Source organism: Neopelma chrysocephalum, unplaced genomic scaffold (genome assembly GCF_003984885.1).
Source record: "Neopelma chrysocephalum unplaced genomic scaffold, ASM398488v2 Primary Assembly neopelma1_60, whole genome shotgun sequence".
NCBI classification, from domain to species: Eukaryota; Metazoa; Chordata; class Aves; order Passeriformes; family Pipridae; genus Neopelma; species Neopelma chrysocephalum.
Window position 1 is genome coordinate 6,095,110 of NW_020897715.1, and position 67,515 is coordinate 6,162,624.

Genomic DNA, 67,515 nt, shown 5'->3' on the forward strand with positions numbered 1-67,515 from the left:
ACCACAATCTGTTCATTTTCACCCCTATAGATCACCTCAAGATTTAACCCCAAAACTTTTCCTACCTGAGTGCTGGCAAAGTCAGTCAGAAATCGTCAGTGATTTGAGATATTAGGAAGAAAAACTAGGAAAAAAATAAACCCTAAATTTAATTTTTAGCTAATTACCCATGGGAGAAGCCCTTTTTATGTGACTCCATCTGAATTTGAAGATCATTATAACCAGGGGAGGGAAAATATCAAGAATTTTGTCAGAGGTCAGACTTCCGGGTTTTATCTCTGTGCTGAGTTCAGTGCAGCCAGGGCAGCCCCATTCCCCAAAAGCTTTTGGGATCATAATTCCCAACCAACCCCGGCCACTTCTCCATGGGAACTGTGGCGTGTAAAGGGCTCCTTGTCCCTTTGGGTTGGGCTCATGGGGAATCTGGAGAGCATTCACGCTCCACCAGGTCCAGGCAGGGCTGGCTCTCATCCTGCTCCATTCTCATGTTCTTTTCCAGAGCCGCATTCCCCTTCTGGCCTCCGAGCGCCTGTCAAGTCCTGCCAGTACAATGGGACGACCTACCAGCAAGGGGAGATGTTCACCACCAGTGAGCTGTTCCCCAGCCGCCAGCCCAACCAGTGTGTGCAGTGCAGCTGCTCTGTAAGCCACCTCAGAGCCCACGGGAGGTGGGGAGGGCTTGGGCTCTGCTCCTGAACCACTGTCCCACAAGGTCAAAAACATCATGAAGACCTGGTGGTACCAGCCCATGGTGGTTTATCATCAGGATCAGATTATCAGTGCAGAAGAGAGATTTGTCAGAGATCACATGGGTTGGTTTTGGGTGGGCCCCGTTGGAGCTTTTTGGGGTGGACAGGGGGACATCTCTGTCCCCATCAAGCATCTCAATGCTCTGGGCCTGTGTCTGACAGCATCCAGCTGGGATGCTGGGCCCCTAGGGAACCTAGGGGAGCTCAGTGTGCCTGCAAGGCAATGTGGACATGAGGTGCCAGCACTTGGGATTCAGAGGTTCTTGGGATCCATAGTTTTGTAAAAAGGCTTAGATTGGAAGGGACTTTAAAGCTTTCTCCATTCCAACCCCCTGCCATGGGCAGGGACACCTTCCACTAGACCACTCTAAGCCCTGTCCAACCTGGTTGTGAACACTTCCAGAAGTCGGGCAGCCACAGCTCCTCTGGACAACCTGTGCCAGGGCCTGACCCCCCTCACAGGGGAGAATTTCTTTCCACTATCTAAACCAAATCTCTCCATGGAATATTGACCCTGTTGTTGAGCTGCTGGGATTTTGCTGAGCTCCAGAAAGGATTTGTTGGCTGCCAACCACTGCTAGGTGCCTCAGTTTCAAAGGGCCTCCAGCCACCTCTTGTTCCTGCCCTGCATGGCTGGAGCTCCCCCCAGAGATGACAGCAGAGGCACAGGAGTAGTGGGCAGTCAGAGATGGCAGTGGAATGGCAATTGGATCTTCATCCCCCTTGCTTGGGTTTAAGTGGAAGCTGAACCCAGGGCTGAGATGTGCTTGAGCACCAGAAGCTGGGCTCCTCTAGGATCTCCTGCAGTGTTCACCAGCCCTCTGCGCCAGCAGAGATGTGCCCTGCAGGAGGGCTGTGCATGTGCTTTTCAGGATGTCTACAAAAAGCATTTGCAGGAAGCAGCTCCTTTTCATGCTCACTTCCAATGACCTTTGGCAGGACTATTGTATTCCCTTCTTCCCTGATTGGTCCTGATTGCCCTTCCTGAGGGCTGTGACGGTAGCCAGGATGTCCTCAGTGTGCTTCTCAGTGATCATCCACCCCCAATTGCTAACTCTGTTGGGATGTTCCTTCTCCATGAGCCTCCAGCAATGCTCTGAGACAGGGCTTGGCTCTGTTTTACCCAGCCCTCTCCCAAGGGTTGGGATCCTGTGAAAATCCATCAAAAGCCGAGTTCTGACACCTTCTCAGGAGGCATGAGGTCAGCAGTGACAGGAAGGTGTGTGGAGTGCCAGGAGCTGAGTGTCAGGAGATAAATGGAGCAGCTCCTCCTCCTTGAGATAGAGTGAGGAAGGGGGATTGGAAGCGCTGACACTGGACTCGGACACTGTGAGGAACTGCTCACGCTGGCTGCTGCCTCTGCCATGAAAAAGAAAGTGAGTTGCAGGTGTGGCTTTCACCACCCATCATTCAGAGCCCTTGGATGGGTCCAACCTCCACAGCTCCATGAGTTGCTTGCAGCAAATAATTGGACCAAGTTTGGCCAGGAAAGAATAAAGAGGCAGGAGAGCCCAAACCACCTCCTTCTCTCATACCAGGAGCACACACACAGGGGTTACACCATTTAATGCTTGGTAGTAAAGTATCTGTGATACTGGAATAGCTGGTCTGAGCCTCCGGGGCTTGCGCACACCTCAGAGCTTGGTGGCGAGAGGAATAGCTCAGATGCAGAAATTATACAGTTTTTGAGGCTGGTTCCTCTCTTAGGGACCCCAGATGGATGGTGGGAAACACCAGGAAGGAGCTCTTGGATCCAACTCTACATATCCACCTTGCCCTGCTTTCCCACCTCATCCCCAGGAGCCTGTGGAGTTCTGCATCCCCCTCGGCTGTCACTTGGGCTCTGTTTATTCAGCAGGATAACGCCTTGGATACGAAGAGGAAAATAAAAGGCTGGCTGTGGAGGGGTCTCTGGGCTGTGTGTGTTGTCAGCTGCTGGAACAGCTGCGGGAACAGCTGGCCTAACCCTCTTCAAAAACCTCCCTGAGACTGGAGCCTCTGGGATAAATCCTGATTTTTATGACATTTGCCCAAGGCAGGTCATTTCTGTGAGCTGCTGGTCAGAAGGAGAAAGAAGGAAGAGGCAGGTCTGGACTCCATGAAGAGGAGAGCAGGGTTTGGTTTGCTGTGACCTCCATCAAATCCTGTCATTTACCAAACTTTCCTCATGCTCCTCATGTTCCTTGTGCAGTAGTTTGGCTTCCTGGTGAGAGAAGAAGCTGTTCTGGTTTGGTTTTCTAAGGATATCCTTGGCTGACCTCTTGGTTTTGGTTAAGTGGGAGCTTGTGGACACCCCAGAGAAAATTGCTGTATGAAGAAGAGGACCTTGCTGTTGAGCTCTGGCTGCTGAACGTCCTTTTTTTACCCTTCTGCAAAGCAGCAAAAACTTAGTCCTGCAGTGCAAATCCACTGCTTGAAGTGGGACTTACACGTATTAAGGTCAAGACTGGCCTTGACCTGTGGTTTTCAGTTTGAATCATTGCAGGAATGAAGTTTCCAAACCAACCACCTAGCCAGTGGAAGAAGGTCTACACCTGAATGTCCATCCACAGCTGTGTCTGTGTGCTTGGCTCTGGTGTTATTAAATAACCCCAGGCAGAGGGAGGGCAAAGCTTTGGCATGGACCTGCATCTGGGTTTGGCATCAGGCTTCCCATTTCCACCTGTCTCCTCCAGGTCCTTTTCCTGGGAGATGTCAGAGAAAATCTTCTCGTAGCCCTTCAAATCAGGGGGTTGTTATGCAGAGTTTAAAGGTGTGTCGTGGCCTTTTCAGGTCTGGTAGAACTAATTATTGGTGAGGTTTGAAGATGGACTATCAGGGGGGTTTTGATCATGGAATCACAGAATCACAGGATGGTTTGGTTTGGAAGGGATTTGAAGCTCATCTAATCCTATCCCACTACCATGACAGGGACACCTTCCACAAGACTGGGTTGCTCCAAACCCCATCCAACCTGGCCTTGAACACTTCCAGGGGTGGGGCAGCCACAGCTTCTCTGGGCAACCTGTGCCAGGGCCTCCCCACCCTCACAGGGAGGAATTTCTCCCTAATGGTTTATGGTGGATCTGCAATTTGAAGTGCTGGTATCCCAACAGAGGGGACATACAACCTTCTGTAATGCTGACAATGATTTCTTTTTCTTCCTGCCATCCTAGGAAGGCCAGATTTACTGCGGCTTGGTGACCTGCCCAACGCTGTTGTGTTCCTCTCCATTAACCGTGGTGGACTCCTGCTGCCAGGTCTGCAAAGGTAATGAGGCTGGGGGTGAGGGTGGGATGGTCCAGTTGGTTGCCACCTGACAGCAGGAGCCATTCCAAGCCACTTCAGCAGGATTTTGGAAGCCTGTGCCATAAATCAGGCCACTTCCTATTGCTTGGTTGTACCAGGGAACAAAACATGGGGGCTCAGGTTTTTCCTTGCACGTTTCCCCTCCCTCAGGGGAGGCTGCCTTCCTGCAGCCCAAAAGCTGGAAGGGCTGAACTCCTTGCCCTGCCACTGGTGCATTGTGCAAGAGATGGGACCTGTGTGGAGGGAAGTCCTCTAGGCCACTCACCCACCAGGATGCAGAACGGACTATGTAAAGGTGGTGCATTCTACTGTTGCTCCAGGGAAGTTTCCAGGACAGTCAGGGAAAAACCCTCTTTCCACCCCAGTACAGAGTGGCTGAGTTTCACTCTCACGGCTCTCTGTGAGGGACAAACTCTTGAATTTGCTGCTGGTTCCCCTGTCTCACACCTGGGAGAGGGAGTAGAGAGTTAAGCTCCATGTCTCCAGATGAGACAGATCCGAGAGAGGATGGGCAGGTTCACACCCTGCTGACAGTGAAGTCACAGCATAAAATGACTCTTTAATACAAGAGATATTTATGAAGCTGGAAGGCCATGGTAGCCTCCTGGTCATGGACACAGAATTACCTCCTCCAGGTACCTCCTCCAAACTCTCCCCTTCTGCCATTTGTGTTCCTCTCTCCTGGTTTTCTTTGGTGCAACTGGGACATGTCACTGACTCAGTGAGAAATGTCTTTGGATTTATTTTTAATCATTCTTCATCACATCTTACTCTACGTCTGTGGTGTTTTCATGCCACCTAACTTCAGAAGTTACAAGGTCATGTCTTTCCTGGAGCTGAGCTGTTGTTGATAGTGGGATAAAATGTTTTTTGGGGTATGGCTCCATTTGCTTTGCATAATATGAATTGCATGTCCCAAAGTTCTCCTCTTTCCAGATCTCCCAGGTGGGCCAACATCCAGAGGACAGCTGCCTCCAGCCAAAAAGAGAGCAAATCTCCACCCAGCATCTCACAGGACAATGTTTTTCCGTTGCAGATGGCTCCTATGAGAAGTCCACAGAGGAGGAACCCCTGCAGTTAAACAGAGGTGTTGTACGTGACATTTGCATTTTAAAACTCAGATTATTGCTTCTGGCACACTGCAATTAAACAGCTCAAAGAATGCTCTTGGCCATTGTCTTCTACAAAGAAATGACCCCCAGCAGCTCTTGGAGGGCACTCCAGTCCTTGGACAGCAGAACCATGGACACCTGGTTTGCAGGGGAATCATGTCTTGAAATTGAGTCTAGGTGAGGGATATCAGCACAGGTGAGACTCAGACCACCAGGGAAAGACTTTTCTCTTCATCTGAAGCATCTTGAGGATGTGGTTTAGTGGTGGACTTGGCAGAGCCAGGTTAAGGGTTGGACTCGATGACCTCAAAGATCTTTTCCAACCTAAATGATTCTGAGTCTATGACCTCTTATGTCTTTGGAAGAGCAAAAGGCCTTTGGGAACTGAAAATCTTGGACAGTTCTCCTTGTTTGCTGAGGTTCCTTCATGGTGATATTTCAGAGCCAGGTCTATGGGATTAGGTCACTTAGCTCTTGGCTCTGCCCTTCTCCCTACTGCTCCACCACCTATAAAACCTCCAAAATAGGCACAAGGGGACCCTTTGTGCTGCGTGTCTTGTCCCAGAACTTTCCTCTTGGAAGCCTGGGATGTTCCTGGGATTTCAGTCCTGCTGGATGGCAGCCCCACACCAGGTGGGAGAGCAGGATATGGCCCATCCTTACCTTTCTTATCCTGTTTGGGTCGCACAGATGCCAGTCCTCAGTTTCCCAGTGGGTATCTAGGAAAAAACAGCCCATTTCCCTGCCTGTGTCAGGGACGTAGGACCTCACATGCTTCTCTGAGGGCTTTGGGTTGAGCATGGGGAGAGAAAGTTGCTGTCCCAATGAAGATGACCCACTTATAGCTTAAGGAGGACACCAGTGTGGGGCCTTGACTCCAACTACTCAGTGCTCCTTGGGCAGTGGCGGCAGCAAGATAGGGAAGGGTCTGGAGCACCAGGAGCAGCTGAGGGAGATGGGGGGGTTCAGCCTGGAGAAAGGGAGGCTCAGGGAGGAACTTCTAGCTCTCTACAACTCCCTGACAGGAGGGTGGAGCCAAGTGGAAGGCGGCCTCTGTTCCCAGGGAACAAGGGACACAGCCTCAAGTTGTGCCAGAGGAAATTCAGGTTGTATATTGGGAAAATTTCTTCCCTGAAAGGGTTGTCTGGACCTGGCACAGGCTGCCCATGTCAGTGGTGGAGTCCTCATTCCTGGAGGGATTTAACAACCATGTGGATGTGGCACTTGGGGATATGGGCCAGTGGTGGCCTTGGCAATGCTGGGGGAATGGTTGGACTCAATGATCTTGGAGAGATTTTCCAACATAAATGATTCTGTGATTCTATGGCTTCTGGGTCATTGCTTATCCCTGTGGTCTATGGACCTTCCACTCCTGATGGAAGGTGTGCAGGACACTGCATAGCTTTCTCCAGCATGCTTTGGAGTGAAAACAACTCAACTGCCTGGATCTGAGCCCCCTCCTTTTCTCTGACTGCTCACAGAGGCACTCGCAAGACCAGTGCTTGGGGGAGGTGATGGGCAGGAAGCCACCCGGAGCCACTGTGTCCACTGTTCTCAGTTCTTCCCTGGAGTTCATTCCCAGAAGCTTCAAACCCAAAGGGCCAGGTGGCACCACTGTGAAGATCGTCTTGAAAGAGAAGCACAAGAAAGGTAAGGGATGGAGAGGCTGAGAAGTCTGTGTGTGGCTTGAGGTGACTTCTCCAGAACTTTGAATTCCCCAGGGAATCTGTTTTGGCAGCAGGTTTCCAGCAGCAAGTCTTACTTTCCACTTCTCCACTGCAGCCTCCCCCTGCTATCTCAGTCCTGGAGCCCAGAGCCTCTTGACTGCATTAATCTCCCACTTTCCAAAAAAGTTGGAAGGAAGTCGGTCCTTGGAGCATTTTGGAGATCTGGGACCTGGGAAGCAAGGTGCTCAGCTGGAAGGCTCCACATGAACCTTCCAGTACAGTGCCACAGAGGGACAGGATGTTCCTCCTTGCACCTACCTGCCATGTGCTGGGTCTGTCTCAGGTGTTCCTTTTGGAGGAGAGAGTAGGAAAGTGAGACGAGGAGGCAACCCCGTTGATCCAAAGGGGAAATAACAGGTCCTTTCTCCTCCTGGCGGCTCTTCCACTATTGTGCCTCCAGAAAAGCTCTTTCCAGTCCTTGGAGACAAAACCCTAGAGGAAATTTTGGGACCTCCAAAAATTTCCGTGGTGGAGTCAGCAGGTGGCACTCTTCACTGTGCTTCATTCTGTGACAGCCTCCGAGAGACCCTGGGCTTCCAGAGGTTGGGAGGCAGGTGAGGTCCTGCCCACACTTACCCCCGCCCACACCAGGGTGGTCAAGCCCAGCAGCCTCCATCTCCTGGTGCCTGGTCCCTCTGCCCCATGGCACCTCCTGGGCGGGGTGCCTGCAATATCCCAATTCCCACTGCTGCCAAATCCACTGCCAGATCCTGTTCTCGAGGCAGCAGGACCACCGGTGTGTGAAGTGGTGAAATGTGTTGAGCTCCACCAAGACTTGGGTTTGCAAAGAGGAGGAGGGTTTATTTGCATCAGCAGGTCTTTTCTCTGTCTCCTCCAGCTTGTGTTTACAACAGGAAGACCTATTCCCACGGGGAAGTGTGGCACCCTGTCTTTCGGCTCTACGGCCTCCTGCCCTGCATCCTCTGCACTTGCAGGGACGGCGTCCAGGACTGCCAGAAGATCACGTGCCCCAAGGAATATCCATGTGACTATCCAGAAAAAGTAGATGGGAAATGCTGTAAAATATGTCCAGGTAGGTGGGATCCCACCTGCTCTTGCAGCTGGCTTCCAGATCCTTCCCTACCTTGGTTTAAAGCCCTGGGATAGATGTGTAGGTTTCACATTGCTAGTGTCTTGAATCCACATCAGATGAGTTCAGATGGAAGGGTTGGCTTCTCTTGGAGGGCAGCAGGACTTTCCCAAGGTGAGGAAGTTGCAATGACCCCCAGAAAGTTCCATCTGTTGTAAGGGTGGAGTCTGGAGGAAGACGCTCAAGGAGGGACATGCTTAGACAGACAGAAGGTGCTTTCTGGGGAGAGGGCACATGGTCTATTCTCCAGAGCTCCACATGGGACAAAAAGTCATAGAGTTAAATTGTGGCAGGTGAGATGTTGGTGAAAGGAGGAGGAGAACATTTCCCAGGAATGGGGTTATCTGTGGTACTCACGATTTGTTGGAATGAGAGTTCCCTATACCTGGAAATGGAGGATGGACACACAGCTGGAGTGGGCCAGGGGGAACTGGGGTGGTGCTGAGACATGGGAAAGGGTCTGGAGCACAAGTCTGATGAGGAGCGGCTGAGGGAGCTGGGGGGGCTCAGCCTGGAGAAAAGGAGGCTAAGGGGGGGACCTTCTCGCTCTACATCTGCTTGACAGGTGAGCTTTGCTCCCAGGGAACAAGGAACAGGACAAGAGGAAATGGCCTCAGGTTTAGGGGAGGTTTAGGTTGGATATTGGGAAAATTCCTTCCCCAAAAGGGTGTCCAGCCCTGGCACAGGCTGCTCAGGTTGGTGATGGAGCCCCCATCCGTGGAGGGATTTAACAGCCATGTGGATGTGGCACTTGGGAACATGGGTGGCCTTGGCAGTGTTGGGGGAATGGTTGGACTGGATGATCTTAGAGGACTTTTCCAATCTTAATGATTCTGTGATTTCATGGTGGAGAAGACCTCTTTCCTTTTTTAATATTCAGTGTCTTTTGAGTCTCTCAGCTGCTCCTTGGTCTTTGGAAAACTGTTTTCCTTAAACCACAGACCTGGCAAAGATGTGGCAGGGCATGAGATCTCCTGTTCCCACTGGAGAATGTTTTCCAGGTTATGCCTGTCTGTACTTTCACTTATCAGGAGATGTTCAGCTGATGGATCACTCACTGCTTCCCTCCGGAGACTCTGAGTGTCTTTGAGCCTGGCTGGAGGTCTAGCAGGTTCTCTATGATCTCCTCGGATGAGTATCTTCAAGGAGGTTTTGTGGAGGGGTCTCACCAGGGATAACAACCAAGGGGCACTGCCATATTTTGGAATTGGGGCAAACAGGCTGCAAAATCATTTGACCTGGGATTTTCAAGGTTTTCCAGCCTTTGGGCAGGGAGGTTCTGGGATGGCCTCCATGGGGGAGCAAAGGGCAGAAGCTCAGCTTGTTTTAGTAAGGTTTCTGATATGTTTATGAGCAGGATTTATGATGTGGTGCCTAGTGGGAATGGGATGTGATGACTGAGCAGAGCCCTTCCATTCTTGCATTCCCATTATAGTGGGTCTCTCTGCTTTCAAGTCGACAACTTTCCCTGCTTGGATCTCTTGTCTGCTGTTCAGTATTCTTTTTATTTCCAGTTAAACACCCTGATGTAGCCAAAATGATTTTGTTCTTGCTTTCCAGTTCTCCCAGACAGTGATCACACACACACACACACACACACACACACACACACACACACACACACATTGCTCAGCCAACTTACGTCCTTGCCCTTTCCTTCACTGCACAGAGGTTCTGCCCATCTTCTTTCTCCAGGCAGTTTCTGCGACTGTTCTGCCCTTCCTCCTTTGTATCCAGTAGTTTGGAGAGAAACACTGGGTGATTTCTGCTTGCTAAAGGGATGCTGATCCCGGGATTGTGGCCATGCATTGTTTGGATGGGGAGGTCATCGGAGCTGCTGTGGGCAGAACTAGTGACCTTGACCCATGTCCCCGCTTCTCCTTTCCAACACTGTTGGGCCATTGAGTGACTCCAGAGTGAAGTTTCAAAGCTGTTAAATGCCTGTTGAATATGAGGTTCCTTCCTTGGCTCTGAGGTGGGGCTTTAATCAAGGACTCCATGATCTTAGAGGTCTTTTGCAACTTTAACAGCTCCATGATTCTATGATTGCCCTGGAACAGGTGAAGTTTAATGGTCTGGGGCAGAGGTTTTCCTGCACCCTGACCCTGTGGTGGAAAGGATGAGGATGCTGGGCTGTGGTTGTCCCCCTTCGCCTCATGCTGAGCCTGCAGAGCTGAACGCTTGTATTCCTGGTGCTTATGCCTTTAAACTGGGATTTCCATCCCTTCTTGGAGAAAAGGAGCTCAGGACCATCTCAGAAAGCCTGGGGGAGAGCAGAATCAGGCCTGAAATAACTGTCCTACTAAAATATACCTCACACATCTATTTATAGCCAAACTTTCTTTCGAGTAGCGTAAAAAGTTTCAGCGTCCAAAATGGCTGGGAGAACAAGGCTAAATTCAGCAGGGTTGGGTTCCTCTGCCTTCCAAGGCTCACAACCAAAGGCAATAAATCTCCTTCCAAAACCATGGGGGATTCTTAATTACTCCAGATACATTTAAAAAAAAAAAAGTGAAATGTTAGCAGCTCTCCTTTACCGAGGATGTTGCAGAAGTCACGTAGGGCCCCGATGTGGGTGGCACCCCACATGGGGAGAGTGCTGGGGATGGTCCTGAGCTGGGCATGCTGCCCAGGCAGCCCAGCCACAGCTCTGGATCCTACACTGCTGGCTCATCCCTTCGCTTCCCTGATGTTCCTCCTCCAGGACAGCAGTGGGAGTGAGATGGGAAGTGGGGAATCCAGCCTGGGCTTTGTGGCGATAGTGGCACCAAGGTCCCTGCAGTGAGATCCAGGTGCTGAAAATCCCCTGCCCTGCTGTCTGAGTCAGAGGGAATGGAAAACATCAGGATGAGCAGGTCCACAGGTCCTTTACTATCATCTCCCTTCGCTGCCAGTGCTGGGGATCAGATCAAGGTCCTATTCAGAGACACAGCTGTGTCCAATGGCACCAAACCCAATGAGATGCCTTTTCCATGGCCTGGGTGCTGAGGCAGCTCCTCCAGGCTCCTTCCTGCCCTGATTTCATGAACTCTGTCCTTGTTTTTGCCCAGAAACTAGAGTCAAACCCACAGATGAAATAGTCACCACCCGGTGTGGCAAGAACCCCAGCCATGTCCTGGTGTACATGTTTGTGCCACCGCGCTCGGAGAACTCCAAGGAGATCCTCAGGACAATGGCCATCGAGAAGGAGCTGACAGAGGAGGTGGAAATCTACAACTGGAAGCTGATTAAAGGTGAGTACCATAACAAAACCAGCCAGGAGTGCAAGGAACATGTGGAAACCTGAAGCTTTCCAAGTTTTGGTCAATTTTTCAGGCTTTTCTAGCAGTGCTCCAGCCCCTGTGGGGTTAATCAAAACCTGCTGACAGCAGGGTGGCTCTTCTGGTTCCCTCATTTCACCTTCTTTTCCTGCAGTTTTATGCAGACCAGGGGCTGGAAACCACTTTTAGCCCCACCACGAGCTGCAACACTATCTGGAGGCACAGCATATGGGCAAACAAGACAAGGGCCATGGGGCTGTTCCCCTAAAACTCCCTGTTTTCATGCCAAATGCACATGGAAAACAAACAAACAAAAAATTATTCTGGCACTCCATGTTTTTGCTTTTGCTGTTTTTTTTTAACCCTAGTCCACCCATAGCTTCTGAAGGGGGAATGAATTGTCCCCAGCCTACTTTTCGGATGGGTGGATTTGGATGCTCCCGTTGGTGTGTCCTCCAGAGGTCAAAGCATGGCAAATACACTGTCTCTTTCTCTCTCCCCATACCTTCAGCTTTGCAACACTGCTAGGGACCAGAGGATCCCAGGGACTCCGGATCCAGTAGATATTTGTGTTGAGTTTCTCTTGGGTCCAGGAAAGCATCATGGTGCCCCCACTTAGAGTTTCTGTTGGATGTTCTCTATCCAAAAAACTTGAGCATTTGAGGTTGGTTCTACCTTTCCTGTGGATACAGTGACCCTCAGTCCGGATGTTCTGGACGTGCATAGGCAAATATTCTGTCTCTTGGTTATGGTCATGTGTCACCTCACTCCCTAAGGAGACCTCAGCCAGGCTCTCCCTGGCCACAAAGGGTGGGCGCACATGGATAGTAGCCAGAGAAAATAACCCGGGATGGACCCCTGGTTGCCACCATGTTTCCATCCTCCTCCTGCCGTTCTCCATCCTCCATGGTGCCCCTCTCCCCGTCCTCCCCCTCTTCTCCTTCACAATGGCACCTTGTAGCTAGAGGACAGCTCTGAGCCCACAATGTCTGGGCCCCACCGTTTCCTCTCCTCGCTCCTTGGCAGAAGTTGCCACCCAAACCTTCCCAGTACCTTCTGAGGCCAAAAGCTTCGTGCCTGCATGGAGCTCCCAAGTCCTGCCAGCCGGGGACAGGGAAGGCCCTTGTCCCTGAGGCCAACACAGCTCTTTTGCTTGGCAGAGTGAAATGTTGTTATTGGGAAAGAGTCACATATGGATTCCACCTCTCCATGGTCCATCTACTCTACCAACAGTGCAGCATGTGTGGAGTAAAGAGGCTGCAAGTCACACCTGGACCTCATCCATCTGCCTTTGTATGGGCTTGTGATACCTATACAGCCTTCTCTATTTCTGTCCTGGGAGAATTTTCTCCATGAAGCAGGAGCTGAGAGGAGAAACCAGTGCCAACACCCAGCCAAAAATCTTACCCAGCTGGCTGGTGGTGCACTACTAGCCTCCAAAAGAGCTGCAGTGGGGGCTTCCCCATGTTTTTAGGGGTCTGAAAACCACCAGGAGCTTTGAAAAGTGACTTTCCAGTGTTTTTGAGCAGGAGTCATCGTGGGGAGAGAGGACAATGAAGGAACAGGCAGGATCAGAGAGGGACTAGCATAGTTTGGAGGCTCTGCTGTTGATTCCTGCCCTATACCTGGATTAGGTGTGGTCCACCCATGGACCCCTTTCCCACATTTACCCTGCCAGGCTGTTGATTAGACACTGATAAAAATACTCCTTTCTATCCTGAAAACTGGCAGCTCTGGGACCTCCAGCCATCCCTGGGGTTTCACCATGCTCGTATTCCCTCACACCTGGGCTGGAGGAGACCTGCAGGGTTCACACCAGCCATCCCCATGCTTTTCTGGTGTTTTTTCCTGACGTGGAGACTCTACAGCCCACCTACTTTCTTCCAGAGCCACAAACTCCTTCCTAAGGGAAGACTTTTCCTGGTGTGCAGCTCAAGCTCGTACCTTCTTGTCCTCTCCACTGCAGATGTGAAGAGCACAGTCCTTTCCTCTGAAGATGCCATCAGCTCCCATCTCTGCCCTCTCTTACATGGTTTAAGAACTTGAATATTTTCAGTCTTTCCTTGATTTCAGAAATTTCTGGTCCTTTGGTCCTTTCCATAGCTCTGCTTTGGACTCTATGTATCTTTCTTGAAATGCAGTGCCCAAACCAGGGTGTGGGTCTCTGGCCAAAGGTTGTGTCCTGCTACGATGGGTCTCATACTCCCATGTGCACTCAGGCTGCCACCTCCAACCACCCACCAAGGCTTTGTTTTGCAGATGATTTAGAAAGTCTTGAGACCAGTTTCTTGAACCAGACTTGCTTCACTCCCCAGCCCAGCGCTAAGTACTGGTAATGCTGGATTCCCACATAGCCAGCAGAGAGAATTATGGTATGTCCACCCATTTCAGGATGGGAAGGAAGGCACTGTAGAAAAGCCTGTCTCTCCAAAATTAGGAAAGATGACCTGCTCCATTAATTCATTCCTTGTGCTCTACTGTACTCTACTTCTATTTGGATCCTGAGGCAACACCTAAAGCATAGAATTATCGAATCATAGACTGGTTTGTGTTGGAAGGGACCTTCAAGATCATCCTGTTCCAACAACCTGCCTTGGACAGGGACACCTTCCACTAGACCAGATTTCTCCCCATCCAACCTCATCTGGAACACTTCCAGGGGTGGGGCAGCCACAGCTTCTCTGGACAACCTGTGTTGGGGGCCTCACCACTCTCACCATAAAAAATTTCTTGTTCCTGTCTAGTTTTAATCTCCCCTTTTTTAGTTTAAAACCATCACCCACTGTCCTCTCTCTGCAGGCCCTATTAAAAAGTCTGTCCCCATCTTCCTGATAAATCCCCTTTAAAGCACCAAGGAAGGTGGCAAGTGCTTGACAGCCCCACCACCTCCCTTCATCTCACCCAAAACATTGCAAGGAATGATCCTGCCCGTTGGATGGGATCTGCTTGACAGGAAGTGGCATTGCACTTTCTCAGCTCCATCCCCTACTGTCTCTCTGGTGGGTGGACTGTTCTTATCTGCGCTGCCTTGTGCTCTCCTTGAGCCTGCTGGAGCATCCTCTGCATTCCTGCACTGCTCCCCATCTCCTGGCATCTGTCAGGAACGGTCATCCCAGGGCAGGCAAAGGTCTCAGCCAGCTCTGAGAGAGCTCTTGGGGGAGCATTATGTGGGTCCGTTGATTAAAAGTTGTTTATCTCTCCTAGCTCTTGTTTAACATATCCTCTTCATTACTAATGTGCTGGAAAGTGCTTCATCAGCCATGGGGACTGCAAGCACAGCCTCCTGCCCCTTTCTAAGTATAGACCAGAAGGATTTATTGAACACTTGTGCCTTTCTTATGTCATTAACAGTTATATGACCTCCATCCAGTATCTTCTTTTGTTACTGGTAGGACTTCTTTTCCCAACCCACTGAAAGGACTTATTAATAGTCCAAATACCCACATATTTCTCTGTATGTCTTTGATTTCCTGTATTCAGTTTCCACAGTCCATAACATCTCATTTAGATGGATTGCAAGCTGGTTCCCTTTCATTACATACTCTTTTTATGTGTAATTGCTGCTGGGAATCAGGGAAAGTGTCTTAACCAAATAAGGGGGACCACATTGCCTCTCACATCTGCTGGCAGCAAGAGGCTGGATGCTCTGGGAGCCTGGGTGAGAGGTGGGGAAGGATATGCCAGGCATACCTGCCTGGTTTGTCATGCTTCGGAATATCGTAACCCCTAATCCCACAGAAAGGTCACTTCCATTGCTAAATGCAGGTTCTGGTTTGCTTAGGTCAAACGCCTGAGTCAGGCACCTCTACTAATGGGATGATGCTGGCATGGCCAGAAATATCAATCTCTGCTGAGGTCACTCGTGTTTTTTCCTGTCCTGGAGGAATTTCAGGGCTGGTGACTGAGAGATGGAAAACTTTGGTCCCTGGCTGCTTCCAGGAAAGGAAAACATCCTAGGATGGAGGGGTCTCAGCAGTCAGGGGAGATAGGTGGTTGAGAGAGAGCAGAGGGGACAGGCATCTCAGCATCTTCTTGGTCTCACCTTTATTTCTTTTGTGGGTTTTGGGGAAGATCAGAACTCCAGCACGAGATGTTTTCTGGAGCAACAAAATCTTACTGTTTTCACCTGCTTCATGGTGTCCCTGCTGTGTCCTGATTTAATGACCAGTACTGTTTCCATTGAACCATAGGATCATGGAATGGTTTGGCTTGGAAGGGACTTAAAGCCCATCCAGTTCCACCTCCCTTCCATGGGCAGTGACACATTCTACTAGGTTGCTCCAAGCCCATCCAACCTGGCCTTGAACACTTCCAGGGATGGAGCAGCTTCTCTGGGCAACCTGTGCCAGGGCCTCACCACCCTCACAAGGAAGAGTTGCTTCCTAATAGTCAATCTAATATTCAAATGAAATCTCTCCTGACCTTGGCCAGCCTTGGTTTTATTCCCAAACTCCCACTAGGCTTCACCAGCAGGTCCTGCACTGAACCAGGACCCCAGGGCATCCAGGGCAGGCAGTTTCCCCTTTGCATCTCAGGAGGGGACAGAACATCCAAACCTGTGTGAGCCTTAGATCAAGAATCTGATGCCTTGTGTTCCCCTCTGCAGGAATATTCCATCTGATCCAAACTAAGAAGATCAGCAAACAAGAATTCAAGCAAGAAGCACAAAACTTCAGGCTGATCACCAGGACAAACGAAGGTAGGGAAAGAAAAATCCCTTTTCCTCACTCCTCCAGCACATCCTGCCCCAAACAACCTGCTATTTTCCTGCTCTGCTCTGGCCATTCCAAAAAGACTGCATAAATCCCGACACGGCATGGGGAGCTGAACCATAGGGAAAAGGCTTGTGCAACCTTAGCAGGGTTGGAACTGACCTGTTTTCACACCCATATGCAACACTCCTGGTTAACAGCCACTTTATGGTATTGGAAAGGGCAGCCAGCTTTCTAAAAGGGGGTGCATCCTTGTGAAATCCAAAGGATTTGTCTCTCCAAAGCCCATAAAACTGTTTGATTTTTATATCTAATCCATCTGGTCTTAAAGGGTGGGGGGATGAGGGAGAAAAAAAATAAATTATGCAAGGGATTAGAAAGAAAATAAACTGTTGAAGTGTTTTTAAAAATCACTCTGAGTGTTCTTGGATGTGCGTAAATGTTGCGAAAAGCAGGAATGCCAGTGCACATGCCGGGAGCGCCTGTATGGAGTGAAACTGCCATGCTATTTCCTGCTGGCTGCCTCTCCTCCTGGGCTGTGTTGGTGTTTAGTGGGATAGGCTGGGATCAGAGCCATTCCCGTATTGTCCAGCACCCACAGGTCACTGGGTCAGTCTGGAACAGTGCTGCTGCCCAGTGCACCCAGTGCTCCAGGGAGGCTGGAGATTTGTTTTCACCCCCAATCCACTTGGGACAATGTCTCTTGAGCAAACCCTGGTGGATTTTCCAGTCCCTGCTCCCACGTTGTGTTTCACACCCTCATGGAGTAATGTGCCGGCTTCTTCTTGCCTTAGTTTCCCCTGGCAAATAACTCTGTTGAGAATCTGCAGCTCGCTGGTGAGGCTGTGGGGGATTGAGGGGGGTTCCTCCTCCTTCTGCAGTAGAATTTTCCTGTACCATAGGTAGAAGAGCCAGGGCTGATGCAGCAGCAGGAAAATGAATACAAGTGTAGGGGCTTTGAGCAAGCCACCCCAAAGAAATGGGGCTGACAGAAGGGAGGAGAGAAATCTACCTGCCCACTGCCTATGAAACTGAAATTTTGGCTTTCTGAGGGTGAGACAGAGGACAAGCAAAATGGCTGCTTCCCCCTGAGAGGCAGGGAGTCACCCCAAATCCCAGGCAGGACATGGCCCTAGATCATATCAAAGCACCCTTTGAGGAGGTAGAGAGAGGGATTTATCCCTGTTTCAGTCTGAGCTCCTTTTCTTTAAGACCATGCGAGGGTTTACCAGGAAAAGCATTGGAAGTGCCATTGATTGTGAATTGCAGTGGGTAAGAAGGCCCCTCTTGACCACAAATACCATTTTAACTTCAAGGTGACAAAGTCTAGAGCTGGATGATGAATCACTGATGAGCTTCTCTGGCCATGGCTGGTGTTGTGGGTGGATCTCTATCCCAACCTCTCTCCCAGCATGGTCCTTGTGGATCCTCCAGCAGAGAGGGTGCTACACATGGGGGAAATTGTGCTTTCCTGCTCCAAGGTTGTTGCTAATGGGTGTCCCTCTCTGCTCATCCAGGTCACTGGAACATCTTCCGAGCCCAGACGTCAGAGCTGAGGATGACAGAGAGCCCAGAGAAGGAAACAAAGAACTTGTAAAGCAAAAAAACTTTACCCTCGCTTTTGATTTATCTACACCCCCACACATACACATATATATGAGAAACAGAGCTGCATTATTAAATAGACTGGCACTTCAATAAAGGATACACTAGTGTAAGTTCCAGAAACTTCAGATCCCAGTTGATCTGTGTCAAAGCCGCAGCCATGGAGGTGCCTCTCTCCACTCTCTCTCCATCTTCTGCTATCCTTGGATATGCAGAGGGAAGAGGGTGAACCGGCGGAGGTGTGAGACCTGGTGTGACATGAAGAGGTGGGATACATCCCTGACACCCCGGCATTCTCAAAGAGCACCAGGAGCAAAGCTTGACTGTGCATCTTTCCAATCACTGATGCAAAGATGACCTACAAGGAAAAAAAAATCATCCTTATTTCTTTTCCTGGAGCCCCTGTGATCTGTAAAGGGTTTCTTTGGCTGAAAACCCTCCAAAGGGCGTTTTGTGAAAAATCTTCTGTCTATTCTCCTCTGTTCCATCTGGGAGGATCCTTTTCCCTTCTTTGCAGATCTTGTGAAGATGTAGTTTTTGGGAGGACCCACCTGCTGACAGGGTCTGAGACCCTGAACACTGCACTAAGGTTGCTACTAAGCAGGTTATTATGCTATATATTTATATATATCCTACATAATATCTACTGGGCTGTATTCACTGGAGGGGCATCTCCCAGAGAGTCAACAGGACCATTTCTGCAGTGTGGGGAGGAGGGTGTGCAGCAGCATCACCTTCCCCCTGTCTGGAAACAGCTTTGGGGGATATTCAAGTTGGTTTTGGTACATGTATTTATCCTTGGATTCTTGTTTTATTCTGTTTTGATAAATCTATTTATTTGGAGATCCAAATCTGTCTGATAAATCTGATTAAAGCATCTTCTTGATTCAGCTTCCTGTGCTGGTTTTCCTTTCCCTCTAGGGTCTGTATTACATCTCTGGAAGGGACCCCATCCTGGTGGGGTCTGACCCCCTTGACCCCTCGGAGCAGGGATGCAGGATCCCATGGATACTTTGCTCATCAGCAGGGGATCATCCCTCCCCATTTCCTTGTGGTCTGCACATGGTTTTGGGCTGAAAACAGAGCTTGGGGCTGGTGGTGGGCACGAGGGGGCAGGTGATAAGCCCAGGCCAGGAAATGGGAAGTCCTGGAATGCTGGCCAAGAGCCCAAACAAGCTGCTAAGTGAGTGCAGGAGCTCTGTCTTGGACAGGCAACCACTCACATGGGACTATGAAAGGATCAATGTGAGCAGCTCCCATCCCATGCTTTCCCCTTCTCTCTTCATTATGCTCCAAAAAACCAGAGTTGATGGATACAAAGTGGATGGAAACAGGTGCCAAAACTCAGAGGAGTGAAAGAGGACCCACAGCAAGAAGCAGCCAGGGACAACTGGAGTAGCCAGCAGCCACTGAGCTGGCCGCACTTGCCAGAGCCAGGCAATGATCTTGGGGCTGAGCTGGTTCAGCTCGTCCAAGAAAAAAACCCACTGATGCTTTGGGCATTAGGGGTGTTTCCCATGGCATGAGGTGAAGGGAGAGGGGCAAAGCCACCCCCTTGCCTGCATGGCTGTAGTTGCAGGAAGGATGCTGCCAGCCCTGGGCAGAGCCCGAGCCCTTGCTCATCAGCCTAATTAACTCACCCTTGCTGATCTAATTGGAGCTGAGCAGAGGTGCAATTTGTGCTCATTTAGCAGAAGCAGCAGAAGTTTCAAAAAAAGCTGCTCTGTTGGGTTCATGGGGAAGGCTGGGAGAAAGTCAGCAAGAATTCTCATCTGTATGAGGTTTCCTGCAGGTATCTCTGGGTTACTGAGCTCATCTAGGTTATATGGGGCCCATAAAGGCTGTACTGAGCCCCGACACAGACAGACCTCTTGGGTGCAACTCAGCTGAGTTCCATGCACACAGAGCTCCTCTACCATGTCCAGGAGGGTGGTGGATGTTTCCAGATGTTCCATGACCAGGAGAAAACCTTTGGAGAGCAACAACAGAGGAGCCCTCATGGAGCTGGTCATTTCTCCCAAGTAACAAGTGATAGGACAGGAGGAAATGGCCTCAAGTTACACCAGAGGAGGTTTGGGTTGGATATTAGGAAAAATTTCTCCTCAAAAGGTTGTCCAGCCCTGGCACAGGTTGCCCAGGGCAGTGGTAGAGTCCCCACTGTCCTGGAGGGATTTAACAGACATGTGGATGTGGCACCTGGGGACATGGGTCAGTGGTGGCCTTGGCAGTGCTGGGGGAAGGATTGGACTTGATGGTCTTAGAGGGCTTTTCCAACCTTAACAGCTCCGTGATTCCATAATTCTGTGGATGTGGTCCCTGCTATCCCTCACCGAGTAATCCCTACCCGCTGTGTGGTGCTTTGTATTTCTTCCCAAAAGCACCATGTGTCTGAAGTGACCACAGAGCTGCATCACCCCAGTGCTGCCTCGCCTGGAGCCCTGGCTGAGCTCTACCTTGGGCGGGGAGGTTTGGGGATCAACAATGATGTACAAGATAGAGTTTCTTTGGAGAGAGGTTCATGGGGACACAAGATAGAGATGGAAAAGCAGTCTCAACCTAGGGAGCTCCCCATCAAGAGATGAAGCTGCTGCCTGGTCCCTCCCTTGGAAACATGCATGGCATTGTCCTGGTGCAGATGCTCTGAGGTGTGCTGGGGTAGCTCTGCTCCTTCTTCTGCTGTTGTCCTTGCACTGAAAGTGGTCCCAGCAAACAGGGTTTGGTGCTGAGTTGGTGTTCAGTGCTCCCATCACGAACAGGAGATGTGGAAATCTCCAAAGATGCTGTTTGAGTGATGTGGCTGTTCCATCCTCCCATAACTTTCTTTATTGCCCAGACCCATCACATCCACTTTCCCTGGCTGCCTCCAAACATCATCTCATCTTTTGTGGTATCAGCTTCTCCCCCGCCATCAGGCATCACGCCCCTGCCAGCTCTTTGTTGGTGGGAGTCAGGCTTTTTGCTGCCTCTCTTTACTGCAGCCCTGCTTTGGAACACTGTCATAAAAGGCACCCCATAAATTTTATATGGAACAGTAAAACATTTTCGCCTTGGCTACAGTTCCCTTGCTGTTCACTTGCTCCGGCAGCAAAGACCAAAGGCATGAGCTCCAAGTTCCATATCTTGCTGCTGGCTCCTAGCAGTCAAAACTGGGATGACATTGCTTTTTGATGGTTTAGTTGGAGGAATAAGCCTTGCACTGGTCATGGAGCAACACTGATGCCTTCTGTCTGAGGGACGCAGCCATGGGGGCACAGGACAGTTGGTCTCCAAAAGGAGACCCAAAAGTCTGCTCTCTGCATTGAGGCAGGAAGGGCTCTTAACCCTAACCCTAGCCCTAACCCTAACCCTAATCCTAATACTAACCCTAACCCTAATTATGAATGAGAGAATCACAAATAGATTTGGGTTGGAAGCGACCTGAAAGCTCATCCAATCCCACTCCCTGCCATGGGCAGGGATACCTTCCACTAGACCAAGTTGCTCCGAGCCCTATCCAATCCGGCCTTGAACACTTCCAGTGGTGGGGCAGCCACAACTTCTCTGGGCAACCTGTGCCAGGGCCTCACCACCCTCACAGGGAAGAATTTCCTCCCAATATCCCATCTAACCCTGCCCTCTGGCAGTGGGAAGCCATTCCCCCTTGTCCTGTCACTCCAGGCCCATGTCCAAAGTCCCTCTCCAGCTCTCTTGGAGCCCCTTTAGGCACTGGAAGAGGCTTAAAGTTCTCCCTTGGAGCCTTCTCTTCTGTGGGCTGAATATCCCCAGTTCTCCCAGCCTGCCTCCAGAGCAAAGGGGCTCCAGCCCCTCAGAGCATCTCCATGGCCTCCTCTGGACTCACTCCAGCAACTCCACATCCTTCTGATGTTGGGACTCCCACAGTTGGAGGCAGCTCTGCAGGTGGGGTTTCACTCGAGCAAAGTGAAAGTGACCCCTGATCCAACAGGGATATGAGGGGTGGGCTGAGTTTTCCCTTCAGACAACAGAGGTGCAACCATGGATCCCCATTCATCATCCCTGTCCATTATTATCCAGCCAGCCATCTGTCTATCCACATCCATACTTTTCCAGACATAACCTTTTGGGTGCTTTGGCTTTCCCTTCCCTGAAGTGGCATGGAAGAGAGAAGAGCTTCACCTTGGTTTACCCCGAATGCTGACCAGTATCAAAGCCCTTTGTTTCTCCCAGGGCTGTAAAGAACCATCCCAGAGGAGCTCTGGGAACACACACAAAGGCCACCTGGGCTGGTGACCACTCTCTGCTCACAGCAGCTAATGACCAGGAGCCTGCCCTAATGACCGCACCTCCCCACAGGGGACCTCTCAGAGGCCGCCTTCCCCGTGGGGGTGTCTCTGGGGATTAACCCTTTTAATTGGATCAGCAGCCACAGATCAGAAGCCAACACTTCGCCGTGGGTGGCATTGCCTTCCTCGCCCTGCTCCTCCTCCCTGCGTGCGTTTTCCTCAGCAGGGATCACCCCATTTCCACCTCGAGCTGTGAAGATGGGGCTGATTCAGGGGCTGAGCTGACACAGTGCCATGGGACCTTTCATCTTTTGCAACACTGGCTGTGTTTGCACATCTGTGAGCGAGGAGAAACCTCAGCTTGTGGTTGCAAGAGATGATCATGGAAGTGTAGAACTGGGTTTGAAAAGATCTTCTCACTCTCCACAGGAGGGTGGTGTCAGGTGGGGTTTGGGCTTTTCTTCCAGGTGACAGGACAAGGGGAAATGACCTCAAGTTGTGTCAGGGGACATTTAGGTTAGATATTAGGGAAAATTTCTTCCCCAAAAGGTTATTCAGTCCTGGCACAGGCTGCCCAGGGCAGTGGTGGAGCCCCCATCCCTGGAGGGATTTAACAGCCACATGGATGTGGCACTTGGGGATATGGGCCAGTGGTGGCCTTGGCAGTGCTGGGGGAATGGTTGGACTCCAGGATCTTAGGAGGGCTTTTGCAACCTAAATGATTCTATAATCAGCTCAGTCATGGATTGTTTGGGAAAAGATGAAGTTTTCCAAGACCTCTCTGCATAACCTGGCTGTCACATCAGAAGGAGTTTCGACCAGCCTGGACCTTTGCTGATATGGATAAAACCCATGATAAGAAATCCAGTACCCACTGGTTGCACCATCAAGCCGGAGAAGTGTCATGGGTCTCGATGTTGTCCCTTGGAGGCAGCCTGACGTCTTTAGAGCAAAGAAACCTCACAGCAAACACCCAAACCCAACTTTGGGATTTCAAATATCTTGTCCAAGAGAACCTGGCATGGACTCAGACACTGTCTCTGACCCAAGCCAGGAGGAGAGGGGGACATCAGCTCTTCTCGATCCTCAGGGAGATTTAATTGCTGCTTCTACAGGATTTGCATCTCCTGGCACTTCTGCAGGACCCAGATCTCCTGCTGCATCTTCCCTGGGACCTGTACTTCCTGCCTGCCCTCTTGTAGTCATCTCTCCTTCTGCTGTGGTCTGCTTTGAGTTCAATAAGTGCATCAGGTCTCCTGTGACTGGTCCAACCTGTGCTGAGACACCTCTGGACTCCGCAGAGAGTGTTTGGGCAGCAGGCACAGTTTGGGTCCCCAGTACTAGGCAGGCAGGGACTGACTGGGCCCAGTCCAGCTGGAAGATATGCCAAAAACGTTTTCCCCTTCAGAAATGCTGGAACTGTGACCAAGGGAAGGAGGGGCATCCCATCCTTGGAGAAACTCAGCTTTTGCCTGGACACAACCCTGAGCAACCTGCTGTAACTTCAAAGTTATCCCTGCTTGGAGCCAGAGATTGGACCAGGGACCTCCTGGGGTCCCATCCAACCTGAATTGCCCCGTGGCTATGTGCTCCAGGATGGATGGCAAGTCACCATCAGAAATCTTGGCTCTACCTCTGGGGTCTTAGGGCTTTTTTATGTCAGAGCCATGCTATTTCATGCTCTATTATCAGGTCAGTCAAAATACTTCTCCAAACTATATGTCCATGCCAGCTACACTCACTTCCTTGGCTCCTGCTGTTTTCCATTGCATCAGATTTTCAGTCATGCAAAATATCTACTTTCACCTTTATCTGCCCGAAGGGGAAGCCAATACCTCTTGGTTATGTTCACTGGAGTCTCACTCCCCACTGGGCAAGATGGGAAGAGCCAGTGCTGGTGACGTGCACTGCTCAGTTTGAGGTGTCACTGCATCATTAGGGCTCTGCTATGGGGAAATAAAGTCACATAAATGAAGGTTTTGTTGGGTTTGGTGCTGCTCCAAATGTCCTAGGTGAAGCTTTGGAGGTGGGTTGAGTTTTTAAGCATCTCCCAATGAACTGGGATGTACATTTTCATGTCACCTTCCCCCAACCAAAGGGGGGGGGAATTTCTCCCAAAAGGGATAGGATTTGCCTTAAAACAGGGCTTGCAGCTCTCCATAGAGACCCACGTGCCATGTTGGCTCTCCTCTGTACGTCCTTTTCTTTTTCAGCCATGAGAAATGGAGAAACCAGAGGGCCGTCCGTGCTGCACAGCTCACAGGCTGTTCTCGTGCCACCACAGACCTGTCTCCTCTCCAGGCTAAACAGTCCTAACATTTCCTGTCTCTTCTCACAGAGAAATGTGTCTGTGATCACTGTTTTCTCCTGTTTCTGCACCTTTTTGGATGCTGCAGCAGCTCAGGGGGTACCTAATCTGGGGGGTTGTCTGAGCTGCTGGGGAAATAAGCTCGCATTTCCTTGCCTCCATCTTTGTCAAAGCTTCCCAAAGCTGAGAAACAAAGAAATCCCTGCAGAGAAAAGCTTTACCAGCAAGTCAGGACTACCCAGACACTGGAAAAAGCCCCTGACTGCCTGCAACATGGGTGCAGGGAAAGAGGTGATGAGAAAAACAGGGAAATCCTTGGAGATGGTGGCTGGTGGGGCTGGAGGTAGAGGAGGGATGGAAGGTGGAGGAAATGTGACCAGCATGGCATGACCAAAACCCCGTAGGTCCTTTCCTCCATCATGATGCTTCTTTGCTTTCCATGTGTGATGTGGCCATCCCCAAATGTGGGGTTTCCAAAGGACAGACCAGTGGTACAAAAGAGCTGGTGGATTATCCCATGGTTGTCCTGGCCTGTGGGATGTGGGAGAGCCACCCACAGGGAGGGTTTTTCTCCCTCTCCTATTTTTTTGGCCACGCAGTCCCCAGGCGAGACCCCTGTTTGTACAGGCTGGATAAATGCAAACTGCTTACAAGTCCTTCTCACCAGCGTTGCCAAAAGACCATGATTCAGTGCTGTTTTTTAGGGTAGAAATGAATTAGTTCGGGCCCATCACAATTATCTAACTCAACAGGCACAACAATAACCCACTGTTTAATGGTTGTTCATGGCCCTTTAGCACCATCTGGGTCGTCTGATCAGGGACTTTGAGAACAGTTGAAAATGAAGTAAGAAGGATTGCTTGGCCCAGACATCCCTTTTTGCCTCCCAGCTGCACAGACAATGAAAATAATCCTGACAGACCCATTAGACACAGGGAGAGGGACTGTGGAGCAAACGTCAACACATGCCCTCTGAGCGGCAGGTCGGTGTCCCCAAGCGGTGGGTGGCAGCCTTGGGAGGAGCAGGGGAGAAAAGCTGGCCACATGTCTAAATAGCAAAGAGTTGCACCCTGGACATGCTCCTCTTCAAGCTTTGAGGGTTGAGTTTGAGTGGGTGAAGCCTGAGATATTCCCATGGCAAGGCTGGGGGTTGAAGAGGCCTCTGCTGCTGCTCAGAAGGACTCGGACCACTCTGGAGATGAGGCTGTTTCTTGTGCACGCTGGAAGATGGATTTGGAGGTTTGCCAAGTTGGGCTTGGGCTTCCCTCAAGGTGGGAGGGCGTCTGGGTGCTCACCAGGTGCAAAGCTACCCTGCGAGGGGCTTGGAGCCTGATGGGAATCCAGGCTCACTTAGTCTGCCCTTGTGTGGCCACTTGAGAAACAAGGCTCCCATACCATGTAAGTGATGCCACCCCTGATAGCCCCTGCCATGGCCTTCCCAGCTGCCAACCTCCAGGTCTCAAGGTCTCTCCAGTAGCTGGCTGTGATCTCCCAGTCCCACCAGTCCCAAATTCCAGCCTCCAATCTCCATCCCAGTTTCTCCAACACCCAGCTGTGACCTGTGTCGCTGGCACCCAAACCCCCAAACACACACACGTACCTGCAGAATAGAGCCAGGACAGGGAAAACAGTTAGAAATGGAGCTCAATGAAGGAAATGGAGATTAATGAGACAAACTGCTCTAACTGGGGACAAATGCAGTGCCCATCCAGCTGCTTTGACAGAACTGGCCCATTTATCCCCTTACCCCGCTATTTCCACATTTATTTCTCTCCAGACCCTCTTCATTTCTCCCTTTGCCCACGATCAATCTGTCTGGATGGGAAATGTAAGCAAGTGTGTGTCCCCCCCCTCCCTGCAGTGTCAGTGTCCATCCAAACAGGCCAAATTTAGTTTTTATTAATTTCTTTTTACACCCTGCCTGCCTCTGTGTCTAGTTTTAGCTTGGTGCTGAGTGCTCCAGGCTGCAGTTTTCAGTGGAAAACCTGGTAAAGTGGAGTTTTGCTCACTGAGGCAGAAGTTTACAAGGAGGATTTGGCAGGGCAGCTGCAGAGAGACCCTCGGGGGCTCCTCCAAACCCTGTCAGGCTTCCGGCTCCTGTTCTGTGGCAGGACAATCCTCTTGAATAATGAATAATGAATGGAAATACTGATCCCCTTCCAAACTACTTTTAGCACGTCTCGAGAAGTTACGCAGACACCGTTGTGGGCTCCCAAGTGGAGTGAGGGAATCTGTATCCTACTGACGCAGCAGAGGAGAGCTGCACATTGTCCTGCCCTCCATGACCTTCCTGGGAAGTCAGGAAGACCCAGTTCCACAATGGGTGGAGGCTTTTAATACGTGACTGTGGCTGCATCGATCCATGGTGAGGCTGTCAGGGATCACCACCTGGGCCAAGAGGTTTCCAGGGGAAAACCTGGAACTGGAAATCACTTCGCTGTCTTCCCGAGATGGATTATTGGCATTTGAAGCTGAATGTGAATCTCAAAAATGAACAAAAAAAGGTCAGTTAGAATTGAATATAATTTGGCCCTTCACCTAAACAACCACCAGCCAGTGACAGATTCCCAAAATTACTGGGACAAACTCCCCAGACAGTGTTCTGCTATATAAAAAAGAGATCACGTGACTGGTGTTGGATTTCCAGATCAGCCTCACCAAATGCTGACCATGGTCCCCCCAAAAGGCGTTTGGATGCCTCTTGCCCTTGAACCTGCCCTGCAGATCTGAGCAGCTCTAGTGCAAATAAGGAAACAATCGAAGGGAGTTTTGTCCTTCACGGCATGGTCAGGGTTAACTCTAACGCATCCCAAAGGATTTTGAGGAAGATTTTATCTTTGAAATGGCAACTTAACCCTTTCTAGCTGATCATTGCCTTGGTGGAATCCTTTTCCCATGAGCCAAAACTTGAGTTTTACCTCTCTTCCTTGGCAAGGCCAAGGAAGGACTTGGTGGCCCTTGAGGTCATGTTACAGGTCCCAGGGAAAGACAGAGGCTGGGCAGCATATGGGGCAGTTGTGGGAGCTGGAACTGGCTTGGTTCTGGCTCATTGCTCTTTCTTTTGGTGAGACCAGCAGAAGAGTAGCCTGATCTCTGCATGAGGCTCCAAAATAAGCCTAGGGTGATGCTCTTACCAACCCCTGTTCATGGTGGGGATGGTCCCTCCTCCCCCTTGAAATTTTGCACCCCCTGGGAGCAGCCGTGCTCTCCACACCTGGTCTGGGGAGGAGGGATAACGTCATCCACAGCTCCTTGGCACACAGGCGATGGCAAAATCCCAGCCAGAGGAGAGGCCAGCTGGGGGAAAACTCGTGGGTGAGCCCACGCCAAGTCTCCCGGCTGGGAATTGGTGGGGAGGGCTCAGGCTCTGCTCCTTGCAGGGCCTGTGGTTTAATTCCCTTTACACCAAGGTAAGGGTAGGGAGGAGGAAACTCCTGCAAGCAAAAAACCCCTGGGATTTTGTTCTTCAAATGTCCTGGTTAGGGATGATCCAGTGGGGAATGTCAGTGGAAGATTCTGGGAAATGACATCCCGGTGACCCTTTGGGATGGACTCAGCAGGGTGGGTGCCCCAGGACTCTGTGCATGGTCCTCTCCTGTGTCCTTGTGTTCTTCCTTCTCTCCATTGTTTGGGTTTTTGACAAATCCTAGAGGTTTTTTAGAGACTCATCAGAGCATTGTGATGGGTCACATGGGCTCCAGTCCTCGCTTTGGTGCCAGCAGGGCAGAGTCTGCTCCCTTTCTAGCCTGGAAGAGGTGGGATGTTGGGGAGCAAATGCTGCTTCTTGGGTGTTTTTTTTTTCCCACTGTAGTGAGTTTTGAAGTTCCCAACCCCAGGCTGTGGCATTGCTGAGACCGATGGAGGGGAGTGTGCAGACACCCCACCCCTACAGCCTTGTCTCCCCAAATTAAGGAAAAACACAAGAAACAGGGTGGGTAGGAGATTCCCCTTCCTTGGGGTGATTCCCCTCTCCCAATTCCTTGCAGGAGATGGGTCAGGACTTGGATGAGGATGTCATATCCCAAACCATTGTGCTCAATAGCCAGGGACTAACCTGGTACCTATTTGAACCCACCCATAGTTTTTGGTCTTGGAGAAGGTCTGAATTCAAGGCTGCAGCACCAGGAACAACTTTGGCTCCCAGTTTTAGGCCTTTTTCAACCTCAATGACTCTATAATTATACTCCTGATTTGCACCCGAGTGGGCGACACTCCCAGCACTTGGAGATTGGGTTAAAAATACTTTTCTTTATATATGATATTCCTGAGTTTCCATCTCAGGAAGAAATCAGAGGCTTTTTCCTGCCTGGTGGGCATCATGGGGGGACATCCAACCAGCCCAGGAAACCAAAATGCTGTTTCCCAGCCCACAGGAACTGGATTTTCTTTCAAGCACTCAGCTTTGAGACAGGGTCCAGGTAGTCCTGGCATAGGAAAGCCTTTTTTCCCCCCAGCTTTATCCACAGAAGTGGCAATGCTGGTGTGGGATGGACTTGGATGGACAGGGTGAACTCCCTGAAACCCATCCTTAATTTTGACCTCCACAAGGACTTGGAGAAGTTTTGAAGGTGGGTGCAAGCATGGATCAGGACCAACCCAACCAGGGATGGGATACGCTGGGATTTTAGCAAAATTTTTGGCATCATCTCCACCAGCATCCTCATGGTCAAAACTGGGGTGATGTGGGGTGATGGGGACAGTCCTACTGCAGGAATCCCTGGGATACAGGGATGGGACTGGCTCAGGTTGGTTGTGGGTGATGTATCTGGGCTCCTTTGCAGCACATCTGCCAAATCCCATACCTCCCAAATTTACTACTCAAATCCTTTCCCAGATGAACACAATGAGTGTGGGTAAAAAGGGCTGGGGAGTTGTGGCCATGTGGGATGGGAATAATCTTATAATTTGAATATTAAAATATAAAATGTATGGTGAGAATGGCTGTGGTGATGGTGGGTGAGCAGGACCTGGAGCAGCAGCAGCAGCAGCAGAGGAGGAGAAGAAGGATGAAGAGGAGTAAGAGGAGGAGGAGGGTCAGATCTCCTCTTGGATAAACAGGTAAAAAGCCTTCAAGACCCCAAATTTAGAAGTTTGAGTGACCCCAAATTTAGCAGGACTAGGGTGTGCAGGTGCCATGGTGGTGACGTGATGATGTGCTGTGCATCCACAGTGTGGATGCAGTCACCAAATCCATGGAAACAACTCCCAAAAATCTGCAAATGGTCCCTTGGCACCTACAACACAGAGGGTAGGTGGAGGAGGAGATTTAATTCCCTGGGGAAGGGGTTGCTGTGTCCCAGCTCCAGCATCCCTGGGCGGGTGTAGCCCCTCAGTTTAGCCCCACTGGCTACAGGGTAAGGTTGTTTCACTGGTGGAGCTACAACAACATCCCAGAAAGTTAATTCTGGCACCTCCTGCCTTGGCACAGGGCAGGCACCACATGGCACTGAGCCAGGCCCTCTGCAATGCCCGGAGGGAGCAGCATCAGCACCAGCCATGCCAGACACCCCATCCCAGGGCTGTGTTCCCTTGTCAGGAGGGTGGCCTGGGGACAATGGAGTGGCCTTTGGGGATGTGGCTGGGATACAGGGGGATGAGAAGGGCTGTAGGACTGAGATCCCAGGTTTGAGGGGTCAGATCTCCCCATTAATGCCTCTCTGGCCTCCCTGAGTGGCTCTCCCTGAGGTTTTTCAAGGACCATGGACAGGCCTTGGTACAGAGATGGGGCTCAGCCCCAGGGACGCACTCCCAGCTATCCTGTGAACCACAAGGGACCTGAGAAGAGCAGGGATGTCCCTGGGTTGGCTCAGACCTTGCAGCTGGTTTCTGTACTCCCCCAGCAGACACAGGTCTCCAAATTGGCAGGACCGGTCCCCACAAGCATCCCTGTCACTGGGGATGACACTGTCCATCAGCAGCTGGCGCTGAGCTCTGCCACCCTTCCCCAGCCTCAGTCATCCCCTTCTGTGTGCAGAGCAGGGTGACATCCCAGTGCCAGCTCCCCAAACTCCCCTGACATGAGGCTGACGAGTCCCCTGCACCAGGGTCCTCTCCAGCTGCCTGCACACCCCCTCAGAGCAGAGCCGGTAGCCGAGAACCTGCACTGGGACCAGAAGCCCGTCCAGGGAATATAATAAAATTAAAGCTCATTAAGCACTTAGAGAAGGGTTTGCATTGAGGGGGTGTGGGCGGGGGGGTCGGTGGGGCCATGGATCTTAATACTGGGCTATTTAGAAGGGAGAATTTAATAACAGGGGGGGTTGGTTTTTATGGCAATAGATTTATTCCACCTGGGCTAAGAAATACATTCCACATCTGCCGAGCCGTGTAACCAGACTCTAATTAAAATCGTGTGCCAAGCGAGGGCCTGGCTGGAAAACACAAAGCTGGCTTTTAGAGCGGCTGGGAACCGCGGCCGCGCCGAGCCCGGCCCGGGGCCAGGCGGCTGTGGGGCGACGGTGGCAGGCACTGGTGGCAGGAGCTGGTGGCAGGAGCTGGTGGCAGGAGCTGGTGGCTAGCACGATGGGTACGGGGCTGGTGGAGGGGCTGTGCCATTGCTTGCCTTCCCCACAGTGGGGTAGGAGGGGTGGTGGAGGGTGGGTGGTGACTGTGTGTGTGCGGGAACCCTGGGACAAGGTGGCATCTGCATGTGTGCCAAGACCTTGGGGACAGAGTGATGTCCATGTGTGTGCAGGGACCCCGGGACAAGGTGACGTTCCTGTGTGTGGTGACTATGGGGACAAGGTGATGCCCGTGTGTACACAGGGTCCCTGGAACAAGGTGACATCTCTCTTTATGCAGTGACCATGGTGATGAGGTTACACCTACGTGTGTGCAGGCACTGAAGGACAAGTTGACATCTCTCTGTAGGTAGTGACCACAGGGACAGAGTGACACCCGTGTGTGTGCAGGCACCATGGGTCAGGGACATGTCCATGTGTGTACAGGGATGCCTGGGGACAGGGTGACATTGTGTGCATGGTGACAGTGACACCCATGGACGTGTGGTGACGGTGGGATGGGGCAATGTCCTCGTGTGCACAGTGGCCACAGAGGCAGGGTTTTGTCCCTGCACAAGCAGTGACAGGGGGACAGGGCGATGTCTCCAGGTATGTTGTGTCCTCAGGGGCAAGATAGGTGGTGGCTGTGCACAGTGGTGGTGACACCCACCTGTGGGATGGACCATGGGATGGCTGATGTCCCTGCACAAGCAGTGCCATGCAGATGGGGGGACATCCACGTGTGTAGCAACAGCAGGGACAGCTTGACACCCCTGTGTGTCTGCAGTGACAACAGGGAGAGGGTGACACCCATTTGTCCACGGTGTCCACAAACATAAGGTGACATCAATGCATGTAGCATCATGTGGGTGACATCCACGCACCTATAACGATCACGGGATGGAGTGACATGCTGTGACATGGGGACAGGGTGATGGCCATATGTATGCTGTGACCACAGTGACATCCACAATGCGGGATAGGTGATGCCCATGAACAAGCAGTGCCACGGGGATGGGGTGACATTGGTGACAGGGTGACATTGGTGATAGGGTGACACTGGTGACGTGGTGTCCACACAGCCGCTGGCACTGGAGCGACGGTTACGGGGCTGAAAGGCCGCCCTGTGCGCCCCAACATGGGACAAATTTTACAGTCCTGCTAAGTCAAGCCTAAAATGTCCTGAACAAACAGCAGTTCTGTCTCGGGTTTAATAGCCCTGTCCTCCAGACAGCGGCAGGAGCGCCAGTTCTGATGGAGAAACTCATGAAACCTTTGAAATAGTTTGTACGGGAGTAGTGAAGTGAGAAAAAACCCCAGAGCGCTGACTGCCAAGGAAAACACACTTACCTAGTAAAGCATGAGTAATAAGTGGCATTTTTTACAGTGTGAAGATATAACTTTTCATGAAAATACCAAATAAGGCTCCGTGCAAAAAGTGGACGGCCTTTCTAGTTGATTTTTTTTTCTTCCCTTCTCTTTCTTCCCTTTCTTTTCGTTCTCAAGGCACACGTGTGTTTTCCCCAGCGCCCGTTTTGCAGGAGCCTGTTTACAGCGCCGCCTTCCCGCCACTCCCGGGTTCCTCCGCCGTGAGATGAAATGAGGAGGGAATGGAAAAACAAGGGCTGCTGTTCTGTGAGACTTTCTATTTTTAAAAGGTTAAAAATATCTTTTTTCAGACACTCAGCCCAGGAAGCGCTGGGGTGAAGCGACGCGGCAGGACGTGAGGAGTAAACAAGCGCCGGGACGTGCCGGGAGGCGCGGGAGCTGCGGCTCCGGGGATGCTCAGGGGACGGGGACAGCACGGGACACCACGAGCCGTGGGTGTGGCCACAAGGAGATGTGGGATCACGTAAAGCTGCAGGGCTCGGTGCCAGCGGGGATGCTCAGCCCCGAGGGAGGATGCTCTGCAACAAGGTGGGATGCTCAGCCCCTCAAGGGAAGGTAGTCCACATCCAGGGGGATGCTCAGCCCCTGAGGAAGGGTGCTCAGCCCCCAGGGGGATGCTTGGCACCCATGGAGGATGCTCAGCATCAAGACAGGGTGCTTGGATCCTGAGGGGGTCACTGAGCACCCAGAGGGAATGCCCAGCTCCTGAGGGGGATGCTCAGCACCCAGGCAGAACGGTTTATCTCCCCTCACATCACAGGTCTTGGAGCCCCCATGGCTCAAGTGTGAGGGATGGAATGCTTGGCTACTGCACATGGAACCCACTGAAGGAGTGGGATATGGTACCCACCATGAAAGGAAGGATGTGGAAAAACCATCTCCAGAATCCCACAGATGCTTTTCCTCCCTCCGTTTTGCAGCTTTGTTCCCCTTTCCACCAAGGTGAAGGTCCTGGTGATGCTCTCTGGGCTGGCTCCAGCAGTGGCTGTGCCCTTGTGCTCATCCCTTGGCCACACCTGGGCACCTTTTCCTGTGGTTTTCTGTTGCAGACATCGAACATGCCACATCACAGCCCAACAGAGCAGTGATTTTAGGGGTGACCTAATTGGGGCCTTCCAGGACCTGAAGGGAGCCTACAACAAGGCTGTGGGGGGACTCTGGACAGGGGCCTGGAGTGACAGGACAAGGGGCAATGGCTTTAAACTGACAGAGAGGAGGGTTCAGACTGGATATTAGGAGGAAGTTCTTCCCTGTGAGGATGGTGAGGCCTTGGCCCAGGTTGCCCAGAGAAGGGCTGTTAAACATTGGAAGGGGCTGCCCAGGGAGGTGGAAGAGTCCTCATCCCTGGAGGTGTTCAAGGAACGACTGGATGTGGTACTCAGTGCTCTGGTCTGGTTGACAAGGTGGGGATTGGTCACAGATTGGACCTGATGATCTCAGAAGCCCTTCCCAATCTACCTGATCCCATGATTCCATGATCCACAGCACCGACACACAGCCCTGGCCCTGGACCGCTCTCCTCTCTGCCAGCGCTGGGACTCGCTGAGCAGTTTTGCTTCCTTATAAGGCCCTGCTGTTCCCTGCTCCCGTATCTTAGCTGGCATTGTCTGTTGGGAGGGCAAACAATTCCCAGCAGGCTGCCGGGACACCCTCCTGCCCAGCTCAGTTATCCTGGATTAGCAGCACTTCCCCGCATCCCTCCTGTTTTCCTTTTATCCACCCCCGAGCGGGAAGAGCTGGAGGGCATTTTCCGAGCAGGCTGCCGTGCGGGAAGGAGGGTTGTAAATCAGCTCTACTATCTCCTGAACACGAGATGGGGATTTTTCATTCCTCGGAGCAGCATTTCCAGCCCCTTCCCAGGGGCTGCTGCTTCTCAAGTACCTTGTCTGACTGAAGCCTGGTGCATCAAGTCTTAGCCCAGAGGAAGGTGCAACTTCTTAGCCCACCTGGAAAACAAGGATGAAATTTCCTCTGCCTGAAAAAAAGGCTTTCAGGGAGTGAAGAAACACTATAAAACACACTTTATTTAATACATGAACAAATACCCTCTCCCACTGCCTCTTCTGAGGCTCTTCCAAGGGTGTAAATGTGGTGGGAAGGGAGATCCAGGGGGAAGAGGAGAGGAGATCGCCCTTGGACTTGGATCTCCAGCTATAAATCACACATACACAGATATAAAGACCTCTGCATCTCCAGGAGGAAGTTTTGGACCCTGAGCCCCTCCAATACCACATCCTGAGGTAGGAGATGTGCTCCCTGCTCCAAGAGACAGAGCCTGGCTCCTGGACATTTCACCCCCTGCCAGTCCCCAGGTGACAAATGGATGACATCCACCCACAAAGGAGCCTTCTCCCTCTAACCAGCTCCAACTTCTTGCTCCCAGGCAGTGTCTGGGGACACTTTCAGCCTCAGGCTGAGGGGGCATCCAGGGACCTGAGGCCCCCCTAGGGCTGGCAGACCACGGAGTGCAGGAGTGGGGAGTATTAGATCATAATTTTTGGAAGTCTGAAGTTTGCCCAGGTCCTGCTCCTTCAGACATTAAGTCATTTTCCTGAGGAAGTGGCATGTGACGTTGATCTGGTTATAGAGGGAATATAGGGGTGGAGCAGGGAGCTCCAGGGAGACCACGGCAGAGTTGAGGACCAAGAGCACCGGGACACCATGTCCTGTCAACATCTGCCACAGGAATAGGACTCTAGGGGTCCAAATTCAATACAAATCCTGCTATTTTGAGGTTTCAGATGCCCTACAATGCTCAGTTCAAAGCTTCCAGTTTTGATGGAAGAACTCTTTACACACTTCACCAGGGAAACATCTTTGACTTCCATGCAGTCAAATACCATGCTGACCCTTGGAATCCACGATGTGACAAATCATTTAATGAATACAAACAATAGAAAAAAATACCTGTGTTTAATGGGATTTTTTACTTATTGTTACCTTTGAAAATACACCCTCTACTCTATCAAGATAAACAAAAACACTACAGCAGGGTGGGTTTCTCTTCTAATAGTTAACTTTTTGTTTTTTTCTTTCCCTGGGACACAGCAGGGGCACAAACCCAGCAATGCCACTGGTTTGCAGTGGATCCTCTCACACATTTTAGGGGTACAAACTGCCTCAGGCGACATCACTTCAATCCAGCCAACTGGCATGTGCTCGGATTTCCCGAGTCCCCAGCCTGATCTCCAGGTCAGAATGACTGTAAACACATTCAGTTGGCCCTTTTACTAGTCACAGGTCAGGACATTTTCAGCTGGGTGGCATTTGTTCCATGGTCACAATCTCCAGATTATATCTCTCCGCCAACCACAAACCCTTTATAAACCAGTGTGTACATCCATATCCATACATATGTCAGGCTCACACCACTCAACCAACCACTGGTTGGACATTGGTTTGGGAGCACTCACTGGCCCAGGTTTCAGAAATGCTCAGCATCAATCCCTCGGGAAAATCTGGCTTTTTACATCTGTCTATCAACTGAAGCACCAGAAAAGCAGGAGGCACCTAAAACAACAGCTCCTTTCTGATTTACAGGCCCGTGGTGATTTACTCCTCTCCATTAACCAGGTTCCTCAGGACCATGTGCTGTGATACACTTCCTTCAGCAGGCAGATGATGAGGTGTCCCAGAAAACTCTTCTCTTGTCTGGGTTATGCCTGTAAAAACCACTTCAGGCAACCCAAAACCTACCAACCCCAAAATGCAGCAGGTGCCTGCCTGGTGTTACCAGCAGTGCCCTCTAATCACTCTCCCCTCTCACTCATCAGCCTTCAAGGTTAAAGATCCAGTTGCTTTCCCAACAATAGCAAAGCCTTCCTCCAATTCCTCTGGAGCCAAATGGGTGGGAAGTCTCAAAGCTGTTTTTGTCAAGCCAGAGCACCAACAGTGTCCTGGTCTATAATTAGGCATCTGAGCAACTTACAGGGGATACATTCAAGGAAGAAAAGAGTAAGAGGGTTTTATATGCACTTTTTTGTCCAAAAAAAAGGTTATGAAAGGCAGGGCAAAAACTATTTACCAGTCTTAGGGGAGAAATTAAATTCATTTCATTCAGTTAAAGCTGAAGCAGATGTTCAATATTTGTGGCTGTGTCTGAAGACCTGCTACGTTACGGCTTCTACCCATCGTGAACATTCAGAACAATCTGGAGAGCTGAGGGTGTAAAAAGAGAGGAGAAAAATGCCACAGCTCATCTCCTAACTTAGCAACAAACAGGTGAAAGGCCAGATAAAAAAATATAATTTCATGTGAACAGATTAACAGTCTTCCAAGAGTTCCTCTAGATGTTGCTTCTGGCTGGCAGTTCCCACACTGCTTAGTGAAGATGATTGAAGTTATTGCAGTAACAAATAGAAAAACTTTTCTCTAATACAAAATCTAGTCCAGAGGGCTTCCTTACACAGTAAGCAGGATCCCTTATGTAACCCAGGGTTGCACATTGTCCTCCTCCCCCAGCAGCAGCAGCTGCTTGCAGAGAGATGCACAAAAACAGGGAGCTATACTCCCAAGCTGCCAAGAGGACCGGGAGAAAGATCCAGTTCATTTCTTCTGGAAAAAGCCCATGATGGAGACCTGTTTGTTGGCTCTGTTGGCAGGAGCTGCTCCTTTCTTCAGGGTCTTCCTTTCTTCCTTTGGTTCTTTCTTCGTGGGCAGCACAGGCTGTTTGTGTGCAGCTGGCGGCTTGGGCTTGGGGAACTCCTCCTCGCTGTCTGTGCAGGATTCACTCTCATATACCTTCTCAGTCACTGGTGGGAGGAAGAGAAGAGCAGATGATGATGATGATGGTTAAGGCTGCATACCAAAGAGCAGAGACTCCCCACCACAGCCTTCCCATGGCATTTCTGGAAAGGAACATTTTGGGTTCAAGGAGCACGTGTCAGACACATGAATTAAGTACATTGCTCAAGGTTAAGCAGTAGGAAATGGTCTCAGGTTATGCCAGAGGAGGTTTAGGTTGAATATTAGGGACATGGAAAAGGTTTTCCAGCCCTGGCACAGGCTGCTCAGGACAGTGGCAGAGTCCCCATCCCTGGAGGGATTTAACAGCCATGTGAATGTGGCGCTTGGGGACATGGGTTAGCGGTGGCCTTGGTTGTGTTGGGGAAATGGACTCAATGATCTTAGAGGGCTTTTCCAACCCTCAGTGATCCTGTGATTTGAATTCATCTTGCAGAGGCTGACAAACAGCCATCAGAAAGTGATGAATCTGAATGAATCAGTTTAGCAGTAGATAATGGAACATCTATTTTATGGTTAAAAACCACCATTCTGACTTGGTCTGATTTTCCACAGGGGCCAAAACAATGAGATTGTCCAGAAATCCAGACAAGACAACCTAGAGACAGCCCCAGCTTCCCCTCACCAGCACATCAGACAGTCAGGGAAGACCAAGCAGTTTTCACCCAACTCATGAGAGACAGAGCAAAAAACCTTTGGGGCAGCTTCTTTCCACAGAGGTGGCCAAATGTGGCACATATAAAGAAATCCTTTTGGAAGAAATAAAACCAAAGCCGTGGCTGAAATCAGGGATATGCCTGAAGGGGATTGCCAGCTCACTGCTGTCAGCATTCGGTGATGGAAAGCCCAGGGATATAAAACCAGGCTCACGGAAATTAAACTGGAGGGAGCTCCCCTGATGAAAGCCACCGTCAGATACTGGTAAGTGTTGTTATATCAGCTTTCCCAGCAGTGTTCTGGGATTCTTCTACTAAAGCTATTTTTCTTTAGCAACTGTATTCTTTTAAATAAATGTTTTAACTTCCCTTCTTCTGGGAAATGGGCTTTCACTTGTATTAATGCATCAAATTTAAGAATGTTTTCTACGTAACCAGAGAGCGGGAAGAGGAATGCTATGAAATCCTGCTCGGCAGCACTGGGAGAACCTCAAACACGGACTGGAAACCAAACAACCTCCCTTCAGAGGTAACAGGCTTTTCAGGGAGCAGCTTTCACAAACCACTGGCCACTGGGTGAGCTTTAAAAACTTATTGTGTTGTCCACCACTGTGAGGAATCACTGGGAAACTCCCAAAGTGTGCATTTAATCCCCTCCAACTGCAAGATAACAATTTAGATCAACTTTCTTTGACTGCAATCTCAGCTGGACTTAAAAGGTCTGTATTTGCAGCACACAGATATAGTAACTGATCCCCCACTCCCAGCCAGACTCCCCAAAAATCACAGTAACTCAAACAATATGAGCTCTAAAATGCTGTCAAACAAGTATCTCTCCAATGCATACGTCTATATTCCAATACTCAAGCCCACACATGTCCTTTCAAGCTCCAGAAAGTGCAAGGTAGAAGTGCTCTAGTTTAAACCTTGGTAATTCCCCTTTATTATAGACTAAGAGCAGGAACTCAATCCATGAAATCCCTGTTGATACATGGGAACACGTCTTGTGCTTGACTCCACACATACTTTAATTGCACAATTTCCCTCAGGGCTAATCCCTAAATTAGTTTTGCTTTTTGACACCAATTCCTTACTATTGCAGCTATTGTGAAAACCATCACTCAAAATTGTGGGGAAATATAAAGTACAGCCTCATTCTAATGTTAGGATTTAAAGTCTCTTAAAACCTAGTCCTGGTTTAAAATAAAAAAAAGTCCCTATATTTCAAAGAATAACAACAATTTACATTACTCCGGGAAATTTGCGAGTTATTTAGCCTTTGAATTATTAGGCTTGTGCGTGGAAAGTGTGGGGGAGGGAAGGGAGGGGAGAAACTGGGCAATAACCAGAGAGCAAGTTCTGCACTACAGGCTTGGAGGGTTTTTAGTAGGGAAAGCAGCATCTCCTCCCTAGTTCCTCAGTATCCCAGCTCCAACCCCCTGTCCATCCCAGAGGATCTGTCTCCCAGGGGCACAACAGGGGCTTGCATTTCCCTTTTCATAAAATGGTAGTGGATGTCAACTATAAAACCTAAACTCTAGATTTCCCAAGGGACTGTGAAACCCCGTGGGGGTGAAGAGCAAAGAAAGAAAGGCAATATTCCAGGAGTGCTCCACTGGGAAAGGCTGAACAGACGGAGAAGAGCACTATTTGCTGGAAGCTGAACCCGGAACAGTCATTCCTCTGCTCTGGACGCAGAGCTTGTTCAACTCAGCTCCCCAGCTAATGCTATTTTGTTCCATTTTCCTTCCAAGTGTTTTAATGGTTCTATCTGGGATGGGAAACCAAAACACTCCCTCATGTCAGGAGCCAAAACTGTCAGTAATTTTGTGCAAGTCCAATTCTTGGACAGAAATCCAGACCTTGGGATTTCAGTCCCTAGTGCAGCCAGTTGCTGAGTGCTAGAGCTTTACATTTCTTTAAAGGAGACACACACCAAGTTAATAGGAAACATAAGATCCAGCTCTGCAGACAGGTGCAAACAGACACAGGCTGACTCAGGGCCAGGCAGCTCCGGAGCTGGGCCAGGAATGCCCGTGTCTGTCCATGCTCAGGCACCACAACAGACCTGGACAACAGCACCACATCATGTCCCAGAACTGGCTGAGCTCCCTTGACATCCCCTCTGATCATCAAGGCTGGAGAATGTTAAGAATCCCACACAACTGAGTTGACAACAGCATTATGAAACATACATTCCACACTCTTAAATGTATAAAACCTTTAAAAAAAACAAACAGCAAGACCCAAACTAACATTATTCTGAACTTTTGCAGCTCTACTTCAATGTCAGAACACAGAGGAAAAAAGTACAGCAACTTGCTCCAGGTCACAGGAGGAAGCAGTGTCCAGTCAGGCTGGAATTCAAAGCCTATGGCTCCCTGGACTTCTGTAGGAACTCTCTTCCCTCTCTTCCCTCCACCTTCATCAGAAACATAAACCCTCTGAAGTATTTAACCCCCAACTTATTCCTTGTTTATCTGGGATACTGAAAATTTCTTTAATATATAATCAAGTTCTGTTGCACAGCTCTGGATTTATCCCCAAAGGAAAAAAAAAACCAACAAACCCAAACTTATCTCAGCCAGAATTTATCCCAAACCCTAAACCTCTTTCTGTACCACCTTGAAAAGCTTGCAGCTTTGGAGAGCAGAGTACATGAAGGTGGTGCTCATGCTGGCAAGAGGAAAGGGAAAAGAACTGAAAGAAAATCTGTGGATAACCAAAAAGGGGTAAGGATTCAGTTCCAGTTCCCTGACTCCCTACCCAGGCCTTCACCAGAAGGGCAGTTCCCTCAGCCTGGGAGCACAAGTTCCATGTGGAATAACAAAGTGATTTCATGAACCTGTAAAAGTCATCAATAAAGTGAGCTCCACTGAGGGATAGGGCACAGCCAGTCTTACCCATGCAGCCTTCTTCTTCGTCAATAAACATCTTGGATTTCAGCACACGCTTCCGCTTCCTCTTCCTCCCTCCAGCTGACACCTGAAGGGCATGGCAGTATTGTGAGAAACCAAGAGTTAAGGCCCCATCATGTACATAGGTCATAAAAGTGTCAGCTCCAGGTGGGAAATTAGTCTCTCTAATGAAGATGAGCGTGATTTGATAACTAATTTTGCCCTTTCCCAGGATATCTTAGTCAAAATACAACCTCAATGAGGCAGCAAGCTCTCCTGGTGCCAGCACAGGGAGAACGTTCCTCCTCCAAGACACGAGACGTTTGGAAATGTGTTTGGTTATGTGAGAAGGGATGTCCCAACACACCTCCAAAGAATGAGGAAAGGACAAGGTGTCCAGGGCAAACTGTTGAGATTTCATAGAATCCTGGAATGATTTGGGTTGGAAGGGACCTTAAGCATCATCCAGTTCCAACCCCTGCCATGGACAGGGACACCTTCTACTAGCCCGGGTTGCTCCAAGCCCCATCCAACCTGGTCTTGGACACTTCCAGGGATGGGGCAGCCACAGCTTCTCTGGGCAACCTGTGCCAGGGCCTCTACACCCTCACAGGGAAGAATTTTTCCATCTATCTAACTTAAATTTCCCCTCTTTCAGTAAAGCTACACCTATTCTATCAACTCAGAGTTTAAATTCTTGCCAATCTCCCTCATGTAGCAGCTCCCTTGCAATAAAAGGTTGAATATCAAGACTGTCTGGTTTAATTTCTGTAAGTTAATCACTCTAATTTCCTCTTACCTCCATGGTTGCAGGCTCCAGTTCAGTTTTCAGAGCAGGTACAGGTGGTGGAGATGGAGCTTTCTCTTCCTCAGGTGTGGGAGGTGGTGGGACATCTGTTAAGAAGAACACCTTGATAGCACACAGGTCTAATGGCCCCCTTTGGCTCCTCTTTTGTCTCAAACAATTCCATTTAACTCTTTCAACCTGTGTTTAGACCGAGGTTTATAATTTCTCACTCGGATTTGCTGAATTCAAATCAGGACACATCACTGGAAGCAGTCAGAGAAGGCTAACTCTGTGCTAAGGTGCGACATGCTGCAGTTCCCAAAGAAAGGAGGGTGGGATAGGATGGGAGATGTGCATTTGGGATTTTTGCCAAGTCAAAACAATCAGTTCCACCAAATGAAGCTTTAAAAACAGGCACAGAAACTGGCTTGTTTAAGCCATACATTTCACTTGCACATTAAAAGAGTGACTGTAACTGTTTAGAAGTCAAGAGAGGCAGGGTGTGGTAAAACAGTTGTTGCTTCACTGGTGGTGCTACACATCCCAAATGATCCAAGAATTAAGTGCAACATACTACTACCCATCCTAAAAGATTGTTAAAGGGACATCTCAACCTTTTATTTGAAAAAAAAAGACCCAAAATCACAAAACCCCAAACATTACAAAAAACGAAGCCCATTCTCTCGTTGTGCCATCTCCTTGCTCTCCTCTGGGTACAAGGACAGGGACACTGGAATCCACTCAATGCCAAGACTAATTGAACCACTCAAGGACACCTTCAAAAGTTTGTATGAAGCAAAAGGCAAATGAGCAAGGCAGGGTAACCCTTCCGTGGGGCTTGAAGAGCTCCAAGAGATCCAAGTGAGAAACAGTGTCACGTAAGCTCCCAATGTGTGGCAGAGCTGGGAATGTGGGGGAAGAAACTCCTCATCTGACCTATTGCTTCATCCCAACAAGGATGTGGCTGGCTGGGAGGACAGAGCCTGCTTGGCTCCTGCTCCCAGCCCCGCTGGCTGTGGCACCGCCTCCATCCCGCTGGCCTGACACGGATTCGGGATCTGTAGCTGTCCCAGAAGATTAGGTCAGTGTGAAGAGTTATGGCCCTGCCAGGCACGCGGCCAACTGACCTTCAAGGGTTAAGAAGGGCTCAAGTGAAACAGTGGTTGGCTGCCAAGGCTGAATAACAAATTACATTCTTCAAACAAGGACTCAGCCTCCCAACTACTTCAGTAAGCGAGGCACGGAAACGCAAACGGAGTGGGATAACATGACTCGGGGTTTCACCTTACTCCAGAGGGCTGGGGTTGGCAAAGATAAAGCCAAACAACAGCTCCGCTCTGAGGTGTAAGCGCTGGGGCGGCCAAGGAGCTGCGGGGAGCTCAAAATTCTCAATATTTTATTTATCACAGTCTCACGGCAACTGCTGAGCACCAAACCTGCTTCATGCACTGCCCAGCCTGGCCATGCCCATTTGAAATGCATTTTTAAGGGAGGACAGGCTAAGAAAGGCTGAAAACCAGCCTCCAGCAGAGGTTGCTAAAGGTATTTTCAGTGTGCCCACTCCACTATGGGGAGAAATTTCCACCTGGGGGAAATTTGGGCTTCTTTGGGTTTTTTTCCAGCCTCCTTGAAAAAAGTTCCCCCAGCTTTTGGCCAGCAGAAGGTACCTTCTCCTCACGTCAGTGTTTAGGACTATTATCAAGCTCTTTATTACTTTATTATTCTCCTCTAGCCAACACAGCCTTCTGACATGTGATAACTCCTGAGTCAACCTCTTGCTGCTGCCCACAGTTTACTCAACAGGAACAGCTGCATGAAATGGATACAAGTTGGGCAACTGGATGTACCAAAGATGTAAATCCTGGCTTTGTTTGGTTTGCTCTGACCCTGCCTGGAAAAACTGTGAGAAGCTTTAGTGCTTCTGCTGTGGCTCTGAAACCCACAGAGTTTGCAGGTTACAGTGCCACTGAAATCACCCTCCAAAGTGGCTGTAAAACACTTGTCAACACTGCGAAAGCTGCCTGTGTTCATACAGCTGAAGCTGCCAAAACCTCCTGTTCTCTGTGGGCACATTTGTGGAGTTTATTCTGGCACTGGAAGCAAAACAACCTACACTGACTAAGGAACCCTCGTACCAATATAACTTTTTAATGAAAAATCATTTAAATGGAGAGGATTGTGCCTTATGCCCTCTCTGTACTTGCTACAATGTGCTGACGCTGGTGTAAGAAGAGCTTATTTTGGGCTCCTTTCATTACACCAAGAGCAGATTAATACAGAACAACGCAAAAGACTTGCCCTGACATAAAAGTGCCCATACAGTGCTTTGCATCAGCCGTGTGGGCTGAGCCTCAAACCCACAAAACCTTCCTAAGTCTGCCTGAAAACAGGGGCCGTGGTTTTCACAGATCAATCATAGAATCACAGACTGGTTTGGGTTGGAAGGGACCATAAAGCTCATCTCATTCCACTCCCTGCCATGGGTAGGGACACCTTCCACTAGGCCACGTTGCTCCAAGCTCCATCCAATCTGGCCTTGGACTTTTCAGGGATGGGGCAGCCATAGCTTCTCTGGGCAACCTGTGCCAGGGCCTCACCACCCTTACAGGGAAGAATTTCTTCCCAATATTCCATCTAACCCTGCCCTCTGGCAGTTTGAAGCCATGCCCCTTGTCCTGTCAGTCCAGGTCCCTTTAAAGTCTCTCTCCATCTTTCTTGAAGGCCCCTTTCAGGTCGTGGAAGGCTGCAATTATGTGTATGTACATTATTATTTTTTAAATTATTTGTTTCATCCAACTCACATTCTTCTACTTGAATACTGAATGTAATATTACCAGTTTGGATTCATTATGAATATTCCAAAGAATTCCAATCTACCTTCTTTCATCCAGTTGGACTTAGAAGGGCAAGCAGCAAGACCAAAGGGCTGAGCTCTCCCAGTTCTCACTTTCCCTTTTGAAAGGGGCAATCTGAGGGATATCCAAATTTGTATACATGTGTTGTAATTTGCATACATTTACAATTCTAATGCACAACACAAAGAAATAAATAGGAGGAGCAACAGCAGTGATAAAAAAACCTCTCCAGTGCCTGACCAGCCTCTGGGAGAAGAACCTTTTCCTGATATCCAACCTAAACCTTCCCTGACACAGCTCCAGCCATTCCCTCGGGTCCTGTCACTGGTCACAGAGAGAATAAACAAAAACCATGGAATAAATGAGACCACACATACAAAAGCATTAACTGTTCAGCACATGTTATGGTCCCACAGGTATTCTACAGGAGACCAGAGAGCTCTAATATTCCAAAATCCTGCCTGCTCCCACTCACTTTCTTTCACTGAGAGATTCCAGCCCAGCACAGACAGGCTGATTTCAATGTTCCCTCTTCAGAGCTACACAACGCAGTAGGTGAGTGATGAGGAAATGGAATGGTAAACCTTTAAAGAAATAAATACCAGAGTGAGGACATGTATGCATTTTTTTATAGCCAAACAAGAAGCTCCACACAGGAATTTGATGACAGTAAGGCTGATCATGAAGAACAACTACCTGAGAGATTTATCATCCTGTGGAATAGTCTAAGGAGAGCTGATGACAAAGTTCACTTGAAATTATGCTGGGTAGAGGAGAAACTACGAAAACAGGCCTAAAGGTGGCATGGAGACTGCAGAGATACCAAACAGAAGCCTCCTCTCTCACTTGTATTGCAGATTCTCCTGATTTCCCAGTTGTTTCCAATGTGACAGCCACACTAAATGAGGAAACAGCTCCAGCTCTCCTGCTGGACTCCCCCTCCTCACCAATACAACCCATTTGCTGTTTCACTTTCTTTTACTGGAGCTCTACACCAAACTGGTGGTTTCAATTATTCGCCCGTAATGATCCCCAAATTCTTTCCCTGATCAGCTTGTTGGATGCCAGTTCCATCTCGCACATACTCCAGAGCTCAATCCCCACTTATTTTCCAGTTATCTGTATTGAACGGCATTTGACACCTCAATTATCCACATTCTTTGGAATCCAGCCCTGCTGTTCCTTACTGTAAGCCCGAATCTTGAGATGTTCTGGGCACCCAACTCCTGTCAAAGCCAACAGCCACTGAGGAGACGCCAAGTCGCATCAGATACAGCTCAACTGCTTTGCCTCCAGTTTCCCTATTATCTGGTTTTTGGTTTTTTTTTTTTTGGAAGTCTTGCTTCCACTGCTGTCTTCCAAACCATTTCTATAAACAGACAGAATAAAGATACTAAAAGTGACCCTGGGAGGAGGGGAAGATTACTTTGTGAGTGTTTATTCACCAAATAAACTGGTTATGACCAGTCCTGTGATTTTGGAAGGTGTCATATCTTTCACAAGAGATTTGGGAATCTCTTTCTCACACGTCCATGTGACTGATAGCACACTTGGGGAGGAGACAGTCAGATCTGAGCTAAGCTAAAACAAAGACTGAGGCATCTCAACTCTATGGCCAAGTGCTTGCGCAGCACAAAGATAAACAGAGAGTTCAGCCTAAAGCCATTTCCATGGTCTTTAGTCCTCTAAACTATTCCCTCAATCATTGACCAGCAGTCTTGGATAGTCATGTTGTGGAAATCAGGCCCCTGACCTACATGACTGGTTTGTTTACAGATCTTTTTACCTTCCTCATCACTGCTGTCAGACTGAAGTTGTTTGATTCGCTTCCTCTTTCTCTTTGCGTTCTCGGGGTCTCTTTCCTCCTCGTTATCTGACCTGTCCGCACGCTTCGTTTTACTGCCACAAAAAAGGGAAAAAAAGGGAAGGAACACCTGTTATCTCTTATGTGTGCATAAAAGCATCGTGCGTGTTTGGATAAGCACATTCCTTATAGAAGGAACTCAAATACCTCTGTACCTCCTAAAAACATGAGGTGAACTATACACTCCCCTACACAATCAGGAATAGGTGCACCAGCATTTCCAAGCCTCTCATCCTAACCCATATCCAGCTCTCCAAAACAAGGAAGGTTTATTTAGCCCCTCTGCAGTTCAGCCCAGTACCTCATCTCGCTTGGCCACGGCAACAGCCTATTTCTGATCTTGTCTCTTTAGCTCAGGCTCCCGATGTCCCCAAAAGCATCACTCAGAAGCTCTTTTGACAGACTGCTTGCCACTGACTGACTATGAGGTAGTGTCTCAGAATCCTGGAGCCATTTTTAAAGACTACTGGAAAAATAAAATAGCTTCTTTCTTTTTAATGTTGGCGAGACACGTCAGACCAACAAGCCTGGAGGCTACAGGCCCACGTATCCTCAAAGAGCTGGGACGGCCCCAGTGGCCTTCCCAAATCCACGCTGCCAACACCTCCAGGCCCTTGGCTTTTTGCACAAGACTATCAATAAGACAAGCAGTTAGTGCTCAGTGTGATGGTGGGCTGGGTGGTGTGCTTACCTATTTAGTAAGAAATGGATTGAGACCACCAATTAATTACTCATAGGCCACCAGAGAGCCATCAGACTTAGTGATTCCTTGTCTCTGTCAGTTTGGGTTGGATTACACACAAAAGGCTGAACTTAAAATTTACCTGGAGCCTCAGCCCAAAGTAAACCAGGGGCACTGAAAGCAGCAGTGCATTAGCTATGGGAACCAACAAGCAGAACTTTGTGTGCTAGAAGCTGTGTACATATAAGCTTGGGAATATACCACCTTCCCTGCAGGACAGGTGCTCCTGCCAGTCCTCAGGTCTATCCTACGTCTGCTCACAGTGTGAGGTTGTCTCATGGAAAGCCACCCCCTTCCACTGAAGACAACCTGGACCGTGTCTCTTCGCATATGTAATGGCTCTGAGGCACCTACAGCACCAAAGGAAAAGAAACACCAGGAAGGAGTTCTCGGAGAGATAATTTTAGCCAGGTTTAATGCAATTTAGTAGCTGGAAATAGGAGGACAGCCAACATCGTACGACCAGACAGCTCCACGCAGACCATCAACAAGCAGGTTCACAAGTGACAGGGACCCTCAAAGGCACAACCTACCTTTTTCTGTCCTTTTGTTGAATTCTAGCAGACTCTGTTCTCTTCCCAGGTTTCTCTGCTACAAGATTAGGGGATGACTCTGGTTCTGCTACAGCAACTGAAGGCTTGACTACTTCTTTCTCCTCCTTTGGCTGCTCAGGCACAGGGGTGACTTTGAGTTTATCTGTGAGTAAACCATTCAAAAAGAACAAACACTGAGCATTCAGCATGAATGAAACTTAGAGAGAAGCTGGCTGGCTCTGTGCACTAAGAATACAGAAAACACTCCAGATGATGTATTTAGGGATCTAGATTGCATTGGGGATTTAGCAATCCCTAATTTAGATTAGGGATCTAGATTGGCCAAGCTGTGTCATACATGGAAAAAAAAGGGCATGATTAAATTTCCACCTGATTTCCCACAGTTCTGCTGTTCCTGATGCTAAGCCACTGGTACTGCAGCAGGGAAAACTCTGTGGAAGAGGGTTGGGAAGCAGTGACAGAAGCCCTTATAGTCCCCAGGTGCCAAGGCACTGCAGAAGGATTGGGAGCTCCTCTTCTAGACATCCCTTTGACACAATACTACATCTATTTTTAGACTCAGTTTATCCCTTCTACATTCGACTTATAGTTAAGCACAAACATGGCCAGAAACAGGAGAATTAGGACTGATGAAGAGAACAAGAGGTGTGTGCAGTCTCCTTGCATAACATTACAACGCATGATTAGTATTTTCAGTAGTACAGCAGCTTGTTGTCCCATCCCAATACCAACATGGTCAACAATCTCAGAATGGTTTGGGTTGGAAGGGACCTTAAAGATCCTCTTGGCAGAGAGGTTGGAATCAGCCTCTTTCGCCCACACAGCACCACATACAAGGACAATTCTGCTTCAAAAGGCTTCACTTAGTACCAGAGAAGAGACAGCAGGTGGGAGCAGACAACAAAATAATATATTTATCAATATAACCACCTAAATACAGTCTGTGAGCTTCATCCAGCAGCTTTCCACACCCCCACAAGAGAGGAGTAGGTGACATAGGAACCTGTGTTATCCCAAGCATGAGATGCCCAAGAAAAGAGAAAATATTGAGCAGTGAGATCAACTGGATCATCAGTAGGGTCAGAAGCCGCTGGGAGGGCCATGACTCCATGCCAAAGCCTTTCTGGCAGTGCGTGGAAAACACTTGCTGCTTCCTGGAGCAAGGGCAAACATCTCCTACACCAGCACTTGAATGACAGCTCTTGTCTATGATCAACAGCAGAAAGCCCAAGGACCCTATCACCGGTAACTCAGGACTTTCTGGCAATGGTGGAATCTTTGAAGCCAGGAGAGATGTACATGAAGGAAATAAATCTTCCTCCTGGAATCCCCCTCCCTCTTCTACGCACATAATCATTTCCAGTTCTGCTTGGTTTTCTCCTTCCCTGTTCCCACCTCAATCTTTCCTTGATGTGCTCCAGGACAGGACTCAGCAGAGGGGAAACCCTTTGGAAATTGTGGAAATGCATGCAACAAGAATTCCCCATCCTCAGTGGGTTACTTTTACCATGCCATTCCAACTGATTGGGTTTTCAACACATGAACTTTGGTCTAGGGCTCTTCTCAGACCTTCAGAATTTACTCTGGTTAATTGTGGTGACTCTCCTTAGGCTGAGTGTCCCCAACTCCCTCAGGCTCACCAAAACAGGGACTCAAAGATTCCCAACAGGGCTGTGCCTTGCGTGCTCAGTGCTGGAACTGTCACCTGCAAACTCTGTCAGATGCCTTTTAGAAAGTGAACTTTGTTGTTTACTCTCTTCCAAAATTCTTCTTTGAAGCCTCCTGTGCTCACTGTTGCAAGGGAACCTTTGAAGAAGGTCCTACAGTCCTTTTCCAACATCTATTTAAAAGCTTCAGCATATTTTCTTTAGAACTGGATAATTCCGAAGGGACCTCCAGAGGCCACCTAGTCCAAAGTTCAGCTCAAAGGGGAAGGCCACCCTTCATTTTTACTCTCCAGTTGTTAGTCCTTTAGTTTTTTGGAAAAAAAATTAAAAAACTAACTATGGACTCCTCGGCACTGTGTGATGAAAAGCAAGCACTATTAACATGCCCTGCAAAACAGGTTTTGGCAAATATCTCCCCAATACCTGATCTTCCAGCCAGGAGTACTCACTTTAAATCAGATTTCTTCTGCACTAAAAAATCCTTCCTGGGTTAGTCTGCACAAATATGTCATTTTAATTGATCTCCCTCCAGCAAGCTTTTTTTCTGAAAAACTCTACTGAAAAGTCTTAATTTTTGCCTTAAGAGTTGCGTGCCAAAACATTAACCCCTCTAAGGCCAAAAGAGCAAAACAGTATGGAAGAGTATTGGGATAGAGTGAATATAAAGAAAATCCAATGAGTCTGGCAGTGTGGGGATCGGAAAGAAGAGTTCTGCTCTTTTCTATATGCCTCCCATTACAGCTCTATAACAAAACAGTTGATTCCACTGAATATTTTTTAATTGCTACCCAGATTAAATAATATATATATATATAAAAAAAAAAGAGATAAAGAGATTTCCCAGAACCCTCAGGTCTGGGTTTGTTTGTTTTCTTTTTAACTACACCAGGCTGTTCCCTGACCACCTCTGAAAACAGAAAAGCACTTACTCATAGCAGCTTTCCCAAAGAAGTTGTTGATGATGTTGTTTTTTGTTGGTGGTTTGCTGCTAGCTGTGGAGACCTAGGAGCAAACAGAGGAGTAACCACAGGAATTGTTCACAGCCCTCAAATGCACAGAACTGTTTCTGGACAAGCAAAATAAATAGGTATGATTTGTTCACCACCACCTTTAGCATTTAGGAGAATTTGAAGATACTTACTAGATACTACAGGCATCAAAGGGGTGAGAGTAAGTTACTAAGGACTCCTTAGCCAGGCCTTCAAATCTAACTTAGGGCACATTCCCATTTGATGGTGTTGCTGAAATAAGTGCTTGGGACTTGGGTCAGTTCCCAGGAAAGAACGGTTCTTTTTGCAAACTATCAGTGCCTCAATTCACAGCAACAGAGGAAAGAACATGGATTGACCACACCAGGAAGGTTTTATTCAGCTCCTCTGGCACGTAGGCTGTTTGCAGAGGAATATCACTGCTCTCTTCCATCAGTACAGCCACCATCCAAGTAAAAAATCACACACAAACCCAGGAAGCGTGGCCTCCTAACCCCATTAATTCCCATGCAAATAAAAGGCAACCAAACACTAAAGTTCCCAAAACACGTACATTTCACCAGTTCTAAATTCACTATAAAAATCAGAAAAAGGAACCAAAATGTACTCAGCTGTTATAAAAAAGCCAAACCATACACAGGGAACGTTACCATTTTAACACTCATTTTTCTGGCCAAATAATTTTAATTAGTAGAATTGTTTTTAAAGCTAAAATGTAATCCTATCCTGGAAAAACAGCAGTGGAGAAGATAAACAGTTTAGTCTTGCTCAGGTCAAGTTCTGAGACTTCCCTCGCAGCCTAAGTTTAAACACCTTGATACTTTTAAGACCTGAGCTTCTCACATTTCACTTATTGCTCAAAACAAATCCTTTTAAGCACAATGGGGAGAGCAAGATCCTCAACTGGTGTATATATTGGAATAGCTGGAGACAACGGAATAATTGTCTCCATAAGGCAGCTATGCTGGTTTATACTCACCGGAGACTCGGCTCAAGGGGGAATGTCAAAATTATTGCAAATACACTTTTGTGCAGAGATCAAGAGCGTGGCACGAGGTATTTTTGCCCAAGATGACTGCACATAGTTAAACACTTTCAGAGGGTCACTGAGCATTCCCAGTGGGATGTGAGTTTAGCAGGAGGAGCAGCACTAGGTGGTTGAGGTTACTGAGGTGGTGTAAAAGCGGTTCATTAAAGCCATTAACCCAGGGGGGTCTGAGGTAACTTACACCTGGGGCCTCTGCTTTGGTCTCCTTATTTGTGTCCTGGGGTTTGGAAGCTGCTTTGGCTGCAAACATTCCCATGATCCCTTTGTGCTGCTGCGAGGGGTGTTTGGCAGCCAGCGGCCCGTGGCCATTGACTGCAGGAGCGCTGGGAGCACCCGTGTCATTTTCCCTCTGGGAACTGCCCTGCAGGGACGTCTGTGCTCTGGGAATGTCAGGCGGCATCCTGGGGACTGCGGCGTCACAGTGGATGGCACTGAACCTGGGTGATGGAGGGAAAAATTCAATTAGCCTTTTCAACTCCTGAGTTTTCAGCTCGTTTTTTCCCTGTTTCTCCGGTCCTGCATTTTCCTGTTATGGAAAAAAGAGCAGTTTAATCTGTGTATGGGACAAGAAAGAAAGGCGTGCACAGAACAAGAGACCTCTGATGAAAAGATCAGCTGGACCTATCAGCAAGAGGCAGAGCATTCCCATGCTAAACAAGTTGTTCAGCTTTCCTGGGGAGAAAAGAGCCTTCTCCATACCCAGGGTGGAGAGAGAGCAGGCTGCATTTTATTCCTAAATGGGTTAGAGTTTGTGGCATAAGTTGTATGGCTGTGTGAGGATCTGAAACATTTACAGCCTTCAGATGCTCTGACAGAGGCCACAACGGTTGCAAATTCCCAGGTAAGTAAAACACAACTTTAACTGAATGAAGCACAGAAGATATTCCGACTTAACTATATAAAGTCATTTCCATGTAATCCCTGGTAGACAGAGGTTCAACTCAGCTTATAATACTTGATTGTTTGGGGATATGGAGATATACGAACCAAATGACATGCCTGCAGTTACAGCACAACTCACTGACAGTCAGGAATAGCAGTTCCCAAAAATAACTGAACTCTGCTCCCCACTGTGCAAATCGCAGGCAACGCTTTCCAGATTTCCCACAGAAATGCCACAAAAGAGCCCATGCTCACACCTCCCAACCCACTGAATTACACAGCAGATTTCTATTTGCATAAATAACAAACCAGTTCATTTCTGTGCCTCAGCACTGGCTGCTCACGTGCATAGGCCACTTCACTCAGATCAGGATCTGTAATGTATTAACAAAACAACACCATCTCTATGGCATTCCCAGGCTGCAGCAGCAACCTCTTGACATTCAAACCTTTAAAGGAACAAAAAGAGACATTGAAGGAAAATATTCCTGCTCTCCTTTATACTTTTAACATGGTTAATACAGCTCTCAGGACAGCTTGTGCTCCAAATCCAAACACTATCAATCCTCTAGATTACAAATAATATTGTCACCAACCTTCACGGTTACAAATAATATTGTCAATAATATTGACTGTGCAGCAGAGCTGAGCTAAACTTCCCATATTCTAAATCAGCTTGCCTTGATGCTGCTATGCGACTATAGTTCATGGGCTTGACTCAAAATTCACTAGAAAATCACTGAAAATATAAGCAATGCTTGAACTATGCTCTGCCAACAAGGAGCTGCTTCCAGCTGATAATGGCAACAGGAACTAAATTCAGTTATTGATATCAATTAGTACATCTAGTTACCTCCAATGTCCCCACAGCAAAGGAGGTCCTATAGAAACACAGAAGGGAATAAAGATCCTTCTCCTACAGCTGTGAGATATTTGGACTCACAGGGAGCCTCTATTTGCTACAAACCTCACATAAAAACCTCTGGATTTTGCAGGTCCTGCAGGAATCTTTTCCCAAGTGCCAAAGACAATCCACATAGTTGACAAGGGAGACAGAACATCGTCAGGCTGAATTTAGTTCAGCCAGGTCACAAATGAAGAAGCTGAATTTTTCTTAAGTTTGCTTAGGAAATTCTACTCCAAAGCCAGACAGGGCTTTACACCCAGGCTTTGGAGAGCTGTTTCAGAATCTAAATTATCTAAACCTTTTGCATGTACAAATCCCAAAGGCAGACTCCTCCAAGGCACAAATATCACCAAACTGGGGTGTCTGAGGATAAACAGAGTGGAACAAGGCAACTGCAGCCAAATCTATGGCACGTGGCTCCATTGACAGGGGGCTTTCCAGCACCTTCCAGGTCATTGCCTCTCGTGTCAAACAGCTTCTAGGACAATATTTTCTCAGCCACTCTCTTGTCAACACATTGCAGACAGTTACGTTTGTCCTTTCAAATTCTATATACTCTTCCTATGACACAGCATTCAGGCATCCCCCTTTTAAACCAGATTGGTCACGGCACTGCACATCCCCATGACTTCAAGCTGAAGCTGTCATGGTGGGGAACAAGATATAAATGAAAAGTCACAGCTGCCAGGCACTGCTAAGGAGGGGAGACAGTGACTCCTGGAGACTGCAGTCCCTCCCAGTTCTTCTCCAGTTCAGCCACGAAGGACACTTGTGCTGCCCGGGCTGTTTTGTGTGCTCCTCCTAAGCATCAGACTCTCAGAGATCACAGAATATTCCGGGTTGGAAGGGACCCACAAGGATCAAAGCCCAACTCCTAGGGAATGAGTTCCTGTAAGATATCTTCAGAGAGGTGGATGAAATCACAGTCTCACAAAAGAGAAGGTAAACTCATGTTTGCTGAGCACATCACTCATGGTTTTCTAAGTCTGTTTCAATTTACTTTTCCTGTGTGACTGAGAACTGGATTAAAATAGTCATGATTAAGTGTGACTTGGAAATGAGAAAGAAGTTTCTAGCCATCAGAGGAGAAAGGTACTGGAAAAGTAACCAGCAAGTGAACCAAGTGTAACCTGGAAATAGCTCAGTTTACAAAACAGTCACATGATGTGCTGTTTGGTGACTGGTCTGGCATGATTTGGAGGATATCTTTTTCTAGCTTTCTAAAAGTCCAGACCTATCTGGTAAGCACTGACTGAAGAGCAACACCAGTCTGGAATCACAGGGTTTAAGAAGAAAAAGCAAGATGGGACTCACTTGCTGCAGTTGTGGAGGTTTGTTTTGACAATGTCATAGTCAGTGTTGTAGAGTGGGGAGCTGTCCTTGAGCAAGGCCTTCTGAATGCTGTACACATGCACACTCGCAATCGTGGACAGCTTAGACTTCATTGCTGGGGGGAAAAGAGAGAAAAAAAAGTCCTCTATTAGTACATAGGATGGAGCAAGACTGACAGATTCTCTGAATATAAAAAGGTCCAATTGCACCTCCTCCCAACACTCATTAATCAAGAATTCAAGGTACCAGACTCCACAAGCCTGTCACGTTTTCCACTATGCACTCTTGGTTCTTGCACAACTGAATTAAGAGTGATCTCTGTGTTTACCTTCAAAACATCCACTGTTTGAGATCCAGAATATCTGTGTGAGTACCTAAAGCTAAGGAGGAATGTAGATGGTCACAGCTCTGCTGGAATTGTGCCATTAGTGCAGTGTCACAGTGTCATCCCTAGTAGAGTGCTGGAATCAAAATTTTATTTCTTTTATGCTACTTAGACTGTAACCCCCTTGAGACGAGGGCTGTTTTTTAGGAATTCTTTGTTCACTGCTTATATTGTTCTTGCCACAGTCCTGGTCTGAGGCTGAGCTTCGAGGCACTGTAAAAATACACACAGTAATCATTTCTTGGGGCTGGTCCTGGACTATGCAGCTCCCTCAAAAATCCCAGCCTTTTCCAAATACAAGTCATACCTTTGGCCTGCCTTCCAATAAAAAAAGCCATGAGCAACCCTTTCCTCCACAGCAAAAAAGGGTGTTACAGAGCACACATAACTCAACAAACACGACAGGTAGTAGTTGCACTGTTTGACAATATCCTACCCTTCAGCTTTAGCTAGAAATCCACTTCAGATTTCCAGAAGGAAAATAACTCATCTTTCAAACAAGGTGAGATCATTAGCATGGATATTTAGGGTCACAAATGCCACAGTGTATCCTCAAATGACAAAGATGTCATCTGAAAGTAATGAAGGGTCTGAAGTTGTGTTTCAATTGCTATGGGTAAAGTTTCATCAGCAGGACCAGACCTGGAAGGATGGTGAGACAACTGACAGGACATGGAACAGTGTTACAATGCTAGCGTTTTTTCAACTTTTACTGTGAAAGTAAATACAAAAGTGAGGTAAATGTCCCATGAGAACATTCTAACAACCACAGGACTTGGGGCAAAGACTGCAATTGCACTGAACCAATAACTAGAATTAGCATTCTTGGGGGCCTGAAGACTCATGATTGTTCTGAGACACTACTTGGGTATTGTTGTCTTCAAGGACAGTCAGAGGAAAAGAATCACTGACGAAATATTCAGCATCTAATAAAAAAAAAATCGCAAGACCAAATCACAAGCCTGAAGGTACTCAGTTGTTGGCTCAGATGCTCCAAGTTCTGAGAAAAAGCTGGTACAAAAAGTACACACCTGACCCCAAGAGCCTGGCTGGGCACTGATGTGCAGATGGTAAGTTCTGAGCTTTGCTCGTTCTGCTGTTCTTGTAAAGAAGTTAAATCCACATAATTTTCACGATTTTCTTACCTTCCAGTTTATCCTCCCTCACTACTGCAACCTTGTGGCACTGGAAAAAATAAACACATTGCAATCTTAAAATTTCAAAAGATCTGCTGTGTGCAAGACTAATATTTTCAGTTATAAGAAAGTCTAATGATTATTTGTGCAGCTTCATAGCTGCAAAGAACACTGCCTTTAAAAACTCATCAGCCACTAGTTTTTAAAGCTCTGTCATCCCACTTTTCAGTTTTACAGATCACCAGATCCCTAAGAAAGGCTTTGTACTCCATTCATGACACTGGGAGATGAGACACAGATGAAACCAAACCTAAACAACTGTGCAGCAGAAGAAAAGCAAATTAAGAACAGCTAGAAACCTGCCTCACCAGCCCACACCACCCCTGGATATTTGGATTGCCAGGACACTTCAATCCAGCAATCGGTAGCCCAGACACAGCACCAGAGAAGCCAAACAACATGAAAAATTAAGCATTAATTTTATTAAATTTATATCTAACCTAACCTAAATATATAACCTAAATTTAATTAAAAAGCCAGGAACGAATGTTTCTGAAATGGACAGTCTTCAAGGTCTCTACCTTCTCCAGGACATTTACCAGACTGTAGTTAATACAGAGAGGATCCAGACTGGAGAAAACCCAACCACCATTAATTGTGTTTAACAGATACCACAAACCTGCTTGAAGTCAGGGAAAAACCTGTTAAACTCAAGCTATCAACATGATACCAACTTGTGCAGCTTTAAATTAATATATCCCATTAGATAGAACTGATGCAATAAAAAATTACCACAGTCTTCTTTTACAAATGGTGAATCTCAGGGTGCCCTGGCTTTTATTTGTAAATTGGAAAGCAACACCAACAAACCTTTTCTTTTTTGTTCTTCTAAATAATAAACTGCTTCACATGCACAAAATATTGCCTTTAAATGTCCAAATCTGCCTGAAATGGAAGGTAATTATTTATTGTACTAATTCTGTATGATGGAATATATTTATTTAAAGCCGCACAAGTAGTGTCACATTGACAGCCCGAGTTTAACAGGTTTTTCCCTGATTTCTCTCAGAAATAACAAGTCTCTTGGCTCACTAGAGTTGGAAGTCAGGCAGGAAGACCTGCCTGAAGTTTTAGGTGACACTCATGAAAATCTGACAAGAAGCAATGAGAAAAAATAAATCTGCTAAGCAGCAATTCCTTTGCTTAATAAGACGAAGCACTTTAAATACAAAATACTGTTAATAAATTTATGTTTCTTTTTTAAATCAGTATTAAGAAGTTGCTTTAATTAGCCAGCAAAAGAGTAAGTAAATAAAGATGGGGAGTCTTGGCCCCTCACTGTGGCTGATAAAAACCAGCAAGGAAAGGGTGTGCAGTGTTTAATGGGAATTATTTGTGAAGGAATTGTATCCCTCTCTCCCTTCAGGAATCCTGCAGCTGAATCCACAGCATTCCAGCTACACCTACTGCCAGCAGGCAGTAGTGCAGGGATACCAGCAGGCACAGGGATGCACCTGGAGCTTCCACAGTCCTTTCCTACCCAAAATTGACTCAGACTGAGGAACTTTGAACTCTTGCTGTGGGTTATTCCTAATCCTGGCATTGCATCCTCTGCCCCCAACACCTTCCTGCACTTGCAGCTCACCCTTCTTAACAGGCACTGACACTGCAGCATTCAAAAATAAGAGATTTAAAAACAAGGGGGGGGGAAGTGACCTTTATATGTTTATGGATCTAGTGGAAGATTCCCTGCCCAAGGCACGGGGTTGGAATTAGATCATCTTTAAGGTCCCTCACAACCCAAACCATCTTGTGATCCTATGAACTTGTTTAACAAATATACAAACTGCTAAGACAGAGTTAAAAATAATTATTTGTTGCTATGTCAGAAGTCACTTGTTTATTTTAAATACATTTTGGCAAATTTAAATATAATAGTACAGATTGACAACTCACTGGCCAGTTTTAGTGAGCCAAGAGACTTGTTATTTCTGAGAGAAATCAGGGAAAAACCTGTTAAACTCAGGCTATAAATGTCACATTACGTGTGCAGCTTTAAATAAATATATTCCATCATACAGAATTAATGCAATAAATAATTACCTTCCATTTCAGGCAGATTTGGACATTTAAAGGCAATATTTTGCGCATGTGAACCAGTTTATTATTTAGGAGAACAAAAAAAGGTTTGTTGAGGTTTTTTCCAATCTATAAATAGAAACCCTGAGATTTACTATTCCTGAAAGAAGACTGTGGATCATACTGTAATAGATACTTGTGTATTTAAAAACACTTAGTGGGCTGTCAAAGGCATTTTGTGTTTGGCTCTTAAATTCTTCTGTGAGCAAAGGGAAACAGGCACTTGATTTCCTCATCTTCTTTTAAAAACTTCTGGGGTACCTGTCTCAAGTTTTGGATGACATTCCTGAAAATCTCACAAGCAGCAATATGGAAAAAAATAAATACATTAAGGAGGAATTTCTTTCTTAATAATTTTTCAACTACCAAATACTGTTAATACATTTAGGTTTCTCTTTCTTCTTTACCAGGATTAAAAAGCTGCTTTAATTAACAAGATAACGTCAGCTATTCATTTGTTGTTCTGTTTGTTATTATTCCATTCTAAATGAGTTCCAAGCTCTCTCTACACTTCCACCCCACAGCAGATGCCAGGAAATGGATGAGATGATCTCAGAAGGGTCCTTCCAGAAGGTTTTATAATCTTTGCTGCCCAATAAGAGTGATGAGAGAGATGACTGGTAACAGGATTTGAGTTAATTAATTAAGAACCCTGGTGCATTATTCAGCACTGTATTCCCAAGCCACGGCCAACTGATTCTTCCTCCACATCATCTGCACACTGGGACAGACACTGCGCCTTATTTTGTACCTGTCTGGAAGTGTCTTACTGGAAAAAGAGCAAGTTCAGCTTTTGACCCAAAGATCACAAAACAAGGTGGAAGAGACACAAGAACAAAGAGCTCACAGACACCTTAGGGAAGTGAAACACTCACCACGTGTCCATTCTGACGGAGGTTTCCTGCTACTAAGTAGGTGACATGAAGCTGAGCTCCTGAGTTCTCTTTCCGTTTCCTCTCCACATAATCATACAGCATCCTGCACAAAGAAACCACTGTTAATCACCCAGAAAGGAAAGAGCCTGTAGCCACCGCTGCCATGCAGGTTACATAAAAAAAAAAAAAGAGTAAAGCCACCCTGACATGGAAACTTTTCACATTTATTAACAAGCACAGTTATTTTACCCAGGATTAAATTAATCTTCCTGAGACACCTTCCTCCTCGGCCACTTCAGAGAATCTCAGTCCAACAACTATAGAAAGCATTTAGTAGCTGGTTGCAGACGGTCTCATATCCTCTAGGCAGCTTGTCCCAAAGTCTCCCCCTCCAGAAAGGCATTTCTGAACCCCCTGACTGAGGAACTGGTGACTTTTTGGTCCATAATCACGTGGCCAGGTGTGTATGTACAACCCCAAGTTACATCCATGGATGGGGTGATCAGGAACAGCAGGGAAGAGTGTGATTAGGGAGGATTGAGCTGAGCCTCAAGATTTCAGCTCCCACTCACACCACTGATCTATGATGACTGTCCCATGTACCTGGGCAGAGACACTCCATAGGGACACTGCCTGGGAAAAATACTGGAAGATCATTATCACTACAGAGACAGACTGCAAAGACCACACTGTCACATCCAGCACAATTGCTAGAATAATTCCCTTGTGTCACCAGGCACTTGCCAGCTTCTAGGAAAGACTTGTAAGCACAAAGATGCCACAGGAATTCTTCATCCCCAGGTTGCCTCCACTTTACCAGGGCCACCTTCTTCCCAGCAAGGAGTTCTAATTTACTCTATGATGAGAATTGTTCCTAGCAGGACTCTCCAGTTAGGTCTGATGCCCACTCAGATTTACACATTACCTAAATTGCTCACACACAAGCAGAGGAAAGAGACCAAACAATCTCTTCCGTGAGATGCCTGAATTGATGTTCCAGCGGTTTGGGCAGGACAGAGCACAGCAAATGTTTCTTTAGGTCTGGGCGGTAGCCAGAGGAAAGGAGAGAAAATATTTGTATTATGGGGCTTGGCACTCTTAAGGAGCCTTCAAATCTTATAATCCACTTTCCCTTGCATTGTGGGAACAGCTCTGGAATCCCTGAGAACTCATTCTTTGCTTTATAGGCCATTCAAGAGGTTACAGTCATTCTAGTTCTCCATCTTCCCACCCTTCCCACATTTACCTATGCCCACAAACCCTGGTAGAGAGCCAGGCTCGTGGAACAACACAACTGACTGTGCCTGAGATGGGTTTTTTAACATTTCCAGAGAGATCATTTTAATATGCTCACCACAGTAATTAAAACAGGAATTAAAAGCAATTAACAAGGCTTCGGGGGATGTAGCAACACCTACTGTTTAGCTTGATTGACATGGACTCCCAGAGTGTAGCTCAGCCATTTATATGTCACCTGTAACAAGAAAGAAAACCACAACAAAACCCTTCAATATGAAAACCTCAACCTCTCAATTGGTTAAATCCCCTGTGTCAGACAAAATGCACTAAGTTTGCTGCACCAGTATCAAGGCAAAACGCCATTTTAAAATTTTTTATTTATTTATTTCAAAATAATTTTTGAAATAAATTTTGGAAGGAATGCACCCACGCACAAGCCTATCAGTTTTCTGAACTGTCCTAAAAACAGGTAAGGAAGGGAGCAAGAAGAGAAAGAAGGAAATGGGGACAGGAGGAAGGAAGGGAAGGAGGAAGGGGGGAGAAGAAGGAGGAAGGAAGGGAAAAGGAAGAAAGGGGAGAGAGAAGGGGGAAAAGAGGAAGAAAAAGTGGGAAGGAGGAGAAAGAAGGGGAAGAGAAGGAAAGGGAGAAGAGAAGGAAGGAAGGAAGGAAGAAGGAAAGGGAGAGAAGGAAGAGAGGAGGAAGGAGGAGGAAGGGGGGAAGAGAAGTAAAAGGGGGTGAGAGACGGCAAACGGGGGAGAGAAGGAAGGAAGCGGGAAAGAGAAGGCAAGTGGGACAGAGAAGGAACCCCCTGACTGCCCCCGCCGCCGGAACTCACGACGCGGTTCTGGTCGGTGACGAACTCGTCGATGTTCTCCAGGTACAGCTCGTCCGCCATGGTGGGGCCGGGCCGGGCCTTCCCGCGCAACTCAGCACCGCCCGCCCGCCGCCGCCATGGCAACGGCACCGGGCCGACGGCAGCCGAGAGGGGACACGCAGCCCCGGGAGAGCGGGCGGGGACAAGGAACGGGGCGGGCACCCGGAACGGGCGGGGACCGGGAGCGGGCGGGCACTAAGACCACGCGGGCAAAGGGAGCGGGCGCGCACTAGGACCGTGCACGGTGGGAGGGCGGGGCGGGCGGACGGGCCATAGGACCGCGCGGTGCCCTCCCGCTCCCCGTCCTCTTCAACGGGGATACGGCCCCCACGGGCTTTGTCAACCCTCTCCCCGAGATCACAGAATCCCAGAATAGTCAGGGATGGAAGGAACCTCTGGAGATCACCCAGTGCAACCCCCTTGCCAAGGCAGGGTCACCCAGGTGACACAGGGACGCTCCCAGCTGGGTTCGGAATGTCTCCAGAGAGGGAGACTCCGCAACCTCCCTGGGCAGCTGTTCCAGTGCTCTGCCACCCTCAATGTAAAGAAGTTCTTCCTCGTGTTGAAGTGGAACTTGTGTTTCAGTTTATGGCCACTGCCCCTCGTCCTGCCACTGGGCACCACTGAACAGGGTCTGCCACCATCCTCTGACACCCCGTGGATGTGTTTGTGTGGACTGATGAGATCCCCTCTGCCTTTTCTACAGACTAACCAGGCCTAGCTCCATCACTGATCTTAGAGGTCTTTTCTGCTACTGAGATTATACTTAAAAATAAAAAAAAAAGAAAAGAAAGTTGATTAGGTGATCGGGGAGAAAACAAGCCGTAACAGAGCTGATAAATGGCAGCAAGAACCAGCAGCACTGAAAAGACCCGCTGCAGTCACGAGAGGGGGCAGGGACTTAACAGAGCTTGGGAGGGGCCAAACAGCAGCGACTCTGTGAATGCATCGGCCTCACGTGGAGGCGTGGGCGCCGCCTTCCCAAAATAATTTCTGCTTATGCAATTCCCTCTCCGAGTCAGCAGGTGACAGCTGGGCACCACACTTGCCTGGCAGCCCTGGAGCCGCTCCTGCTGGAAATGCTGAGAGAATATGTTGCTCTCCAGCTTGTGCGGACCAGAACTCCTGCTGCTCTTCCCTGCAAGCTTCCAGCACCCACCGTGTGCTCCATGCTGCCACAACGAGCAGCCTGAAAGGGCCGTGGCTGTGTCTATCAGTACCCCAGGCTTGTGCCAGTTTGAAGTGTCGATGGAGTGGTGGAATGAATCCCGGAATCACAGAACCATTTGGGTTGGAAAAGCCCCCTGAGATGATGGAGTCCAACTGTTCCCCCAGCACTGCCAAGGCCACCACTCCATATCCCAAAGTGTCACATCCACACGGCTTTCAAATCCATCCAGGGATGGGGACTCCACCATTGCCCTGGGCTGTCTGTGCCAGGGCTGGACAACCCTTTCCATGAAGACAATGTAAGCCTTTCCTGGCACAGCTTGAGGCCGTTTCCTTTTCTCCTGTTGCTGTTCCCTGGGAGCAGAGCCTGACCCCTACCTGGCTCCACCCTCCTGTCAGGGAGTTGGAGAGAGCAAGAAGCCTCCTCAGGGGAAGGCTTCTCCTGAGCCCCACCTGGCTCCTCCTGAGCCTCCTCCAGGTTGAGCCCCCCCCATCTCCCTCAGCTGCTCCTGGTTCTCCAGCCCCTTCCCCAGCTCCATTCCCTTATCTGGACACACTCCAGCCCTGCAATGTCCTTCTTGCCATGAGGGGCCCAAAACTGCCCCCAGGACTGGAGATGCCTCAGCAGTGCCCAGGTGCCCTTGGCCTCTTGCCCACCTGGACACACCTGGGCTCATGTTCAGCTGCTGTTAACCAGCACCTCCAGGGACTTTTCCAGTTTTCCAGCTACTCTGTGTCCAGCCTGGGGTGCTGCAGGGGGTTGTGGTGGCCCAACGGGAGTGCAGGCAGTGATGTCACCTGAGAGTAGCCACATTTATCAGGAGTGTTCCTTGTCCTAGGCGAAGTCACTCACTTCTTGAGAACTCCAGGCGGATGCAGATCCTCACTTGAATGCAACAGTTTTTTTACCTGGCAAATGTCAGAGAAGGAAATTGCCCATGTTTAATAAGTGTTAAAATAAACTCACGTGACGCACATGGCCCTGGAGTGCTGGGGTGTTTCTCTAGTCCTCACAACAATGGCGTTGCTCAGCTGGCATCGTGCTTGTTTTGCTGGTAAGAAAATTATATACATCCTCTTCCTCCTGTGTCCCAGGCACCTTCTCTCACACTCTTGTTGTCTCTTTTTCTTTGTTTCACTGTAGTTATTCTTGTACTGTGACATTCTGCTCCTGGCTTGACATTTCCTTCTCGTGTTCAGGTCTTAAATGAATTACTCATCTTTTTTTTTTTTTTTAAAGTCTCTCTTTTCATCTTTTGTTCTTTCTTCCTTTAAGTTTCCTGCTTTGAGGTTTCTGGAGGGTTTTCTGACGTGGGTGATTGTGGCTGAGAACTGTAAAATTACACTTTTCACCCTCAGGGCACAGTGTGTGCCTTGGTACTGCAGGTTGGCTTTAAGGGTAAGAATGAGTATAAGAGATAAAAATCCTCTAGCTGAGGATTTCTTTCCTCTTTATTAAAATTCTATGGAATCTAGTTCTGATGTCACTCATATCTGCTTTATACTCTGAGGGACCTATATGGCATAAGTTAAAATAAGGGAGCTTCGAACGGGATGTAGGGAGAAGTTATTAGAATCCCAGAATAGTTTGGTTTGGGAGGGACATTAAGGATCATCCCATTCCAAATGCCCTGCAATGGGCAGGGACACCTTCCACTAGATCACATTGCTCCAAGCCCCATCCAACGTGGCCTTGAACACTTCCAGGGATGGGGCAGCCACAGCTTCTCTGGGCAACCTGTGACAGGGCCTCACCACCCTTACAGGGGTGAAGTTCTTCCCAATATCCCATCTAACCCTGCCCTCTGGCAGTGGGAAGCCATTCCCCTTGTCCTGTCACTCCAGGCCCTTGTCCAAAGTCCCTCTCCAGCTCTCTTGGAGCCCCTTTAGGTGTTGGAAGGTGATCTAAGACCTCCCCGTAGCCTTCTCTCCTCCAGGCTGAACACCCCCAACTCTCCCAGCCTGGCTCCTCAGCCCCTGGAGCATCTCCATGGCCTCCTCTGGACTCACTGCAGCAGCTCCACATTGTTCTGATGTTGGGTGTCCCAGACCTGGAGGCAGCACCTGGACATTCCTCCGGTGTCCCTTCTGGAGCTGCTGTCCCCAAAGTCTGGCCATTCCTCCCCTGAGCTCTTCCAGCGGATCCTTCTTAAAAACACTTTGAGGAGTGTTTAACCCAAATGGGATGATTTTGGCTTGTCTGTGGAGTTGTGCTGGTTGTCCAGAGGGCAGGGTGACCCCTGGCAGGGTGACCTCTGGCAGGGGGTCTGGCCAGCAGCTGAGGACAAACCTGAGATGAGAGAATCTTCACTAGTACTGATGCAGGACAAACAATGCATCCAAGCTCTGTGAGTGGAAACAGCTCCTGCTGGCACGGGAAACTTGGAGGATCTTGGAGCCTGCCACGTTGGCTGCAAGGTGGGCCAAAAAATGACGACTGCCAGGAGAAGTGCAATCAGCACAGAAACACGCACGGGCTCTGACCTGTCTCCCTAGGCCAGCAAGGAGCTTCCTTAAGTACTTCCTTAATGCACCCTGTGGTGCACAGCCCTCGGCACAGCCTGACACGTGTGTTTCCTTGTTTTTCTTCCCCTCTGGCACAGCTTTGGGAACGTGCTTCTTTGAGTAAATGAACAGCTTGAAGGGGCAGAAGTGGTTCTGCCAGTGGGACACATCCACCGAGATCCTGCCCAAATGAAATGGGGATCTCAGCCCGAGAGATTCCCTCACAACACCCCTAGGGAAAGGTTTTTTCTGGAATAACATGTAGTGAAAATGTCCTTCTAAATAACTGCAGGGCTGGTAGCTGGTGCTTGCAGGACTTGATTGATGCTGGTATTCTCTGCAGGGAGGTTGGTTGATGCTTCCGAGGTATCACATGGGGACCTGGTGTCATTGGATCAAGGAAAAATCAGTCCATAGCTTGAGGCTTCCCAGCAGCACCTCTGTTTGCACCAAGCCAAGAGGCTTCTCCATCACCCAAAGTCTTGGAGACCCAGCTGGATATCAGGAATGACTAGCCAGGATCAAACCCCATGAGGCTGAAGGGTGACTTCTGAGCTCCTTCCAGCCCTATGGGAGAAGGAAGGCAGGCAGTGATGATTCCAGAAACATGACCAGGGATGCTACTTTGGGATAAGCTGCTTCTCCTGAGCCTGTGGGCCCATATCACGGCTGGGCTCCAGCCCATCCATTGAACTCCTGCCCATTTCCAATAATCCATGTCATTAGTACATGCAAGCAGTGCATGCAGCCCTCAAGTACATTTTCGTTGAAAAAAAAAAGAGATTTTGCTGAAAGACTTGTGGGGAGGGAGCTACTGTACCAGTCTGGGCACTCCACTCCCAGCTCTGCCCGTGACGCCAACGCAGCTCTTGTCACCTCTGACATCCCAGCCTTGCCAAACTCAACAGGAATTTCATCCCAGACTTCACTGGAGCCAAGATGTTGCCCTTTGCATCTGTCTGTAGCTCCCTGTAAGCTCTGACAGTCCCTCTTGCCAGGCACCTGTTTCATAGCCACCACCTCTGTCCTCCCCTCCCCTTCCTGCTATTAAGCCCTGACTTGCATTAGCTCAAAAGCTTCCCTGCCAGAAAAACTCTTCAATCCAAGGAATTGGTGAGGATTGAAGAGGGTTGGCTAATGTTTAAGGTACCCAAAGGAAAAGGTATGACAGAACAGCAAATGATATGAAGACAAACACCCCCCCACACCACCACTTTAAAACCACTCAAACTGTGACAGAAGGATAAAATGTGAGCCATCTGTGGTTCCCTTCCATACAAATTTCCTCCCTGCTTCAAAAGCAGGATACTGACAGTAATTACCCGAGTGACACAACCACGCTCCCCTCTGTCGTCCTGTTTACGAGGATCCCAGACCTGTGACACACAACCCTCCTCATCCTACGCAGGCAGTGCTGCAACCAGCCAAAAAGGAAGAGCCCTTGGCTTTGATCTCCAGGCAAAAAGTTGAGGCTTAGTCATAAAAAAAAGGAAATAACCCGCTACACACACAATGTTGGTGCAAAGTACGAGTCTCTCCTGCCAAGGGCAGAGACCCAGAGCCCCTCTCCTGAGGTTGTTTGAGGTGATAATCCTACCTTGGGTAGGATTCCCAAGGTGGGTGCTGCTCCATGCATTGACATGACCACCTGGTGAGGTTTATGCTGTCTTTTTCCCCAATTTTCCCCCCCTTTTTATCAAGAAAATGACTGCACAAAGGGAACACTTTCCCTTCCTTGCCAGCAACAGAGAAATTAACCTTGTCAGACAACAGACCTACGGTGACAAAGGGCAGATTACCAGCCCAGTTTTTTGATAAAAACAAGAGTTTATTAACAGAGTCGATTGCTCTATAAAATCAAAACATACTTTCACACGCTTAATCTCATTGATAAGGTGGAAGTTTTGTAGGCTGGGAACAGTTTGCTCAGGATTTAATGGTTGACTCATTAGCAGTTCAACCAGATTTGAGTATTTTCTACATTTGGAATAAAAACCTTAGACGGGAACATTTTATCTCTTTCCCAGTCCCCAGGTGACCAAATGCATCTCACACCAGCACCTTGGCAATACAAGGACCTCATTTACAGTCCATGACCTTGAGGTGCAATCCCAGAATCATGGAATGTTAAAGGTTGGAGGGGACCGTAAAGATCTAGTCCCACCCCCCTGCCTTGGGCAGGGACACCTTCCACTAGTCCTGGTTGCTCAATCCAGCCTGACCTTCAACACTGCCAGTGTTGGGGCATCCACAACTATCCTGATTTTAGCCCTGAATCCTAATTTTATCCCACTTTGAGCAGGTCTGTGATTGCCCAGCCCCAACAGGACACCGTGTCCCTATGCCCTGCCCTCACTCCCTGCCTGTCTGTGTGCTGTGCCCCCCTCACCCCACCCCCCACCCTAATGCCCTATGTGCCACACCCCATGGTGACAGGGGACCTCTCTCCTCCCTGTGGCCCTATCAACCACCCCCAGGCCCCTCAAATTCACCCTGTGCCTTATCCCCCCTCCCCAGGCCCTGTCCTCTATCTCTAACCCCTGTCCCTGGGCACGAGCTCCCTCTCCCCAGCCTCCTATCCTCTGTCTTCTATACCCCACTGCAGGCCCCACTACCCTCTCTCAGACCATGTCCCATGTCCCCAGGCCCTGTCTCACTCTCCAACCCCAAACCACCATCCTCCATCTTCCTGTCCACTCTCTCATCCTCCACCTCTGTCCCCGTCTCCCATATCTGTCCCCTCTCCCCGCACTGCCGTCCTCCATCCTTTCCCCATCCCCCACCACTCCTTCCCATCCACCTCTGTCCCCTCTGCCCTGTTTTCCCATCCCTACTCCTGTCCCCCACCCCCTATCCCCATCCCCACTGCCTCTCCCTTTGCCTGTCCCTGTGCCTGCACTCCTGTCCTATCCCCGCCTCTTCTCCCAACCCCGCCTCCTGTTCTCATCCCCGCCTCCTGTCTCCAGCCCGCTGCCTGTCCCCATCCGCTTGCCTGTCCCTGTCCCCCTGCCCATGCCCCCATCCCCTCCTCACCGTCCTCCAAAACTCCCTCCCTCATCTCTCCCTCCCTCCTCTCCTTCCTCTCCCTCCTCTCCGCTCGCCCCGCCCGACGGCTCCCGGCGGCCCCGGCGGCTGCGGGGGCCGGTCCCTATGTCGCCATGTCCGGGGCCCCGGTGCGGGTGCTGCTGCTGGGGCCGGTGCCGTTCGCGGAGGCGCTGCGGGTGCAGGAGCGCTGCGTGGCGGCGGCGCGGGCGGCGCGGGGCCCGGCCCCCGCCGCTGGGGCCCGCG

General features: G+C 48.8%; 3 protein-coding genes across 5 annotated transcripts in view; 2 read left to right on the top strand and 1 right to left on the bottom strand.

Annotated features, from left to right (window-relative positions):
- Positions 1-17,982, top strand: part of CHRDL2 (chordin like 2) — a 27,177-nt gene extending 9,195 nt beyond the window's left edge. The window contains exons 4-11 of the mRNA XM_027681484.1: positions 500-642; positions 3,905-3,998; positions 5,074-5,129; positions 6,631-6,799; positions 7,715-7,909; positions 11,017-11,199; positions 15,833-15,925; positions 17,456-17,982. Of these exons, the coding sequence (XP_027537285.1) occupies positions 500-642; positions 3,905-3,998; positions 5,074-5,129; positions 6,631-6,799; positions 7,715-7,909; positions 11,017-11,199; positions 15,833-15,925; positions 17,456-17,535 (1,013 nt within the window). The 3' untranslated portion in view covers positions 17,536-17,982. The remainder of the gene's footprint in view (positions 1-499; positions 643-3,904; positions 3,999-5,073; positions 5,130-6,630; positions 6,800-7,714; positions 7,910-11,016; positions 11,200-15,832; positions 15,926-17,455) is intronic.
- A 16,895-nt stretch (positions 17,983-34,877) lies between these two features.
- POLD3 (DNA polymerase delta 3, accessory subunit) lies at positions 34,878-60,656 on the bottom strand. 3 transcript variants are annotated; one of them, XM_027681463.1, is made up of 13 exons: positions 60,514-60,656; positions 59,858-59,913; positions 58,440-58,542; positions 55,435-55,474; positions 53,887-54,019; positions 50,965-51,220; positions 49,676-49,748; positions 47,059-47,221; positions 45,706-45,818; positions 45,365-45,469; positions 41,077-41,171; positions 40,284-40,365; positions 34,878-36,732 (listed from the first exon to the last, which is right to left on the bottom strand). In XM_027681463.1, the coding sequence occupies exons 1-13, from the start codon at positions 60,571-60,573 to the stop codon at positions 36,527-36,529; spliced, it is 1,485 nt and encodes a 494-aa protein (XP_027537264.1). In that variant the 5' UTR covers positions 60,574-60,656; the 3' UTR covers positions 34,878-36,526. The 3 variants fall into 3 exon arrangements, with proteins under 3 accessions (XP_027537264.1, XP_027537265.1, XP_027537266.1); XM_027681464.1 differs by lacking the exon at positions 45,365-45,469 and having other exon boundaries at positions 41,077-41,174; positions 60,514-60,655; XM_027681465.1 differs by lacking the exon at positions 45,365-45,469 and having other exon boundaries at positions 60,514-60,654.
- Positions 60,657-67,385: 6,729 nt separating this feature from the next.
- LIPT2 (lipoyl(octanoyl) transferase 2) overlaps positions 67,386-67,515 on the top strand; it is a 2,723-nt gene continuing 2,593 nt past the window's right edge. Inside the window, exon 1 of the mRNA XM_027681552.1 lies at positions 67,386-67,499. Coding sequence (XP_027537353.1) covers positions 67,386-67,499 — 114 coding nt within the window. The remainder of the gene's footprint in view (positions 67,500-67,515) is intronic.

What these genes read in the sequence shown, in the direction of transcription:
- POLD3 (XM_027681463.1), bottom strand. Translation starts at nt 60,573, where the DNA reads ATGGCGGACGAGCTGTACCTGGAGAACATCGACGAGTTCGTCACCGAC. An exon ending in CCAAAGCAGAGGCCCCAGGT is followed by an intron (nt 49,749 to 50,964) that starts GTAAGTTACCTC and finishes GTTTGCTCCTAG; the next exon opens with GTCTCCACAGCTAGCAGCAA. An exon ending in CGAAGAAGAAGGCTGCATGG is followed by an intron (nt 36,733 to 40,283) that starts GTAAGACTGGCT and finishes TCCTCCCACCAG; the next exon opens with TGACTGAGAAGGTATATGAG.